General features: G+C 40.6%; 4 protein-coding genes and 1 pseudogene across 4 annotated transcripts; 1 reads left to right on the top strand and 4 right to left on the bottom strand.

The window, feature by feature from the left end:
* Positions 1-29,781: 29,781 nt before the first annotated feature.
* Positions 29,782-33,474, bottom strand: LOC122027532 (WD-40 repeat-containing protein MSI4-like). Its single transcript, XM_042586521.1, has 3 exons — positions 33,217-33,474; positions 33,060-33,132; positions 29,782-29,840 (listed from the first exon to the last, which is right to left on the bottom strand). The coding sequence occupies exons 1-3, from the start codon at positions 33,346-33,348 to the stop codon at positions 29,812-29,814; spliced, it is 234 nt and encodes a 77-aa protein (XP_042442455.1). The 5' UTR covers positions 33,349-33,474; the 3' UTR covers positions 29,782-29,811.
* Positions 33,475-44,618: 11,144 nt separating this feature from the next.
* On the top strand, positions 44,619-45,128 carry LOC122026674 (annotated as a pseudogene).
* Positions 45,129-49,218: 4,090 nt separating this feature from the next.
* Positions 49,219-50,616, bottom strand: LOC122026673 (protein FAR-RED IMPAIRED RESPONSE 1-like). Its single transcript, XM_042585402.1, has 4 exons — positions 50,167-50,616; positions 49,999-50,067; positions 49,516-49,609; positions 49,219-49,307 (listed from the first exon to the last, which is right to left on the bottom strand). Exons 1-4 carry the CDS (start codon positions 50,614-50,616, stop codon positions 49,219-49,221), a joined length of 702 nt encoding a protein of 233 aa, XP_042441336.1.
* Positions 50,617-51,287: 671 nt separating this feature from the next.
* On the bottom strand, positions 51,288-52,214 carry LOC122026672 (protein FAR1-RELATED SEQUENCE 5-like). Its single transcript, XM_042585401.1, has one exon. The coding sequence runs from the start codon at positions 52,212-52,214 to the stop codon at positions 51,288-51,290; it is 927 nt and encodes a 308-aa protein (XP_042441335.1).
* Positions 52,215-58,839: 6,625 nt separating this feature from the next.
* On the bottom strand, positions 58,840-64,898 carry LOC122027173 (U-box domain-containing protein 10-like). The gene is made up of 4 exons (XM_042586072.1): positions 64,334-64,898; positions 60,558-60,674; positions 60,013-60,435; positions 58,840-59,916 (listed from the first exon to the last, which is right to left on the bottom strand). The coding sequence occupies exons 1-4, from the start codon at positions 64,688-64,690 to the stop codon at positions 58,840-58,842; spliced, it is 1,974 nt and encodes a 657-aa protein (XP_042442006.1). The 5' UTR covers positions 64,691-64,898.
* Positions 64,899-72,089: the final 7,191 nt, after the last annotated feature.

Below are 72,089 nucleotides of genomic sequence, written 5' to 3'. Positions count from 1 at the left end.
GCGTATTAGCCAAAGCTAATTCAAGGGTTAGTATGATGTGGATCTTGTCCCACATGAATTATAGAATTCAGTGGGAGCATCATTTAGTTAAAGACCTAATTAAATGATTAAGAATATGATACTTATTTCTGCATTTATTTCTGTTGTAGATTACCATGACGTCGAATACGAACACCTTCTCCCTGTGATCTGTCCTTAAAAAGGACAAGCTCAACGGAGCAAATTTCCTGGACTGGTACAGGAACCTGAGAATAGTTCTCACCCAAGAATGTAAACTGTACGTTCTGGAGCAGCCAATTCCGGAGGCTCCTCCTGCCACTGCCACGCGAGCAGACCGAGATGCTTACAAGAAGCATCAAGATGACGCATTAGATGTGTCTTGTCTTATGCTCGCGACCATGAACTCTGAGCTCCAGAAGCAACATGAGTTGATGGGCGCTTACGATATGGTTGAACATCTTTGTCACCTATATCAAGGACAAGCAAGGCACTGGAAGAGGAACTCCAAAGAATACCTGGAAGATCTTAAGAAGAAGAATAAGATTTCTACTTCAGGTATACATGTTATAGAAGTCAACCTCTCTATTTCTTCATCATGGGTATTAGATACCGGATGTGCTTCGCACATTTGTACTAATGTACAAGCGCTGAGAAATAGCAGGGCATTGACGAAGGGTGAGATAGACCTACGAGTAGGCAATGGAGCACGGGTTGCTGCTATTGCTGTAGGAACTTACCATCTATCTCTACCCTCTGGGCTTGTACTAGAATTAGATGATTGTTGTTATGTGCCTGCCTTGACTAAGAACATAATTTTAGTTTCTTGTTTGGACAAGAAAGGATTTTCGTTTACAATAAAGAACAAATGTTGTTCCGTCTATTTAAACGATATGTTCTATTGTAGTGCACCTCTGATAAACGGACTCTACATTCTAGACCTTGAAAGCCCCATCTATAACGTAAATACCAAGAGGTTCAAGTCAAATGACATGAACCAAACCTATCTCTGGCACTGTCGCTTAGGTCATATAAATGACAAGCGCTTATCCCAGCTCCATAAGGATGGTTTGCTGGACTCATTTGATTTTGAATCATATGAGATATGCGAGTCATGCCTACGAGGCAAGATGACCAAGACTCCCTTTAGTGGGCACAGCGAGAGAGCGACTGATTTGTTAGGACTCATACATAGTGATGTATGTGACCCTTTCAATGTCGCTGCTAGAGGCGGTTATAGGTACTTCATCACATTTACTGATGACTTCAGTAGATATGGTTATGTACTTGATGACACATAAGTCTGAATCCTTTGAAAAGTTTAAAGAATTCAAGAATGAAGTACAGAACCTGCTTGACAAGAGTATTAAGATACTTCGATCAGATCGAGGTGGAGAATACCTTAGCCATGAGTTTCATGACTACCTAGCTGAGTGTGGGATTCTATCCCAACTCACTCCTCCTGGAACACCACAGTGGAATGGTGTATCCGAAAGGAGGAATCGTACCCTATTAGATATGGTACGATCTATGATGAGTCACACAGATCTTCCGACATACCTTTGGGGCTATCCTCTAGACACGGCAGCTTTTATACTCAACCGAGTTCCATCCAAGGCCGTGATAAAGACACCATATAGGATATGGACTGGGAGAGATGCCCAGGTGTCTTTCATGAGGATTTGGGGTTGTGAGGCTTACGTTAGACGTCAAGTCTCAGACAAATTAGGACTCAAATCTGACAAGTGCTACTTTATTGGATATCCCCAGGAAACTAAGGGATATTACTTCTACATTCCCAGTCAGTACAAGGTAGTTGTGGCAAAGACTGAGGTCTTTCTAGAAAGGGATTTTGTTTCTAGAAAGACTAGTGGGAGCGCGTTCGATCTTGAAAAAGTTCAAGATGCGAACAATAGCACTGAAGTCTCGATGGAAATTGAACTGGAACCACAAAGTGTTGTGGATCATGTTGTTCCACAAGGAGTTGAGGAACAACAACCAGTTCAAGTAGACATACCTCTTCGCAGGTCTGATAGGGTACGTCGTTATTCTGAGAGATACTCATTTCTCTTGTCTGATCATGATGACATTGTGCTCATAGAGGCCACCTATCAAGAAGCTGTGATGAGACCAGATTCCGAGAAATGGCTAGAGGCCATGAGATCCGAAATGGAATCCATGTACACCAACCAAGTATGGACTTTGGTTGATCCACCTGAAGGGGTAAAACCTATAGGGTGTAAGTGGGTCTTTAAGAGAAAGACTGACATGGATGGACTTATCTATAAGGGTCGCTTGGTAGCTAAAGGTTTCAAGCAGATTCATGGTATTGACTATGATGAAACCTTTTCTCCAGTAGCGATGTTTAAGTCCATTCGGATCATGCTTGCTATTGCAGCTTACCACGATTACGAGATCTGGCAGATGGATGTCAAAATCGCGTTTCTGAATGGAAACCTACTTGAGGATGTGTATATGACACAACCTGAGGGTTTTGTAGATCCACAGCATACTAGCAGAGTATGCAAGCTACATAGGTCCATTTATGGACTAAAGCAAGCTTCTCGGAGCTGGAATTTTCGATTCGATGATGCAATCAAACAGTTTGGTTTCATCAAGAACGAAGATGAGCCTTGTGTATACAAGAAGGTTGTAGGGGATATAGTTGTCTTCCTCATATTGTATGTGGATGACATACTACTCATTGGGAAGGACATCCCTATGCTTCAGTCTGTCAAGACCTGGCTAGGGAGTTGCTTCTCAATGAAGGATTTAGGTGAGGCATCCCGCATTCTAGGGATACAGATCTATAGAGATAGATCTAAGAGATTGCTTGGCCTAAGTCAGAGTACATATATTGACAAGATACTCCTTCGGTTTGCCATGCAGAACTCCAAGAAGGGATTTCTGCAGATGTCACATGGCGTGAGTCTTTCGAAGACTCAGGGTCCCTCTTCTAGAGAGGAGAGAGACCGCATGGATCAGATCCCTTATGCTTCAGCCATAGGATCGATCATGTACGCCATGCTATGTACTCGACCTGATGTCTCGTATGCTTTGAGCATGACGAGAATCAGATCCAGGTGAAAGTCACTGATAGCGGTCAAGAATATTCTTAAGTATTTAAGAAGGACTAAAGAATATTTCTTGATATATGGAGGCGATGATGAGCTAGCTGTAAAGGGTTACAGTGATGCTAGCTTCCAGACCGACCAGGATGATTATCGATCGCAGTCAGGGTTCGTGTTTAGCATAAATGGTGGTGCTGTGAGCTGGAAGAGTTCGAAGCAGACCACAATAGCTGATTCTACGACAGAGGCCGAGTATATTGCTGCATCAGAGGCAGCAAAGGAGGCAGTTTGGATTCGCAAGTTCATCACTGAACTTGGGGTGGTTCCTAGCATTGCTGACCCTATTGAGCTCTATTGTGACAACAATGGAGCTATAGCACAGGCGAAGGAACCTCGCTCACACCAACGGACCAAACATATACTATGGCGCTTCCATCTCATTCGAGAGATCATCGAGAGAGGAGATGTGAAGATTTGCAGAGTACCTACAGAGGCTAACATCGCAGATCCCTTGATTAAAGCTTTGGCACAGATGAAGCATGATGGTCACACAAGGTCATTGGGGCTTAGAGCCTACACTGATTGACACTAGTGCTAGTGGGAGATAAGCTAGAGCCCTAGAGCCAATCATTTGATGATTGTATTTTGGACTTGTTGTATTATATTCTATATAAATAAAAGGCATTTGTTTTGGTTATTATACTTACTTGTATTGGTGCCAGATAAACTAAGTATAATAGCGTCCTTGAGTAGAAGGTTCTCACCTATATCAATCGGTTAGTTGAACCGATAGTGAGATGATATAGGGAACACTACTCTTAATCATTCCTAGTCGAGTATTAACATTCAGGGACAATGTTAATGTAATAAGATTAGCATGTAGGTCAACTCGATGACTTGATCTCACAAGTCATGGATATAGAGATATCAAGTTGACACATGGGTATGCATTAGAGAATGTACACTGAATGACCTTCCATGAGAAAGTATCATGGATCGTTATATGAGTGTCATATACTTTCTCATGTGGCTATTAGTATGACTACTAGTTCTTAGACCTGAAATCACCATGGATCCCTACATAAGGAGTTATGTACTTTGGTTTCGTCAAACGTCACCCGTAACTGGGTGGACTATAAAGACGATTACTGGGTATGTAACGAATTATGCAGAGGGATGTGAGTGATGTAGATGGGATCTATCCCTCCTATATGACGGGAGTGACATCGATATTCTTGATAGAGTGAGACCACGAAGTGTATGACCATACCCAAATGAGTCAATATGAGATATTGAGCTCATTTGATTGAGTGAGTCTACTTGGAGTTCAAGATTTAGATTGGTCAGAGGATGACACGGTCTATGCCTCACATTGATCAATCTAGATGTCTAGGATAGAAGGACACTTGTCATATTTTGTGAGGAGTCACAATTAGTAGTCACAAGGTGATGTTGGATCTCAACATTCTTGTAACTTGGGTAGCAATGATGTATTGCTAGATGCCGCTCATTGCTTATGTTTTTAAAGGAGTTTAGAAACATTGTCAACGTTACAAGAACCTATTGGGTCACACACAAAGAACAAGTGGATGGAGATTAGGTTCATATGATGAACCAATTGGATTAGGTTCATATGATGCACCAAAGATTGGATTCAGATTAGACTTATTAAGTTAGACTTAATTAGATTCAATTGTTGAATGAGTTTAATTTAAATTTAATTCATTATGTCAATTTATATTAATGAATTGAGATTCATTAAATTGAAATTGACTTGAATCAAAGCTTGGATTTGACTCAACAAGGAAGAGAATTGGTTAATTTGACTTGACCAAATGGAAGTTGAAACATCAAGTTTGACTTGATGCATTGCCACATCATGAAGGTTGACTCATCTTACATGGCATGACTAACCTTGCCACATCATCTCCACCTCATGAGGTGTGCCACCTCATGGAGGTTACAACACCTCTCATTCCATTTAATGTGGTCGGCCACATTAAATGAGGGAGTTATGAGTGTGTGGCCGGCCACACTAAAGGGTGAGAATGTTTTCATTTAGTTGTATTGATGTGTGGTAATTGTCTCATCTTCTTCCTTGCTTCTTCCTTCTTTTCTCTTGTGGTTGCCGATAACTTTTGATGAAAAGAGAAGGTGGTTGAGTGGGTTCCAACACAAAGGAAGGGTGAAGGTCACAAAGGAGGATACTACTTCTTGAGTGTAAGAGATTCTTTTGCATCCTCTCTTTTTCTTCCTTTCAAATCCTACCCGAGAGCCCTAGAAAGTGCTAGCACACTTGGGGTGCTCTCCTCTCCATCCTTGAGTGATAGAGAACACATCTTGTTCGTGTGGATATCACTAGAGAGTTGTCTACGTTGACAACTTCGAGATCCGGCGTACCTTGGACTTGCGGGATTGCGAAGGCACGCATCGAAGGTATATAACTCTTATCTACTGTAGATTTGGAGTGTGAAACTCGTATTCGTAGTTTTAGAAATTTTTATTTGCACAGATCCGTTGGCTTTGGGGCTTTCGGGGTTTCCGCGACGCGAAAACGCGATTTTCGCGGCCCGAAAAACCCAACAAACCGTGGGTCTCTATCTGATATAATGTTCAAAGGAACATCATGTAATCTGATGATCTCTCGACAATACAGCTCTGTCAATCGATCCAGACAATCGGTCTTCCGAATCGCTAAGAAGTGTGCGGATTTGGTTAATCAGTCAACGATTATCCAAATTGTGTCATGGTCTCATCATGTCCTAGGTAATCCCACCACAAAATCTATGGTGATGTGCTCCCATTTCCACTCCGGAATAGGAATCCTCTGAAGTAAACCAGCAGGTCTCTGGTGCTCAGCCTTCACCTACTAACAGACTAGACATCTAGCTATATACTCCACGATGTCTTTCTTCATGTCGTTCCACCAATAGAAACGCCTCAAATCTCGATACATGCGAGTCCCACCTAGGTGGATAGGAAATCGGGAGCGATGAGCCTCCTGAAGTAGCTCCTCCAAGATCGAGTGAGATTGAGGTACGCATAACCTGCCACGGAAATAAATAACATCCTCGTCATCTCGGGTGAACTCCGTCTGTTGCTCGGAAGCTATCTGGCTGCCAATGAACTATAAGCACTGATCACCGGCCTGGGCCTCTCGGATCCTCATCCTGATCGACGACTGAGCAACCATGGTAACCAGAATACCCTGCTCTGTCTATCCCTACTCCTCATGGCCCAACTCGGAGAAACCCTGAATCAAGTCCGTGACCAAAACTCGGTGGCAAGCTAAAGTTCCTCTGGACTTCTGGCTAAGTGCATTGGCAACGACATTAGCTTTCCCCAGGTGGTAGCGAATAATACAGTCATAATCCTTCAGGAACTCCATTCATCTCTGTCGGAGATTGAGTTCCTTCTTAGTGAAAAGATATTTGAAACTCTTATGATCAGTGAGAATCTCAAATATAATACCATATAGATGAGAACAGATAATAGCGATCAGCTCCAGATCATGTACTGTGTAGTTCTTCTCATGCTCCTTTAACTGACGAGAAGCATAAGAGACTACCCTGCCATGCTGCATCAAAAAAAGGCCAAAACCCTATAAAGAAGCGTCGGTGTAGAGCACAAATCTGTCCTCTCCAGAGGGCAAAATCAGAATTGGTGCCGATACTAATCTCCGCTTCAGCTCCTGGAAGCTGGTCTCGTAGGCTTTTGACCACGTGAACTTCACGCCTTTCCTGGTCAGGCGTGTCAGCGGCATAGCAATGAGAGAGAAACCCTCAATGAACCGTCTGTAATACCCGGCCAATCCCAGGAAATTGTGGATCTCCTGAACTAATTTTAGCTACTCCTAGCTGGTGATAGCCTCGATCTTCTGAGGGTCTATGGAAATACCTCAGCTAGAAATCACGTGTCCCAAAAAATCGACTGAGGATAGCCAAAAACCACACTTGCTGAACTTCACATATAGTCGATGTCGTCGAAGGGTCTCCAAGACTATGCGAAGATGTTGTGCATGTTCCTCATCGGAATACGAGTAGATCAAATTATCGTCAATGAAGATGATAACGAACTGGTCTAGATACTCTAGGAAGACGCGGTTCATCAAATCCATAAATACCGCTGGAGTATTGGTAAGCCCAAGTGGCATTACCAAAAACTCATAATGTCCGTATATAAGGCATACTTAACCATAAGGTTATGAGCCACGAATCTGTAATCCGATCACCAACTACATATCACCAAATCCATAAATATCACACATCACACTCACTATGTCACCATCAATGACAAACCCAAATAATAGATCATCAAAACAAATATCCACTAATAGATAATCAAACAACCACATAACTCAACATTTAATCTAATAAATCACTAGAAATCGACATATCACAATATCTGATCTCACAATATCCTCAACCTCAAGCCATCCTCAACAATAATTAACCATGATAACTCCTCAGTGACCAATTTTCATTATATCGATTACCCTAATATCCAAAATATATGAGTATACAAACTCTACTAATCTTATCCAAACAATGTCTAAGGAGTATGCCAAATCTCATCCTTTAGATACTCAAATATCCACAATTAAAGAATCACAATTCAAATTTCAAAGGGTCACTCAACCTCCTGACTAAGAGTCTACCCATCAAAGAATATCACCACAAATCTCAAAATCATACCCGTAAATATCTTCCGACAAATGTCGATAAAATATCGAACATACTGATCTAACATATAGACTTCAAGACCTTTAGTAAATGATCGAGTGATCAAGGTCTTGAGCTACTTATGGAGACAATGATAATTGAGTCAACTAACCATTATCTTGAAACACATCATACTACGATTGCTCCACCTGAGGTTCAGTAACCTCTGGTGACAAGAAATGCCCACAAGGATAGAGGAGTACTATCAACAAATAGCGAACCAGCATAACTGTCAATCGACGCTCTGCTCCTCATAAATCATCATATGATATTTTCACTCAGTGAAGGTGAAACTTCCTTGGTGTTAATCAACTAACACTACCTTTGTATCACTGCGGGTCATAAATCTCTATATACCATCAAGGATATCCGTGATCGGTCCATGAGTCAAGATCTCCCATGGAACAACGTTAGGCGAGTCGACTGATCATCACCTTATAATCCATCATACTACCCAAAGAGGTAGTGAAGTACTCGCTCTCAAAACACCTCAACGTAATCACCAAAGATGCCTTGATCTCAATATCATCATCTACTTCTTCCTTCACGTGATGCCTTATCACGTAAAGATAAGTAGCTAACTTCAACTTTTCTTACGCCAGTACAAATTATATATCCGAATGTACTCACCAATTCATACGTCCATGAAATGGTTGTATCTCCTAAGTGTTAAGAAAGTAGCTTTACACCTTTCCACATCAGTGAAGGTATCCTATCTGAATGTACCTTCTAAGTCATCCTACCAGGTACAGACGGTCCAGGGTCAAAGTCCACATGGAATAGGATACGTCGATCCTCTATAGGTTAACCAAGCCGATAAAGGTATACAACTGATTCAGTCCTCTCTACATTGGTATAAGTCATGTACCCAAATGTGCCTAAAAATCTCTAACTAAGCACGAGTAACCCAAAAATTCAAAATCTCTATAAAAATAGAGTAAGTCAGCCCCTACTGATCGAACCAACAAAAATAGATCGGTCATCTACTAACTGATCCAATAAGAGAACATCAATCCTCGACAAAAGCAACTAAGGCAGAACCAAAGAGAATATAAATTAATCCTCTTCAGATTGAGTTAACATGATTATTACTGGTAGTATGATATGACGAATCGCCTAAGACTGTTATCCTTAATTTCCAATAACGTCGACCATGATCAGTGGTTGACCCATCACATGCAATATATGCTACAACCAATTAGACAGGTACTAAAAGAGTACTAACACATGTCATAACTAACTATCATAGACAACTATATATGTACTAAAAGAAGTACATGATAACAACAACAAACATACCTCATATAGCTTGGAGATGTCCTGTTGCTGCCTGGTCCCAAAATCCAAAAAGTCACATTGAAAAAACCAAAACATAAAATCAAAAATACAAGAAAATAGGCATCGTAAACCTGTAGCTTTGATACCAATAAATTGTCACGTCCCAGAGGAGTCCCTGCCAGAGGAAAATCTGACAGCATCTCCCATGTATTGATGACAATTTAAAACATGAATACAACCACAAGAATACATACATCATCCCACACAGCTAGAATATACACAACCACGCAGTTATATACTCAATCCACTCGGCTGAAACAAAATAATCACAACCACGTAATTATATATATTAAATAACCCACACGACTGTACTAAAACATAGCGGAAAACAAAAGGAAAGACCCATAAACCAAAAACATAGACTGTTAGCCGGCTAGGCTTACACAACCGTAAAAAAACAAATACAATTAAATAGCCACATGGCTAAACACCAATACCATGCCAAAACCATAAAGAATATATGAAAGAAAAAACAAGAGTAAGGTAAAATCATCCTCTTATGTGACTTGGGACCGGCAGACAGGATACTCCAAGCGACACGATATATCTATGTGTTAACCTGAAAACAACAGGAAAAATAAGGGGTAGTGAGTATAACATACTCAACGGGTATCGTGCAGACATGAATAGTAAGATATATCTACCAGTAATAATCATGGAGTACAGTCTCTTAAACAATAATAGGTAATGCAAAACTGAAAAAAAAAGGGAGAAACTATACTCACTAGGGCCTCCTATCCTGACATAAAGGTGTGAACCACTCCAAAAGATGCAGGGTCATCAGACCAAATACATAATATATCTTGTATGCATGTCAATCATATGCAACCACAAAAATGCAGCATCCAAAATGCAGTAATCACAAGCAATAAATGCAATCCATGCACATGATGCAAATGACATGGTCACCCCTGATGCCAGTCAACAATCTCACACGTGATGGTGAGACCGAGTGGGTAGGGCTATGACAACTGTGCACTCTGCCATCACTACTCCTAAGTGACCGAATGAACAAGATGTTATCGGAGTACACCTATCCTCCTACCCCAAACATAGTGGGGGAGCCAAGGCTCTTATCTCCCTGTGTCATAGTCAAGAGGAGGGATCCATGTCCGCTACCACGCTGTAATCACACTACCCATGAGTGGACCAGCGGAGCCTTGACAGAGCAAAATGCACACACCCTGCCTGATATACCACTAACCCATGAGTGGTTGTGTGTGCAAATCATGTAACTAGCGATGTGCTCAACAACAATGGAGCCGACAATCGCTCAGTATGCAATCATGTAAAATGATGCATGACACTAAAGCATGTAACTCCTGAAAATACCAACCTCCTCATAATGTGTCGAGTCCATAACAATGATCTAGGTACACTTGCCAAGTAATAAACCTAAGTACACATGCCAAATAATCAACTAGGTACACATGCCAAGTAATAAACCTAAGTACACATGCCAAGTAATAAACTAGGTACGCATGTCAAGTATAACTAGTAGCTAGACCTGTAACCGATAATGCATTGTATGTCACTACATAAGTACACATAGCAAGAATCAAGAGGATATAAACATCAATGTATAACAGATCACAATATGGGCATACTACGGGTATCAAGTAGTGACATACCAAGGCATATAAAAAAACATAACTATTACTACTAGTTATAACCTACTAAGCATATCAAAATGACAGTATCAAAAAGATAAGTCAAAGGTACCCGACTTTATTTGTCGATCGTGATAAACCAACCCCATGTCGAGACGCTTGTCTCGAATCAACGTCCTGCAAATCATATATTATACGATTTATCTAATCAGATAAGCAACAAGTAGCTAGACCTAAAGATACAAACCCTCAGGAAAAATCCTAATCGATATAATCATCTAACCACTCTAATAATCCTCAATCCACATAAACTTTTTCACACATGAACAACCAACTACAATATCCAACTCAATCCATAATCTACAACAAAGGTCCAATTCTCTATGCCTTACCTCAATCTCACAGCCACTCTTGTTGATCCACAACCAGGGATGGTTACTACTGGAAGAGTAGTTACTAGAAAGCACCTCACTGTTCGGATCAAGAAGGAGATCAAGAAATCAACACACCAATTCCACAACCTATTTCTAGAATAATTTGTGCACCTTACCTCCTCCTCCCTAACTGTCTGTGATGACCAAGGTTTCGGCAATGCAGACTTCTGGCTAACATGGATGTAGTGGTTGGAAATCAATTGCTGCTGGAACCTTGTGGCTTTTGTGGCAGCAACGTAAATGATTACCAACGTTAGATCAGCAAGCACCGGGATGGGATCAAGTGCTCCCAGTGATTGGTATATGGGGGAGGAAATTAGGTGGTCGACATCAATCGAAGTGGAAAAGAGAGATCTCGGTCAGCAGTGGATCGAGATCTAGGGCACGACATCAGTGTTTACCTGTCATGAGATCAGGAGATTAAGGTAGGGATAGAGGAGATAAAATCTTGACTGATGACACCCCTGTGTGGGATGTCTCGGACAGAGGAGGAGGAGATGTGAGGGAAGAAGAAAAGTTGTGACTCCCGGTCGACGGTGGATCAAGCTTCGGTAAGCGGAGGAGAAGGGAAGCGGCTCGGGGCTTTCCTTGGTTTTGTATGTGAGGAAGGAGGAAACGAGGCGTCTGGAGGGCGGCGTCGGGTTGGGGAAGCAGAAGAGCTTGGGGAAGAGGAAGGGGTCGGCGACGAATTGGGGCGGCGGTGGCTCGGTGTCGCGGGAGAGGGGAGAAGGGAGAGGCGTCGGGAGGCTTAGCCTCTGTTTGGATGGGGTGAGGTAAGGTTCATTAATGGAAGGGGATGGAAGGGGAAGGGAGGGAAAGGAATGGAAAATAATATATTTATCTTACCCTTGTTTGGAAGGGATGGAAAGTTTATGTGAGAGAAAAGGGATGGAATGAAGGTTAAATATATAAATTTACAAAAATATCTTCTTATTTTTTTAATAAATCTGTATGTTAAAAAATAAATAAGGATATAATTGTAATAATTTCTCCTTACCCTTCCTTACACCCCAATTTGGGGTGTAAGGAATTTCGCTTATTCCTGAGCATGCAAGGGGAAGTTTTACCCTTCTCTCCACTTCCCCTTCATAGCTCACTCTCTCTCAAACAAGGGTAAAAATTCATTTTACCCATGTTTACCTTTCCCTCCCCTTTACTCACCTCCTCCCAAACAGAGGGTTAGGGCACGGGTGATTCGGGTGAAAATAATTTGGTTTTATAAATATATAACTTAGGTTTATTTAATTAAAACATAAGTTAATTCCTCAATTAACTCTCACTTGAGTGGTATTCCGAACAGGCTTTCCCCAAGGCTATAAATTTATCCCCTTAAACTCGTCATATGAGGTCCGAAAAATTTCCAGAAAATTCTTAAAATTTTTTAAAAATTTTGTTAAAGTTATTCATCCATTAAACTCTAATATTTTATTATTATTTTGTTATGATATTTTACATTTGGAGCAAACACTATCCAATATCCACCTAATTTTCTACAACAGGTAGGAGTTAAGATTAGTTTTATTTTAATTTAAGTTTTAGATTAAGTTAAGTTAATTTTTAATTTAAATTAAGTTAAGTTTTAGTTAAGTTAATTTTAAATTTAAGTTTTAAGTTTAATTTTATTTTTAATTTTAAATTTAATTTAATTTTATGTTTAACTTTAATTTAATTTTTAAGTTTAAGTTTAATTTAATTTTAAATTTTAAAATTAATTTAATTTTTAAGTTTAACTTAATTTTTTTAAATTTTAATTTTAATTTAATTTTTAATTTTAAGTTTACATTTAATTTAATTTAAATTTTAAGTTTATGTTTAATTTAATTTTTAACTTTAAGTTTAATTTAATTTTAAAAATTTAAGTTTATTTAATTTTTAATTTTAAGATTAATTAATTTTTAATTTTATGTTTAATTTAATTTTAAATTTAATTTAATTTTTAACTTTACATTTAATTTAATTTTTAACTTACATTTAATTTAATTTTAAGTTTAAGTTTAAGTTTATGTTTAATTTAATTTTTTAACTTTAACTTTAATTTATTTATTTTTTAATTTTAAGTTTAATTTAATTTTTAATTTTAAGTTTAATTTAATTTCAAGTTTACGTTTAATTTAATTTTTAGCTTTAAGTTTAATTTAATTTTAAATTTATGTTTAACTTAATTTTAATTTAATTTTAAGTTTAAGTTAATTTTCAGTTTTATTTAATTTTAAGTCTAATTTAATTTTAAGTTCTTAATCATCTCACCCGATCTATATTTTCAATTAGAGAATCCTATAATTTGTGAGATGAGTTAAGTTCAATTTCAAGGTTTGGGTTAACCTTGTGTTAGATTCAGGTTTAGTTTTGAGTTCAATAAACAGACATTCTTTAGATAAACTTCTGAGCTATGGTGAATTACGTGGATATCATTAGAGGAACCATGCCTTCGAGGTTTTCCAAATAGTCTCATCCACTAAACTTTGTACAAAACCTTGGTTTAACTAGTTAAGATTTGTAAGGGGTAGCTTCAATTAGTTCCACTAAGCCAAATGCACCAGGTCGAAGTCATATCTTCCTTGTCATGCATAGACAGAGCTTCCCTAACCTACTATCATCCAAAACTTCACTAGTTCGATAGGTCAAGTTAAAATTTTATCTCTTTTTACTCTAATCCTAATTACCCTGTCGGGTAGGTTATTTTTGGAGGTGCCAACAATTTTGGAGCCTCCCCTAAATTATTGATATAGATTTCTTAATTTTTAGTTTTGGGTTTATGTCAGTGTTTGGGGTTGAGTTGGTTCTGTAGTTCTTTTTATGATTTTTTTTTGTTTAGTTGATTTAGTTTTTTGTTTTGGACTTTGATTTGTGTTATTTGATTTTACATAATATATTTTATTTTTAGGTATATAATATTGGTTTATTCCTACTTGCGTGGTTAGACACGCTTTTGGAGCCCAAGCTTCAGTTTGTGTTTTATTTTGAGTTACGAGTGATATGAATGATTTATTTGTTGAACTGGACTTGTATCCAAGATTAGATTTTTTGTATACAACTTTTTGATTTTTAAGGATTAGATCGAAGTTTTTAGATCTAGTTGTAAAATTTTCTAGCATCCCTTTAAGTTTGTTAATTTCAATTTTTAATATTGAGTTTTCCTTCTCAAGTTTTACAACTTAATTTGGATTAGAATTTTCGATCTGTTCCTTGAGGTGTTGATTTTCCTCAAGAAGCATTTTATTTTAATTTTCATTTTCAGTTAATATTTTATTTAAGCATTCAATGATTTTGAAAAATATTTTTCTTAAATTAAGGTATACCTCATCGGAACCTTCGAAAATGAGTACGGACTTGTGGCTCGATTCAGGTTCGGACCCGTCTTTCGATCTGCCTTCCAATTCTGATTCACAGGCCATCAGCGTGAGGTAACTTCGGTGCTTCTGTTCTTCAGCGTTCAATTCATCTGAAGATGATTCGTCCCATGTCGCCTTGAGTTCTTTCTTCTTAGTTATGTCATTCTTCAATTTTAGGCACTCGTTCTTGTAGTGCCCCTTCTTGTTGCATCCGAAGTAGGTCACATTTTTGTTGTTAGGATCAGTGGTGGAGTTGATCTTCTGTAGGTCAATTCTGTTGAAGTTCTTTTTTCTCCTGGTGAACATTTTTCTTACCAAGTTCACCAGGTATTCTTCGTCTTCTGGGTCTTGGTCAGACTCACCTTCAGGTTCAGGTTTAGTTCTTGACTTGTCTTTGGAGGAACCTGCAAAAAGGGCAATTCCTTTCTCGACCTGTTTTGAGTTAGTCTGTTCATGGAATTCGAGTTCATAAAATAGTTCATCTAGCTTTAATTTAGAAAGATTCTTCGAAATCTTGTAAGCATCCATGATGGATGCCCACAGTGCATTTCAAGGAAACACATTAAGGGCATACCTTATAAGGTCACCGTTCTCCATCCGGTGGCCGATGTTGTGAAGCCCGTTGAGGATGTCCTTTATCTTCGCATGGAGTTGACTCACAGTTTCTCCTTCGTATATTTTTTATTAAATAGTTTCTTCAAATAGAGGTCTCTTTTGGTTACCTTCACGTCACTAGTCCTCTCATGCAATTCGATGAGCTTGTCCCACAGTTCCTTCATATTTTCATGTGGGCCGACGTGGTTCAGTTCATCTTTTGTTAGCCTGCAGTGAAGGGTGTTGAGAGCCTTGAAATCTATTTGTACATTCTTCTTCATCTCAGGATTCCACAGTTCCGGGTCCATCAAAATTCGGTGTTATCGCCGGAGCCTTATAGCCTCTGGTGATGCTGAACCACTAGTCGAAGTCAGCTTTCAGATAGATCTCCATTCGCTTCTTCTAGTGCGAGAAGTCGCCGCCTTTGAAGAGGGGAGGACAGACAGTGCTGTATCCCTCGTTTTGGGGCATTGCTCATGCACACAATAAAGAAAAACATAGATGGTCCCAAGAATTTTGGTCTTGGATTAGTAGTGTGAGATACAAATAAAAGTATTAAGACTAAATTGGTGTTGCACCAATTTAGATTGATTTGCTCTGAGAAAATGTTTCCAAAGAGGTAATTGTACTAATTTGGATTATGTCGAAAAACTTAAAACTGAAAATAAGAAAACAAAACTTTTCACCCCCTTTGCTTGATTGGTGGTTGCACCAAATCAGAGTGGTACCTACTCTGATACTACTTGTTGGATCAAAAAGAAGGCTAGAGTTGGGGGGGGGGGGGGGGGGGAATAGCGATCGTTGAAAAATCGTTATCGAGTCAAAGTATGCAACATAAAATAATAACGAAAACAACGCTAATACACTAGGTTTTACTTGGTTTAGAGCCTTCGTCGACTCCTACTCCAAGGCTCGCACGTGAGAATGCTTTCCATTGGACAATCCACTAATAGTTCGCAAAAGAGTTATACAATAAGTACAAGAACTATAAAATAAAGTTACTGACAATAAGGAAAATAAAACTGAGTCGCAAGTTGTGAGAGAAGCTTCACAGCGTCGTAGGAGCGTCTTTGGAGCAGCGTGCAAGAAAGTAGTTGCAGAGAAGAGTTGTGTTTTATGCTCCTGGTGGGAGGCTGCTTATATAGGCAGTTCGGGGCACCTGGATCCCTTCCGGGCTCCTGGACCATGTTGTCAGTCATCCAATCAACGCGCTCCAAGTTAGCGACAAGATTGATTTTGGGCATTCCGGGCGCCCGGAAGACTGTTGGAATGTATACTAAAAGCCTAACTTTTGTATAAACATTTACCTAGAAATAAGAATCATATTGGTCAAATATCTATATTTATAAATTAAGTGTAGTTGTTCGATTAATTTATATTGTAGATAACATGGTGTGTGGTGTCACACGCAGAAGATCATGTTATCAATTCCTTATAAATTATAAACAGTAACTCACGACTAAGATGGAAAGGAACAAACCATTGGAATAGTCATAGTGTAATTAGGTATTAGTTTATCTTGACTGATAAATTACACTAGTACACTCTGAGTGTATTGAGCAGGACCATTTAAGGTAAATTCTTTTTATACTAACTTAATAAAAGAACAAGACCTTAGTTATTATGGAAGTGTGTGATCTTAATCCTAATATAATAACAAGCACATATATTTAGTATTTATTTCTTTGACTTATCAAAGGGTGAAATTTAGTGTCACGCCTCAGAGAAGTCCCTCCCAGACAAAAATCCGGCAACATCTCCCCTGTACAGGTGACAATCTGAAGCAATAAATACACATCACACATCTATATAACCATTAGCCTACATGACTGGGATGAAAATAGAAATAACACAACCACGCAGTTTAATATACGCAGCCTACTCAGCTGGACATAAAGGAATAAAACAACCACACAGTTAATGTTTAGCCCACACGGCTATATCAAGAACACAGCGGAAACACGAAGAGAAAACCCACAATCCACAATTAAAGCTTACTAGCCAATTAGGCTTACACAACCACAAGAGCACGGAAGCAAAACACCACGAATCAAACTCCAAACCCAGACCAATTCATACAATACTAAAATCGTTGTATATTAAAAGCACAAGTAAAGCGAAAATAAAACCGATATAACGCAGGACTCAGGACTGGCAGCCGACATCCCTCCAAGCATCCATGAATCATCTACTGCTACCTGGCGAAAGAAAAATCATTTTGCGAGGTGGTGAGTATTAGAACTCAGCGGGTAAAGAAAGATAGTGCATAAACATAACATACCACTAGAAAGTGAGCCAAGAGTATACAGTCTCATAAAAGAAATAGCAGATACTAAAACAGAACCATATTAGATGCTCATACCTGAAACCATATCCTAGGCTAGATATAGAAGGTCAGAAATGGTACTATTCTGCTACAGTACTGCCCATAACTACAGAGGTAATGTGTAAGGTATATAAACATTTTCAATAAATAAACCAAGGTCTAACCACCTACAACGAAAGCATATCTCAATATAAGGCAACCTATCAGCATAAGTGAACAACAGCAAGAAACAACGGTCGCATAAATATACCACAGCAACATAAGTAAGCAATAACAGCATATGTAAACAGCAACAGCCACAGCAAGTATAATAACAGCGTATGCACGGATGGTCACCCCGCCCCCCCTCTCTGCACCATGACCCCTGTATGGTCGAGAGGCCGGATCGATGACAACTGTACCACCCAAAAGCCGCCACTACTCTCGAGTGACCGGATGGACAGGTGCTGAGTAGCTAACTAGCTACACAGCGAAGGGGGTCCCTGCTGCTCACAACTTCAGCTACCATTGCCCACGCGTGGCCGAGTGCGGCACGATAGGACAAGTGGCATCAACTCCAGCTACCACTCTCTCGAGTGGCCGAGGATGCGACCCTAGTCAACGACTCTCTCGACCGCAAGGGAGAATTGGTCGTTGACATACATGCCATGATATGATACGCCAAATGTAGCAGTCATCATATAAATATAAGCAGAAAATTAGGTATGCTACATGAAACCAGCATGTTCAATATAATACATAAATGAACAACAAACAAAGCATACAACCATGGTATCTAGTATCTGCTACCTATTATGAACAACAACGAGAGACTGCATAGATATGGAAACGAATTTCTCAAAGATCACGTGGAAGTATCAAGTGCAGGAAAATAAGAGTGGAGTCAAGGTAAAAACAGTTTCTATCACAAAAATAGCTCATGCACTAAGTTCAAAGAACTAAAGAGACAAAGTAAGAAGTACCCGCCTAAAAAAAATGGAGAGCGTTTCCGAAAGATCCCACGTTGAGACACTTGTCTCGAGTCCAAGTCCTGCAAATCACGTGATGTACAATTTAACTAATTTCATAAATAACAACTAGCTAAACCCAAACCCAACTTAATTAGGGAAAAACCCTAATCCAACTATGAACCTCGATTCACCCAAATCCATCCAGAGATCAAGGCTATCTTCCAAAACCAAAACAATATTGAGGTTGATTCAAAATATACAAATCTGCCCAGAAATTCAAAGTCGTCTTGCTAAACAAAACTACATCAAAATTGGTTCACCTTCTCCAAATCTATCAAAATTCTCAACTACCATGAAGAAACAAGAACCACATCCAAAATGAGTTACAATCTACTAGGTCCGTCCCAGAACTCTAGTTAAAAGCAATGAACACCCCATAAAAGATCAATTCACCATCCCTTAAATCCGTCTAGAAATCCAACATCATCGCAAGGACCAAGATCACAACAAGGAGACAATCACCACCTTCCAAACTATTCTAATCAGAACTATCAAGGAGCAGTGCCAGGAATACAAATTAGATTTCAAAACTCTTGAATCTGCTCCATGGAATCAAAATTATTAAACGACAAAGCCCCATCGAAAATCAATAGCATTACATCAAATTCGAAGAAGAAAAGCTGGACATCGAAACTCAATGAAGACATAGGAGACATTCTTTCAGTCTGTACACGACTCCCATTCTACCACCCGAAACCTACACCTACAGAATGGGTTATACTTGCACACAAAGCAAAATCAAAACATCCTCGAACTAAAGCCTCACTCCCGTAATCAAATCCAACATTCAAAGAAGCATTCGGTCAAGCACTACAAAAGCACCACAGCATATCGGTACTCCCAAAATCGGTTCGAGAAACGAAAGAACACCACAACAATTAGAAATAAAATCCACCACCATTTCCATAATCCAAACAGAGAAAAAGAAAATCGAGGAAAGCTCCATGAAGGTCACGAACCCATTTGGAATTGGTTGGATTGCCTACATCTAATCCCTCCTTCGAAAACCTATACCTATTAATGAGATCTACGGAGAAGTGTACCTGGCGGAGCTCCAGCGAGTGGCGGCCTAAGCAACGCCGTGTGATCGGGTACCGTTGCGCGCGTCTTTGGTGCTCGCGTGAGGAGAAGCCGGCGGCCGTGGCTCGGCGGCTGTGGCTCGAGAGAACAGAATCGGCGATAGCTTGGGGAGAAGAGGCTCAGCGAAGGAGGAGAGGCGGCGGGTTTGGGGAGAAAAAGGAGGCTTCGGCGCTGCTCGGCGTCGCGAGAGGGAGAGGAGAGAGGAGAGGAAGGTTTTTTGGCGATTAAGGCTAGGGCACGGGAGGGTTTTTAAAGAAAAGGAAAAAGAAAATATTTAAGGAAATTAAACATTTCTTCGTTTAAATCGAGTAGCTTAAACAGGCTTTATCCTGGCCTAATAATTTATCCCCTTAACCTACGTCATACAAGCTCCGAAAAATTCCTAGAAAATTTCTAAAAATTTCATTAACGCTATTTGCCTATTAAACCTTATTATTTAATTATTATTTATTGTCGTATTTTACATTTAGCTCAATAAATCAATAGGCCCGATAAGTTGGGAAATGATATTACTTATAGTGTGTGTTGTTGATTATAGAAGGAAACTGTGCCCTAGTAATCTAGGTTGATAATGACCCCAAGAGGAGCTCATAAGGATTGTCATGTTAAACCCTGCAGGTGGACTTAGTTCGACATGACGATAAGGTTGAGTGGTACTACTCTTGGATTGAGATATTAATTAAAGAGAGTTGTCAGTAACTCAATTAATTAGTGGGCATCCGACATCTTAAACACAAGGAGACTAACACACTCATAATAAGAAGGAGCCCAAAATATAATTTGGGATTGGTGTGGTAGTTCAATAATAATTCTTTAGTGGTATGAATTATTATTGATGAAATTAAGTTGAGTGTTCGGGGCGAACACGGGAAGCTTAATTTCATCGGAAGACCAAAATCAATTCCTCCTCTCGGTCCCTATCGTAGCCTCTTATTTATAAAGTATTATACCCACCTTTATATCCATCCTAAGGTGGCCTGCCAAGCAAGCTTGGAACCCAAGCTTGGGCTGGCCAAGCAAATAGAATGAGCCAGGTTGTGTGGCCGGCCCTAGCTTGCACCCAAGCTTGGTGTGGCCGACTACATCAAATTAAAAGGATTTTAATTTTTTAAAATTTTTCTTATGTGGATTCCATGGTTTTAAAAGAGAGTTTTAAAATTATAAATCTTTCCTTTTATAGCTTTCTACAAAAGATTAAGAAAAGATTTGATATCTTTCCTTATTTGTAGATTGAAAGGAAGATTTTAATTTTGAGAAAACTTTTCTTTTTTGTAACCATGTTCATGATTTAAAAGAGAGTTTTAAAATTATAAAATTTTCCTTTTATAGTTTTTTACAAAAGATTAAGAAAAGATTTGATATCTTTCCTTATTTGTAGATTGAAAGGAAGATTTTAATTTTGAGAAAATTTTTCTTTTTTGTAACCATATTCATGTTTTAAAAGAGAGTTTTAAAATTATAAATTTTTCCTTTTATAAGTTTCTACAAAAGATTAAGAAAAGATTTGATATCTTTCCTTATTTGTAGATTGAGAGAAAGATTTTAATTTTAAAAGATAACTTTCCTTTTTGGAAATCATCCACATATTTTAATAGAGAGATTTTAATTTATAAAATTCATTTTATAACGTTTAATTTTATTTTTAGCTATAAGTTTAATTTAATTTTAAGTTTATGTTTAACTTAATTTTAATTTTAAGTTTACGTTTAACTTAATTTTAATTTTAAGTTTAAGTTAATTTTCAGTTTTATTTAATTTTCAGTTTAATTTAATTTTAAGTTCATAGTCATCTCACCAGATCTATATTTTCAATCAGAGAATCCTATAATTTGTGAGATGAGTTAAGTTTAATTTGAAGATTTGGGTTAACCTTGTGTTAGATTCAGGTTTAGCTTTGGGTTCAACAAACATGCATTCTTTAGATAAACTTCTGAGCTATGGTGAGTTACGTGGACATCATTGGAGGAACCATGCCTTCGAGGTTTTCCAAATAGTCTCATCCACTAAACTTTGTACAAAACTTTGGTTTAACTAGTTAAGATTTGTTCGGGGTAGCTTCAATTTGTTCCACTAAGCAAAATGCACCAGGTCGAAGTCATATCTTCCTAGTCATGCATAGACAGAGCTTCCTTAACCTGCTATCATCCAAAACTTCACCAGTACGATAGGTCAAGTTAAATTTTTGTCTCTTTTTACTCTAATCCTAATTACCCTGCCGGGTAGGTTATTTTTGGAGGTGCCAACAATTTTGGAGTCTCCCCTAAATTATTGATATGGATTTCTTAATTTTTAGTTTTGGGTTTATGTCAGTGTTTGGGGTTGAGTTGGTTCTGTAGTTCTTTTGATGATTTTTTTTTGTTTAGTTGATTTAGTTTTATGTTTTGGAGTTTGATTTGGGTTATTTGATTTTACATAATATATTTTATTTTTAGGTATATAATATTGGTTTATTCCTACTTGCGTGGTTAGGCACGTTTTTGGAGCCCAAGCTTCAGTTTGTGTTTTATTTTGAGTTACGAGTGATATGAATGATTTATTTGTTGAACTAGACTTGTATCCAAGATTAGATTTTTTGTATACAACTTTTTGATTTTTAAGGATTAGATCGAAGTTTTTAGATCTAGTTGTAAAATTTTCTAACAGCCCTTTAAGTTTGTTAATTTCAATTTGATCCGGCGGTTAGAACAGGGGACCCCCATTCTGAGGGGTCAATGCCACGTGGGAGTCAAAGGGCCAGGTGGCCAACCGGAGAAGGATGGGCCGACCTCCCGGCCGGCCGACCGGTGAATAACCGATGGCAAAAGGCGCCCCGACAAAAGTCGGGGTTCCGGCGCTCAATTGAACAGTAGCGAAGGGCCGAGCGGAAGGCCGAAGACAAGGTGACCTACCGCTAGCAGTCCCCACAGCACCTTACCGAGGACCTACCCAGCATATCGATGCAAACGGATCGCCGGACGTGATGTGAGTACCGTCCGGCCGGAGCGTAAGATGAAGGCCGGACGGACGGACTCCTTGTCCAGCCGGACGGACGGGCGCCCCGGCCTGTGGTGGGTAGAGAAGGACAAGAACATCTTATGACAACTGTCAGGTCCTATGGCTAGGCCATACTCCAAGTCTGACAACGAGGTGTCCTGTTGTCCCATCAAAGGCGTGCTTGGACTGTAGCGGTAAGGCGTCAGGTAAGCTTTCTGACAGACGCATATCGCGGTATGGGCTGCGGACACGTATGCGCCTCGGTGGACGTGCGTGAGCTCTTTCACCGCTCTATATAAAGAACCTTATACTTCGCCGGAGGCACGCGTTCAACACCTTTGGAGCCACTCTTTTTTGCTGCTTGCTTGCCTGACTTGAGCGTCGGAGGGTCGCCGTCGGGAACCCCTTCCCGGCCCGACTTCTGTGCAGGTTCGTCGGAGGTTCGTGCAACCAGTCGAAGATCCACGTCAGTAGCCGGGGAGCGCCACGTGCCCAGCGCCCGTTGATTCAGCATTCGTACAGGATCAATTTGGTGCCGTCTGTGGGAACGCTCCTGCATCCGAATGGAAACAATGGACGAGGCTGGACGACAACACACGGTGACGCTCTGATCAAGTTGAGGGCTGCCATTCTTGTGGAGCAAAAATAGAAAGCAGCAGCCGAGCGGCCGGAGCAGCAAGCAACGTCCGCGTCTGGTGGCCGAGCAGAAGCACCGCAGGCCACCGTTGCATTTCATCGGGCCCTATTCCGCACCCCCGAAGTTGCAGCAACCAATAGAGATCGGGGATCTTCTTCGGATGAAATGCCTAGAAAAGACAGAAAAGGAAAAGCCCCTCGAGCGAACTCATCGCCCGAGTGGATTAATCGCCAATTTTCAGAGACTATTCTACGAGACCCTCTGCCCAAGCACTACGTGCCTCCGACAATCGGCGAATACAATGGAACCACCGATCCGGATGATCATTTGGGCAAGTTTGATAACACGACAACCCTGCATCAATATACATATGGGGTCAAGTGTCGGGTTTTCCTCACCACCCTCTCTGGGTCGGCTCAACGGTGGTTTCGGAGATTGCCGGACGGATCTATCTCAAGCTTTAAAGACTTCCGAACGGCCTTCCTCTACCACTTCTCCAGCAGTCGGCGCTACCAGAAGACTAGCGTGAGCCTATTCGCCATCAAGCAAGAGGCTCGCGAGCCGCTCAGAACTTATATCCAGCGGTTCAATCAAGTGGCCATGGACATTCCAACGGCCACCTCAGAGACAATGATGAACGCATTTACACAAGACCTAGTGGACGGAGACTTCTTCCGCTCACTCGTTCGGAAGCCGCCTCGAGACTACGACCAAATGCTACACCGGGCCAACGAATATATCAACGTGGAGGAAGCCCAAGCGGCTCGAAGAAAGGAAACTCCAACTGATCGGGCTCCCCCTGCCAAGCGGAAGCCTCACACCGCTCATCAACCGCCGAGAGGACCGAGGGCCGAAGCAATCCGCTCCCCCCCCATGGGAGGTCCCACGTGCAAGAAGTAGCGGCCGAGCGGCCCAAGCCAAAGAAGAAATGGACTCCCATGTTCTGCTCATTCCACCGCACGGACACCCACAATACCAGGGACTGTCGGAGTCTGCCCCTGATTTCCCATCCCGTTCCCCGAAGTGGTGGTCGTCGATCACCACCGTCTGACAGGCGACAGAGGCCTCGGGTATCCGAGCGGAAAATACCCGTCAGGCGGCAAAGGCAAACTCCCGAGCGACATCATACACCGAGACGAGAAGACAATCCCCGGCAGTCTAGGGAGCGGCCCAGACCGTCCGCCCGGGAGGAAGAGAATAGAAACAACACTTCCCGGGGCGAGATCAACATCATAGCTGGTGGGCCGACCGGAGGTGACTCTAACCAAGCAAGAAAGGCTAGCGTCCGGCAGCTCCAAATCCATGCAGTCAGCTGCAGCCAAGAGCGAGCGAGCGGACCTGAAATCAGTTTTGGGCCCGAGGACTTGGAAGGAGTTGAAGTACCCCACGACGACGCACTCCTCATCAAAGCGGTAATAGCCAACTACACTATTCACCGCGTATTTGTTGACACTGGAAGTTCAGTCAACATCATATTTAAAAAGGCGTTCGACCAACTGCAAATTGATCGGGCCGAGCTGCTACCTATGACAACCCCCCTATACGGGTTTACGGGTAACGAAGTTCAGCCGGTCGGACAGATCCGGCTGGCTATCTCGCTGGGAGAAGAGCCGCTCAGGAGGACGCGGACAACAAACTTCGTGGTGGTCGACTCTCCCTCGTCATATAACGTCATTTTGGGACGACCGGCGCTCAGCGAGTTCCGAGCGGCCGTCTCCACCTTCCATCAGAAGATCAAGTTCCCCGTGGAGGATAAAGTAGGAGAAGCACGGGGAGACAAACTTGCAGCTCAGCGCTGCTACGTCGAGATGGTCCGAGCTGAAGCCAATTCCGCTCGGAAATCGCCACGGATAGAGGTGAACGCTATAACTGAAAAGCCTCCCTCTTTAGTTTATGAAGAAAAAGAGGAAGTGCAGATACACCCGACCCGATCGGAGGCCACGACATTCATCGCGTCCGATCTGGAGGCGAATAAGAAAGAGGAGGTGATCCAATGCCTCCGAAGAAACCATGATGTCTTCGTCTGGTCGACACATGAGCTGCCCGGAATTTCACCAAGTATAGCACAGCATGAGCTCCACGTCCGATCGGACGCTCGGCCAGTAAAGCAAAGAAAAAGGGACTTCAGCGCCGAGCAGAATGCCATCATCCGAGCGGAGGTGGAGAAACTCTTGGAGGCCGGCCATATACGCGAAGTCCAGTTCCCGAGCTGGTTGGCGAATGTGGTGCTAGTTTCCAAGCCCGGCAACAAGTGGAGAGTGTGCATCGATTTCCGGGACCTTAACAAGGCGTGCCCAAAGGACTTTTACCCCTTGCCCCGAATCGATCAACTGGTGGATTCTACGGCCGGCTGCGAGTTGATATGCATGCTCGACGCCTATCAGGGATATCATCAAGTACCGCTCGCCCGGCAAGATCAAGAAAAAGTTAGCTTCGTGACGGCCGACGGCACCTACTGTTATAATGTGATGCCGTTCGGATTGAAGAACGCGGGAGCCACCTATCAACGCTTGATGAACAAAGTGTTCAAGGAGCAGATCGGGCGGAATCTAGAAGTTTATGTGGACGACATTCTTATCAAGTCCGTCCGAGCGGCAGATCTCTTCAAAGACATGGAGGAAACCTTCCGAATGTTACGGAAATATGGAGTCAAGCTAAATCCTCAGAAATGCCTGTTCGGAGCAAAAGGAGGGCGTTTCTTAGGGTATATAGTGACCGAGCGGGGTATCGAAGCAAATCCCAGCAAGGTGAAAGCTCTACAAGACATGCCGCCTCCGCGAAATACGAGGGAAGTGCAGCGTTTGACCGGTCGGATAACGGCTTTGTCCAGATTCATATCCAAAACCGCCGACCGGAGCCTTCCTTTTTTCAAAATCTTGCGCAAGGCCACTAAGTTTCACTGGAACGAAGAATGTGATAAGGCGTTCGAAGATTTGAAGGCATATCTGAACTCTCTCCCGGTATTAGCCAAGCCGGCTATGGGCGAGCCACTTTGTATCTACTTGTCTTCAACAGAGCAAGCAATCGGTTCGGCACTAGTGATGGCGAGCGGGGAAGAGCCTGTGTATTTTCTTAGTCATATTTTAAAAGATGCTGAATCTCGCTACACTGGACTCGAGAAGCTGGCTTTCGCTCTGGTCCTCGCCGCTCGGCGCCTTCGTCCCTACTTCCTGGCGCATACCATCATTGTCAAAACCAATAGCCCGCTCGGGCGAGTATTACTGAATCCAGAAGCGTCCGGGCGACTCATCAAATGGACGACGGAGTTGAGTGAATTTGACATCCAATACCAGCCCCGCTCGGCAATCAAAGCGCAGTCCTTGGCAGATTTCGTGACTGAGGTACAGAATTCATAGCCCGAAGCTATGTGGAAATTATTTGTGGACGGGTCATCCACTCGGCTCGGAAGCGGGATTGGAATACTGTTGCTCTCTCCTCAAGAAGAAAAGATGCACTTATCCGTCCGGCTGGATTATAAAGCTACAAACAATGAAGCAGAGTATGAGGCCCTCATAGCCGGCTTGTAGGCAGCACGGCATGTGGGCGCCGGTCGGGTAACGCTTCATTCGGATTCGCAGTTGGCCGCTCAGCAGCTCTCTGGCACCTTTGAAATCAATAGCGCTCGGCTCAAACTCTACGCTGCAGCCTTTGAGAAGCTCAAAGCCAATTTTAGAGAAGTCATTGTTCGGAAGATACCCAGAACGGAAAATCAAGCGGCCGATGAGTTAGCCAAACTCGCGAGCTCAATAACGCCGGTCGCCATTCTACAACCGATTGAACAAGTATTGTTGGTGGCGCACATCGATCGTATGGAGGGTCTCACGTTTCCGAGTGACTGGAGGACACCCATCATGGAGTTTCTCCGCTCGGGTTCTACGCCGTCCGATCGGGATGAGGCCCAGCTACTAAGGAGGAGAGCCGGTCGGTTCACGCTCATCGGAGATCAGCTATACAAGAAGGATTTCTCCCGTCCGCTTCTGAAATGCGTGAGTTCAGAAGATGCGGCATACATCCTTCAAGAAGTGCACCAAGGATCGTGCGGGGGTCATCCGGGTGGACGATCACTAGCTAAAAAGATACTGCTGGCCAGATACTTCTGGCCAACTTTATAAGCAGACGCCGCTCGGACCGTCGCGACGTGCCTTTCTTGTCAAAGGTATCATAATTTCTCTCACCGACCGGCGGAGGAAATGAAGGTCGCTACTGTCTCTTGCCCGTTCGACCAATGGGGAATGGATATTGTGGGTCCGTTTCCTATGGCAACCGGACAGCGGAAATTTTTATTGGTGGCGGTTGATTATTTTTCCAAGTGGGTGGAGGCCGAGCCGCTAGCCAAGATCACCGAGCAGATGGTCAAAAAGTTCATCTGACAACACATCATCTGTCGGTTCGGCATCCCTCGCCGACTTGTTTCCGACAACGGGCGGCAATTCACAGGGAAGTTGCTCGAAGATTGGTGCAAAAGCTACGGCATCGAGCAACACTTCACGTCTGTAGCCTATCCCCAAAGCAACGGTCAAGCCGAAGTAGCCAATCGGGAAATTCTTCGTATCTTGCGCGCTCGGCTCGACCATTTGGGAGGAAGCTGGGTAGATGAAGTGTCAGGCGTCCTATGGGCCATCCGAACGACTCCAAAGGAAGGAACGGGCATCACACCTTTCCATCTGGTATATGGCGGCGAAGCGGTGATTCCTATCGAAGTCGGCGTCGAGTCAGTCCGGATTCAGAATTATGATGAGGGCAACGCCGAGCGGAGGAACATGGAGTTGGATTTGGTCGACGAGGAGCGAGCCAAGGCGTCCGTTCGACTGATGGCGTATCGGCAACGAATGAAGCAAAACTACAACCGGCGCGTAATCCCCAGAGCATTCCAGGTTGGCGATCTTGTCTGGAAGAAAGTAAAGCCGGTCGGCGACGTAGGCAAGCTAGAAGCTCCTTGGGCAGGCCCCTTCAAAATCATTGAAAAGCTCCGCTCGGGCGCTTATTATTTGGAGGATGAAGACGGGCGGCAGCTGGACCGACCTTGGAGCGCGAATCACCTCCAGCCTTACCGGGCGGGGTGAAAGGTGCGCCAATTTAAATCATCCTGTATACTTTTTTCAGCTGTATACTTGAAATGCAGAAATGAAAAATCGCGAGACTAAAGCAAGTATAAGGCATCGTCAGCAAAAACGAAGGCCCCGCGCCGTTCGGCCGGAGGTAAATTATCCGAGCCAAGCGCTCAAAAACGAAGGCCCCGCGCCGTTCGGCCGGAGGTAAATTATCCGAGCCAAGCGCTCAAAAACGAAGGCCCCGCGCCGCTCGGACCGGAGGTATATTATACAAGCCAAAGGCTCGATGCCGAAACCCCTGCGCCGTTCGGCCAGGTAGACATCGTCTAATTTAGGCTTAGAAGACCGTCGAGCTTCGACGTTAAATATCGAGAGATGAGCCGGCGTCTATAAACCATCCGAGCGGAAGGCCGTCGAGCTCCAACGTTAAATATCGAGACACGAGCCGGCGTCTATAAACGCTCCGAGCGGAAGACCATCGAGCTCCGACGTTAAATATCGAGAGACGAGCCGGCGTCTATAAACCATCCGAGCGGAAGACCGTCGAGCTCCGACGTTAAATATCGAGAGACGAGCCGGCGTCTATAAACCTTCCGTGCGGAAGACCGTCGAGCTCCGACGTTAAATATCGAGAGACAAGCCGGCGTCTATAAATGCTCTGAGCGGAAGACCGTCGAGCTCCAACGTTAAATATCGAGAGACGAGCCGGCGTCTATAAACGCTCCGAGCGGAAGACCGTCGAGCTCCGACGTTAAATATCGAGAGACGAGCCGGCGTCTATAAACGCTCCGAGCGGAAAACCGTCGAGCTTCGACGTTAAATATCGAGAGACGAGCCGACGTCTATAAACCCTCCGAGCGGATTGCCATCTACGTGATACATTCCGGCGGTAAGAGCCGATCGATGATAGAGCCTGTTCTTTAAGGCCAACATACTGCCGAGCGGCTCGCTTAGCAAAAATAGATGAAAACCTCCGTTGAGGTAAGGTGCTAGGCAAAAGATGGTTAATAAGAATTAAAGATGGGAGCGCGTGAACGAATGACGTCACTACAACAAAATCGCTCATAGACACGGATGTCTATGAAGCCGATGTTAAAAGTCTGCCATTTTAGACATCGGGTTAAAACCGGTGTAGTATCACTTAACGACACCGGTTTTCGAATCGGTTATTAACCGGTGTAGTATCACTTAACGACATCGTTTCATACACGGTGTAAAACCGATGTAATATTGTATGTTAATAACACCAGTTTTGGCAGCGGTAAATGACCGATGTAATATTACTTTATAACACCGATTTTACATCGGTGGAAAACCGATGTAATATGTATTTTTTCTAACAGCACAGATTTGATTTTATAACCGACAATAACAAAAAAAAAATACACAAATATTCACAAATTGTACAAATATTCTTCATTCAATAATATCCATAAAATACACAAATATTCACAAATTATATAAATAATCTTCTTACAACAATATCCATAAAATACCCAAACATTCTTTTTACATTAAAAGCTAGCTAATAAATATCAAAATCAAGGTAGAACATTCTTTTAACACATCAAGGTAGAACCGCACTTCAAATGTAATCTAGCATGCATTCAGCCCACTCGAACCGCACTTCATCAATTTCAACTCTGGAGTACTTGAGATTTGTAAACTGTAAAAACACATAAATCCACCATATGTCAAATAACTAAAACAAATGTGTACATGTATCAAATAAAATAGAATACTGAGTTTTTAAAGGCTGCTGTGCAAGATAACGAATATAACATAGAATCTAAAACTTTCATATATGACACTTAGTATATGTTGCTTAGAATATAACATAGATAATTTGCTCCTTCTAATTCAAGTGTACAGATTGATAAGAACCTACAACATCATACAACAACTTACTAGGCATGATAATGGTTGAACAAAGAAATATGACTACACAACAAATCTAGTGAAGCATAGAAGAACAAAGCTACCTCTGATGAAGAGATATACTATTTATTGTACTACCTCTGATGCCATCTTGGTATCCTGAATATCCTGCACTAAGCCCCCTATTTTCTGTGATTTCTGCTACCAACCACAGCAGCAAGGAATGCGGCAAGAAGGCAGCTGCCTCCTTAGTTCAACACCCAAAACAGCAAGTTAGAGCTTCCTTTTGGGTCCATTCAATCCTCTAGTAAGTAGAAACTATTTTCCCTTTGGTTTATGATGGATTTGGAGTGTCTTGACCTAAGATATAATCCTCTTGTAGCCCTCTATATTAAAGGCCAGCATACATGGAAAATTCAGCATATTCTTCTGAAGTCATAACAGGGTAGGTAAACTTTACTTGTAGTTTTTATTCATTTGCTTCATGTAGGAGTAGATTCTAGTAAATTCCCACACATTTAATGTTTAATGATCGGCTAGGGATAAGATTAGGGATCAACATGATCATTTCCTCCCTATAGCCATGTGGTAGAGGTCGAGCTTGTAGCCTAAATAATGTAGTTAGGGGTCTCTATCTGATTAATGAAAAACATGAATATAGGTAAAAACAAAAGAGGTGAGTAAAATAATGAAGAGGGGTTAAATCATAAAAACAAAGAGTTCCCTATTCTTGAGGTACCCACAGGCATATTGACACTCACTCTTACTTCTAGTTGAACTTGAAATTCATTGGTATAGCTAAATATGGTAATGGGTACCCTTTAAGTTTGATTACCCATTTATCTTAATAGGTTAGGTTAAATTCGAGTATCAATGTGTTAGATATTTAGAGGAAGTTGAGCAGGTTAAAAATGTAATCAATACTTTAATCCTAAGGTTACCATTTAAGATAGCTTATCCAGCCACTCTACTCATTGCAGCTCCTAATCTCTAATTCCTTTCTTCTTAGGCAATCATTTAGTCTCCAACTAGTATCTGGTTTGTAACAAAAGCATATCATCTGGTTTGTAACTTATTTTAGGCAAATAAAGCAACCATATAAGCTTATGAAATGAGAGAATGCTACACTCATTAATGGTTGCATAAGGATTGCTTAAGTCAACATATAAATTTTCTTTAATGGGATGTAGGTCAATTAATATGGGTTGTTTAATTCATGTGTTTTATGTTGTGTGAATTGCTTAAGGTCATCCCTAAGCTACTGTACATGCTATGTCAGAGCTAAATTCGTCCCAATTTGTGTGGGTTCTTTTCTCCTTTTCACCTAAGCCATATGCATAAACCATGTACATATTAAGTAGAAGCAACTAGTTTTCACTCTTGTGAAACAAAACATCTAATGCTTTTTGTAAACGTTTACATGCTATCAAATTAAGAGTGTCAAGTTTTGATTGGAAGTGTGGATGTTTCCAGCGGTATACAGCTTTCTGAAGAATCAAACATAATCAGATACACCGCTACAATGTGATAGTGTACATAAGCATATCACGCATAACAAGCCACAAGTCCTATCAATCTACCATTAATTATGTACTTACATTCATAGTATTGGTTCAAGTCATATCTAAGTTCATGTCGATCTCTTCACATTTATAAATTTTTCAAATAATTAATATTAGCTTCTGCAAATGATGTTGCCCCTACAGATAAAAACATTCATTGGACAATAAAGGTTGAGAAAAATAACCACCTCAAAGTTTCCTTTCAGTTCTGATTCGAGCTTTTTGGTGAGACTCTCGTTGTACAATTCCTCGTAAGCCAACTGAATCTGCTTTCTTTGGGTGGCATTTCTATGCGCTAAAATGTTGATCAGTGTCTTCTCATTAGTTCCCCATCCTGACACATGTAGATGTCGCGGTAAGGCTATTTAGCTTATACAAATTTTGCTTCACTATTTCTTCATAAATTTATATATGCTATTCAAAACTAGTGTATCTGAGCAAGGTATCGAAATACACTGTAGAAGAACTTGCATCTCTCTTATGCACAATGACATTATATGAGGCCTTGATGAACCCATTGCTAGACATTAGGCTTCAAAGGGACAAGGCTTCAGGGATGGACAAACAGAACACTTTTGCAAACTCTTACAAGGAGATTTCCAAAGAACATAACAATACTAGGAAACATAAATAACACATGGAAATGAAGACTATAATCTCTGTGCTCCTCTTTTATGAGTTTCATTATGGAATATCACATTATCAAAGGTTTGAAAAATCAATCTTCTATCAATTATTAAAAGAAGAAAAAATCTATGTAAATCAATTGGACAAGAAGAAAACAATTTCAGATATCAAAACAATTATTTGCCTGATCCATTAAATAAAAAAAAACTCATTTCTTGAAGATTTCTTCCTTGGTCTATGTTATGATCACAAAAACTATCAGAGATAACAAGTTCATATCACTTAGAAAGATGAAACCTCTCTATTTTCTGGGAAATATGTAGATTTATTTCTGATCGGTGTTAAAAAAAAGTAATCTTGAACTCATAGAGGAATGATCTAAGCATTAGATCTGCATACAACTATGTGCTATTGCTACAGATTGCTGATCGGCATAAAAAAAAAGTCATCTTGAACTCACAGACAAATGATCAAGCATTAGATCTGCAGATACCTCATTAGATCTAATGATCAAGCATTAGATCTACACTCATTAAGATAAGATCCATATAGTTAAGCCCAAATAATTAAGACAAACACATCACGATTAACATGATAAAGGTTAATTATATTAAAATTAACAACCCCGACAATAGAGGCGATGGAAGATTGCAGTGATGCTTATTTCACCAAAAAAAAATGCCTTTAGTGTTGGGCATGAATGGCATCATCACATGGACAGAAGACGAGTGTGGTCCTCTATTGTCTTTAAAGACTCGCTTCAAAAAAATATATGGGAAAATGACTTTCCATAACCTTCATTATAGATAAACAAATACCTTCATAATCCCATATATTGAGGAAGCCATCCTCAGCAGCTCTTCTAAAAATTGATGCTTTGTCAAGAAACCACTGGAATAAAGTTAAAAGGACAGTAAGTTATAGCAGCACTTAACAGAAGTATTCCAATGCTAATAATATAGTAATATAGCATGCCTGAACATAGAGAACAGCAACCTTGTGACCATCAAGTTTGTGTACTGGTGCACCAACACCACCAGAAGTTAGGTTACGTTGATCAAACATATGCACAGACTTATCAACAAACCTGAGAAAAAATATGATCATAGATAAAGAAATGCTAAGGCTGCATATAATCACTGACTCACAAACTCAAGACATCATGTTTATAGGAGAAAGTAACAAAATACTGCCTAAGAACCAGCAGAGGTTATAGAATGGGAACAAATAAACATCAAGAATATACGTAGTCACCAGCTCTCCTCATTGCAGCGATAACTCGTTGATAAAGATCAATTTTTAGCACAGAAAGGTCTTCCACCCACCAGTCCTGACAATGCATCATTAATTTTCCTGATCTGCTATCACATTCTAAGTGAGCTAAACCAGAAACCAAATCAAAAGAAATCCGTAAACGATGCTGCAGGGGAAAATTCATTGAGTGGAAATTACCCAAAGATTTCAAATCAACTTCTCACGAAGACACAAATTCGACTCTAAATCATTCCGAAACCCTCCAATTAGGAACCAAAACTTCAAGGAAAGCTCGAATCACTTCTGACCTCTCTGTGACCCATTCTAACAAACAGGTAACGTGCAACTCTCTACAACTTGTTCATCATGGAAAACACAACACAACTCAACCTCAAATCATCGAACACCAGCCAAAATCTCTAGGAAAACCTACTGTGAACACATCAGAAATCACTGTCAAACAATTTTGGGTAACATACGCAAACCAAGCAGTAACCTTCAACCGAAACCTCCAACAAGAACACATCCCACCGAGAAGAATCCAACCCGAATCGTATACAAAGAAAAACCAATCAAACACATCCACAGAAGAGGAAAACATATCGAAAGCGTCTACAAAAGAAGTAAATCAAAACATCTCCAGGAAGAACAATCAAAGCCTTTACCAGAAGAAAACCAGTCGAAATCCATACCAAATCCTCACTTTCTATAGGTTTTCCACCCCACTATACCTCATGGATTTCGAGTTATCACAGGTAGATACACTTGCCTCTTTCTTCTTCGTCTCGCCTCCACTCGTCCTCGCGTTGTGCCCCGTCAGCTGTGGCGCCGCCTGCGAAGCTCAGCTAGGCAGCGAAATGGCGCGACGAGTGGCTCTGTCGACTCGGGAAAAATGGAAAGAAGAGAAGGGTCGGCGGAATCGGGCAGGGAGATGTGACGAGGAAATGAACCCACTGTTCAAAGGGGACGGCGACGGCGAGAAATCGAGGGAGCGGAAGTTGAGGCGGCGCCAGCAGCTAGGGTCGAGGGAGGCGCGGTACCAGGACTTGCAGACGAAGGGGACGGCGACGGCGAGATCTCCGAGGGCGAGACGGCGGAAGGGGAAGAGGGAGATGAGGCTGAGGTTTAGGTTTAGGTTTAGGTTTATGTTGAGAGAAGGGGGATATTGGTTTAGGTTTGGAGGGAATTTTGTGAAGTCTTGTAAATTTTGGCCGGTGAAAAAATTAAATTATTTAAGAAGGGGTTTATTAACATCGGATTTTAAAAACCGATGTTAAAATCGGTGTCTATTAACCTAAAAAAGGGCGCTCATAGACATCGCCTAAAAAACCGATGTCTATGAGCTAAAATCTGCGCTCATAGACACCGGTTTTTAGAAAAACCGGTGTAAAATACTCAAAGACTTCGGTTTTAGCCTAAAACCGATGTTGTTCCACTGATGTCTATGAGCGATTTTGTTGTAGTGCGTTCGCGCGCCGAGCGGCTATGCAGTCGCATGGCGAAAGGCGTTTTTTGAAAACAATCGGCTTGAGCTCATGTTAGAGTATGAAGCCGAGCGGAGGAGTTCTAAAGAACACTTTAAACATGACGAAAGAAAAATTTCTTGCCAAAACAAAAGTTGCAAGAACAGAAAGATGATGATCTATTTACGCCAAACACTGGGCAAACAAAAGAAGTTACAGCAAAATAAGTTGTGCCGAACAGCAAGAGTACAAAAACATGATCACTCCTCACGCGTCAAAATCAAAAAGAGCATCAGGAATGGCGCCCATCACGGTAGCCAAATCCTCTGGGGGGATGGTCAGCTCGGCGGGAAGGTGGCCTTTAGTCTTCAAGTAATCCACCGCCGCCTTGATCGTCTCTTCGAAAGTGAGGGAAATCTTGTCGGTGAATTTCTCTCCGAAATCGTCTGAGCGGACGAAGGCCTTCCTCACTTCATCTGAACGGGCACATTCTCCGTCCTGATATCCTTTAAGCGCATCTCGGGAAACATCAAGGGCGGTTTGGAGATCCTTTAAATCCCCTTCAGATTTAAGCCGATCGACCGAGCGGCTCTCCTTCTCGGTGGCCAGAAGGGCATCCAGATCCTTGATGCGTTGCTCTAGCCCTCTGATCTCCACCTTCATTAGGTCCATGTCGTCGATGGCCTTGCGCTTCCGAGTGGTCGCCGTCTTGATCTCTTTATCCCATTGTTTGACCACAGCTTCAAGCCGAGCGACCTCGCTAGCCAGATCGGAAGCTCGTTTCCGTTCGGCTTCCAAAAGCTTTTTGCTTTTCTCCAAAGCAGCCGTGGATTGCCCTTGGTTCGCCTCCGAAAGTTTGAGTTTTTTCATTTCTTCCTCCAGCTCAGCCAGTCGATTGCTGACCGCAATCTGCTCTACCCAACTCTGCGAACGAAGGCAGTTAAGTTAAAAGCTAAAACAAAAAGTATCGATAAAGCAGAAAGGCATACCCCAGTCGCCTGCTGCAGGTTACTATCCCCTAGCTGACTGGGGGACATGAGCGCGACGCGTATGCGCGCGTCCTCCCAAACTTTGGTGAGCAGACCGGTGAGGGTGATCTGCTACTCGGGAACAGATGGCCGATCGGCGGCCAGTAGGTATTCCTCCGAGGGAAATCTTAGGACAGTTTTAATCACCCTCGGGTCGCTCGAGTCATCTTGAGAAGCAGCAGCATGGCCAGAGGACTCGCCGATCGGGACCGGATGGTCGCCCAGTCGCGTAAGACGACGTAAAGTCCTAGAGGTGGAAGGTTGCGCCTCAGGGATGGTCGGCGGCAAGTCAAGCTGAGTCGGAGTGTGCTCCGAGGAGACCGCCTCAAAAACCGCATGAGCATCATCGCTCCGCTCAGAAAGCTTCTCTCCTGCTGGAGGCTGTTGAGCGGCTTGCTCTAGCCGACAGCGCTTTCGAGTCACCAATGGTGCCTCGTCAGCCGATCGGCCTTCCTCCTCGGCCTGGGCAGATGTTGTGACATCAACCGCGGCCTTGTCGGTGAAGACGCGGGCGGCCGATGCCTCGGGAGCAACTTGAGCTCCCTCGCTCCCTTCAGTTGCAGGGGCGGTCAGAACCAAACCCCGTTCGGCTACCTCTTTGTCCTTCACCGCCTCAATATTGGCGGCTTTCAGCTTGAGCTTTTCGGTTGCCTTAGCACGCCACATAACTTCAGCTACAGAAACAAAGAATAAATCAGTTAGCACAAAAGAAAAAGGGGGATAAGAATCGCTTACTCATGCTGCAAGGCAGATCGGCTTGGATGTGAGATAAGCCGAATATATACATTACTCCAGGAAGGAGCAACTTGTCGATATCGTAACATTGGCCGACCAGCTGGTTGGCCGCATGAAGATACGCCGGATGACTCTTGAATTTGCCAAGACCCAGTTGATTCGGCACCACCGTCTGCCACTTCGTTCGGAAGGTCGGCCGCTCGGGGAGACGCATAAAAAAGAAATGCTCCTTCCAATGCTTATTGGAGCTCGGCATGTTGGTAAATAGGATGAAACCCGACCTAGATTGAAATATAAAGGTCCCCCACTCGGATTGTTTTGGGTAGAAGAAATAGTGGAAGATTTGGGGGTCCAAGGGGATATCGTTCAACTTGAAAAGGACTATCACCCCGCTCAGCAACCTAATTGAGTTTGGGACTAGTTGGCCGAGCAGGAGGCGAAAGTGGTTGCATATTTTGATGATGAACGGATGTGGAGGAAAGCGCAGCCCGACCAAAAATTGATCACGGAAGAAGCAAATGGTGCGGGGCGGCGGATCATTAGGCCGATCGGAAGGAGTAGCCACAACTATCTCATGGTCAGCCGGAATTTCATACGTCCGAATGAGACGCAATGCGTCTTCTTCATCGAATCGGCTCTCCATAGCCGTATACCAGAGACTAGGAGCGACGACTGTAGGCGTAGAAGTACTCGCCATGGTCGAAACAGAAGAAATATTGACAGAAAAACTAAAAGAAAATGCCGACAGAATGAAAAAGAAAGCAATACAAGAGGCGGGAAGCTGAAAAGGAAGGCTTACGGGTACGAGAAAGATCGAGGAAAGGAAGAAGATGGCGAGCGCACCAAACAGACAGGGAATAAGGATCGCCGGAGCAGAAAGAGCAGCGTGGAGAAGAAGGTCGATGAAACAAGAAGGCGGCGGAGAGAAGTGGCCGCGAGACTTATAACGTTAGCGTCGAACGGCCATATCCGTCTGATTCAGGTTGCGAAGAACGAGGTCATCATCCGGCCGTTCATTTCAAACGGTGGATGTCCCATCGGAGGTGATGCCACCGCCATACGCTGACAAGAGCAGGATCGCCACGTGTCAGCAGGACACAGGTCGCATTTAATGAACACACCTTACCGTGCGTAGTGCACGTGATTGGCAGTAAGGGAAAGGATGTGATAGGGATTTCAAGGGAATACAAGGCATGAGCAAGACATCGCCGACCGGATGAGCACCTCTATGCCTGGCCGAGCGGACTAGTGTAGCGGCCGTTATCCAGTCAGATCGGCAGTCCAGTCAGTCGGACTTCGCCTCCTTCGACTAGACTTGAGAGGGAGGCAAGTGATCCGACGGTTAGAACAGGGGACCCCCATTCTGAGGGGTCAATGCCACGTGGGAGTCAAAGGGCCAGGTGGCCGATCGGAGAAGGATGGGCTGACCTCCCGGCCGGCCGACCGGTGAATAACCGATGGCAAAAGGCGACCCAACAGAAGTCGGGGTTCCGGCACTCAATTGAACAGTAGCGAAGGGCCGAGCGGAAGGCCGAAGACAAGGTGACCTACCGCTAGCAGTCCCCACAGCACCTTACCGAGGATCTACCCAGCATATCGATGCAAATGGATCGCCGGACGTGATGTGAGTACCGTCCGACCGGAGCGTAAGATGAAGGCCGGAAGGACGGACTCCTTGTCCAGCCGGACGGACGGGCGCCCCGGCCTGTGGTGGGTAGAGAAGGACAAGAACATCTTATGACAGCTGTCAGGTCCTATGGCTAGGCCATACTCCAAGTCTGACAATGAGGTGTCCTGTTGTCCCATCAAAGGCGTGCTTGGACTGTAGCGGTAAGGCGTCAGGTAAGCTTTCTGACAGGCGCATACTGCGGTATGGGCTGCGGACACGTATGCGCCTCGGTGGACATGCGTGAGCTCTTTCACCGCTCTATATAAAGAACCTTATACTTCACCGGAGGTACGCGTTCAACACCTTTAGAGCCACTCTTTTTTGCTGCTTGCTTGCCTGACTTGAGCATCGAAGGGTCGCCGCCGGGAACCCCTTCCCGGCCCTACTTTTGTGCAGGTTCGTCGGAGGTTCGTGCAACCAGTCGAAGATCCACGTCAGCAGCCGGGGAGCACCACGTGCCCAGCGTCCGTTGATTCAGCATTCAGACAAGATCACAATTTTTAATATTAAGTTTTCCTTCTCAAGTTTTACAACTTGATTTGGATTAGAATTTTCGATCTGTTCCTTGAGGTGTTGATTTTCCTCAAGAAGCATTTTATTTTGATTTTCATTTTCGGTTAATTTTTTATTTAAGCATTCAATGATTTTGAAAAATATTTTTCTTAAATTAAGGTATTCCTCATCGGAACCTTCGAAAATGAGTACGGACTTGTGGCTCGATTCGGGTTCGGACCCGTCTTTCGATCCGCCTTCTGATTCTGATTCACAGGCCATCAGCGTGAGGTAACTTCGGTGCTTATGTTCTTCGGCGTTCAATTCATTTGAAGATGATTCATCCCATGTCGCCTTGAGTTCTTTCTTCTTAGTTTTGTCATTCTTCAACTTTGGGTACTCGTTTTTGTAGTGCCCCTTCTTGTTGCATCCGAAGTAGGTCACATTTTTGTTGTTAGGATCAGTGGTGGAGTTGATCTTCTGTAGGTCAATTCTGTTGAAGTTCTTTTTTCTCCTGGTGAACATTTTTCTTACCAAGTTCACCAGGTATTCTTCGTCTTCTGGGTCTTGGTCAGACTCACCTTCAGGTTCAGGTTTAGTTCTTGACTTGTCTTTGGAGGAACCTGCAAAAAGGGTAATTCCTTTCTCGACCTGTTTTGAGTTAGTCTGTTCATGGAGTTCGAGTTCATAAAATAGTTCATCTAGCTTTAATTTAGAAAGATTCTTCAAAATCTTGTAAGCATCCATGATGGATGCCCACAGTACATTTCAAGAAAACGCATTAAGGGCATACCTTATCAGGTCACCGTTCTTTATCTGGTGGTCGATGTTGTGAGCCCGTTGAGGATGTCCTTTATCCTCGCATGGAGTTGACTCACAGTTTCTCCTTCCTATTTTTTTTATATTAAATAGTTTCTTCAGATAGAGGTCTCTTTTGGTTACCTTCACATCGCTGGTCCCCTCGTGCAATTCGATGAGCTTATCCCACAGTTCCTTCGTATTTTCATGTGGGCCGACGTGGTTCAGTTCTTCTTTTGTTAGCCCGTAATGGAGGGTGTTGAGAGCCTTGAAATCTATTTGGGTTTTCTTCTTCATCTCAGGATTCCACTGTTTCGGGTCCATCGAAATTCGGTGTTATCGACCGGAGCCTTATAGCCTCTGGTGATGCTGAACCACTAGTCGAAGTCAGTTTTCAGATAGATCTCCATTCACTTCTTCTAGTATGGGAAGTCGCCGCCTTTGAAGAGGGGAGGACAGACAATGCTGTATCCCTCGTTTTAGGGCATTACTCATGCACACAATAAAGAAAAACATAGATGGTCCCAAGACTTTTGGTCTTGGATTAGTAGTGTGAGATACAAATAAAAATATTTAGACTGAATTGGTGTTGCACCAATTCAGATTAGTTTGCTATGAGAAAATGTTTCCAAAGAGGTAATTGTACCAATTTGGATTATGTCGAAAAACTTAAAACTGAAAATAAGAAAACAAAACTTTTCACCCCCTTTGCTTGATTGGTGGTTGCACCAAATCAGAGTGGTACCTACTCTGATACTACTTGTTGGATCAAAAAGAAGGCTAGAGTGGGGGGGGGGAGGTAAATAGCGATCGTTGAAAAATCATTATCGAGTCAAAGTATGCAACATAAAATAATAACGAAAACAACGCTAACACACTAGGTTTTACTTGGTTTAGAGTCTTCCTCAACTCCTACTCCAAGGCTCGCACGTGAGAATGCTTTCATTGGGCAATTCACTAATAGTTCGTAAAAGAGTTATACAATAAGTACAAGAACTATAAAATAAAGTTACTGACAATAAGGAAAATAAAAACTGAGTTGCAAGTTGTCGGAGAAGATTCACAGCCTCGTAGGAGCGTCTTTGGAGCAGCGTGCAAGAAAGTAGTTGTAGAGAAGAGTTGTGTTTTATGCTCCTGGTGGGAGGCTACTTATATAGGCAGTTCCGAGCACCTGGATCCCTTCCGGGCACCTGGACCATGATGTCAGTCATCCAATCAATGTGCTCCAAGCTGGCGACAAGATTGATTTTGGCCATTTCGGGCGCTCGGACCCCTTCCGGGCACCCCGACCAACTTTTCCAACAGTTTTTATTTCTTGCAAAATGAAGTTAGTTCGAGACAATAAAACTTATATTGCCCTGCAAAATAAGTGTTAGTACAATTATAGTCGATAGTAGTAATTAAATTCTGTCTCCTCGAGACTAGAATCTAGTCAAGATCTCAACTTAGATTTTTCAAATGGATCTAAGTTAGATCGCCGACTATTGTTCCCTCATACGGGGAACGCGTCCTCACCAAGTCACTCTCCTCCAGTTACTTATCTTAACTTATCGCTTTGCCCGACATCCGGTTAGCCCGTCGACCTATTTAGAATTCATGCTAGCTATCCAGTCAGCTAGTTGACCAAGCTGAACTTTGTGCTAGATATCCGGTCAGCCCGTCAACCTATTTAGACTTCGTACCAGCTATCCAGTCAGCCCGTCGACTTAGCTGAATTTCTTGTCAGATATCCGGTCAGCCCATCGACTTATATGGACTTCTCTTGCACATTTAGTTAAATCGTTAGATCATATTAAACATAACTTAACTTACTTTGTCATTCATCAAAATCTGAATTAGACCGTTAGTGTAACCTGCACCAACAATTTCTGTTCCGGATAGTCTTGATGTTGTAGGTATTGTTGATGATGATAGAGGTGTAGGGACTTATACTGTAGAGATAAAGCCCAAGAATCACTTCCTGTGACTATTCTACCTTTTGAGCCAGTTGAGCCTATTATTCTACTTGTTGATGATGGAAGTGTAGGGGAGTCCCTAGAATCACTTTCGTTGATTGTACTTAATCCAAAGACAGAACCTTTAATTGACCAAGATGATGAGACATTCAATGTTCTAAAGCCTCCAGATACCTTCCAGGATGGTAAGGTCAATGTTTCTTTAGAATCTTTAGAAAATTCCATAGTGGTAATTAAGTTTTATTTTCTTGGATGTGATATTTCTTTTGATTCATGCTTTATTGATATTGATATTGTTTATAGTCCATCTCACATTACATGCGTGCGGGAATTACATCTTTCTCTTTTTATTGCACAGGATTTCTACAGATATTTCATTTGCTATCAATCACACAAGGATGCATTCTACTAACTGAAGAAGACCCTAACACTTTATGCAATAATGGAGCTTCTGGAGTGGACACTCCAATTGAACCGTCTTCAGTCATTGGAGAAAACTTTTAAGGAGTTGATGGTGGAGGGAGCAGTCTTTGCTTCACCTACAATCATTCCACTTCCAAATTAGCTTTTGGAACTGAATCTGCACCGACCATCAAATTTTAGGGGAGTATGTTTCATCTCACCTTCTCTTTTTCTTTCTACTTATATATATTTCTTTGCTTTGTTGTCTTTATTTGCTTGTGCTTGGAAGTTCATTTTTAGTTTGTCTTGTTGGTTTTCATAATAAATTTCCTATGCATTCTTTTTATCATCTTAGAAATTGTGAAAGTTAGTTAAATTTGATTGTCAAATTTAATGATTTATTATCATGATTGAATTCTTGGATTACATGTGATTACAACTTGATGATAGATTCTATGTAGATAGATTGAGATGATAATTTTTTATATACCCAGTGAGGATATTTTTAAGCATATTGTTCTCATTTATATGTGATGCACTTGTGGTTAATGTTACTCTAGAACTTGCTTAATTCTTTCGAGACCACAGTATCATAGGATTGCATAATTTTTATGAAGGCTATTTCACTTATTTTTATTCATTCCTTTTGTTATCTCATGTTGCTTGAATAATTCCCCTGTCCTTGGACATTTCATTCTTTTCTCTCTTCCATTTATTTCCCTTGTTTCGTCTTTTGGATGTGGATATTGTGGATGTTGCATGATGAGTGTTTTGTCGAGGACGGACAAAAGTCTAAGTGTGGGGGAGAGGAATAGCTTAGTAGAATTTAAAATAAGTATAGGTAAACCATACTTGATCACCATAGGTAAATTATACTATTTATCTTTTTATTTGAGCTATTGATGATGGTGTATAGGGAAAATGCATAATATGTTGAAAAAAAAACAAATCAGGAAATGAGACAGAAAAAGACAAGAAAAAAAAAAACATAAACATAAAGGAAAAAACAACAAAAAAGAAAAGAAAAGAAAAGAAAAGAGCTTTAACATATTGTGCCATTTTATATTTATGTGTGGTAGAAATTTTTGAGAGTATCAATCTTTATTGTAGCAACATTTAGATTTTATTGTCTATCATATGTAGATTTTTATTGAAAATTTATAGTAGAGGTTGTTCATATTTTTTGAATTGTGAAAAGCTAGCTTGAGAGTTTGGATGTATTACTTTTGGGGCATTATTTTCTTATACTCATCTATGTAGCATGCCATTATATCCATGTCTTCCACCATTACCTTGCTTTATCTTCCTTATTTCTTTTCTTACATTACCAATTGTTTTGATTCATGTTTCTCTTACATAATTAATGTTTTCATTATTTTATTATGCATTCTTATGTATATGATAGTGGTGGAGATTAGAAGAAAAGCAAGCATATGGTAGTGCATAAATCATGAGTAGCTTGAGTGAGCTCCACTATTGTATTTATATGAGAGGAGAGCCACCATCACTTATCTTATGAGGTTATTTTGTTATCATCCTCAGTTTATTTAGTATGGATTGAAATTATCATGTTTGCTAATCGATGTAGGAATTGAATTCATGAATGCTTAGGTTATTTGAATTTGATAATTTTTTTTTTTTACTATTTTCTAAGTAAGATTGAGAATTACTAGGGGAATGTATTTTAGTTATTTTCTTATTTTATTTACTTGCTCGAGACGAGCAAGAATAAGTGTGGGAGATTTGATAATCGACATTTGGACACTTTATTTTATTGTTATAACTTGATGTTTCTTTCATTTCGTGTATCCAATTATATATTTTTAATGTGTTTCGTGAGTTTAAATATTTTGTAGTCTTCATTTTAATTCATATACACTTTATGGGTATTTTGAATATTATTTGATTTTATTTAATTTTTTAGGAAGTGAAGAAGACAATAATTGAAAGGAGGAGCGCCGACTTAATCCAATTGTGGTTGGATTCAATTGCCAAAAGTTTAGAGAAGAAGAAGGGGGCCGGATCTCCTGGACCAGAAACTCCTGGTCCCTCCCTGGACCACATACCCCATATAAAATCTTCCCTAATGTGCGAAGCACGTGCACACGCCAACGCATGAAAACAAAGCCCTAGTCTCTTCCAACTCTAGCGTCGCCTCCCTCCCTCCAGCGCCGTCTCCAGCACCGGCCTCCCTCCAGCGCCGTCTCCAGCGCCGCCTCCAGCGTCATCTCCAGCGCCCTTTCCAGTCGCCTCCCTCCCTCCAGCGCCATCTTCAGCAGCGCCGCCTCCCTTTAGCGCTCCCTACAGCGCCGACCTCCAGCGCCATCTCCAGTCGCCTCCCTCCCTCCTCGCAGACATCCAGCACAAGCTCGGCAAGTATGTTGCCGCCGAGCTCGGCCCCGGGGCCACCTTCGCCCCCTGTGATGTCACCCAGGAGCCCCAAGTCGCTGCCGTCGTCGACCTCGCGGTCGTCAAGCACGGCAGATGCTTGCCCCGGGGCCACCTTCGTCCCCTGCGACGTCACCCATGAACACCTAAATTGAGCCAAATTGTAATGACAAATGACCAAACACATTTCAGTATGCTTCTTTCTTAAGCAGAATTGGAAGAGAAAACCGGGCAGATGCTAAACCTTACAGAGGAGGATGCTGATTCGTTTGCTAAACATGCCGAGATGTACTACAAGAAGAGGCCACAGCTCGTGAACATGATCGATTCAGAGGACTCAGAAATTGATGATCCCGAAGAAGAAATTGTAACAGAGACGAAGTTAAGAACGACGCCAGATGAAGGGAGTAACGGTCATTTGGTGAAACTGAAACAAGAACCGGAAATATTCAAAGAGGAGAATGTTAAACTTAAGGTTGAAATAGCAGGGAAAAATGAAGAGAAGAGGGAGGTCATCAGACAGCTTGCTTTGTCTTTGGATATGCTGAAGGAGGAGAACGTTACCTTGAGGAAATGCCTCAAGGACCTAGAGAGAAAGAGTGACTTCTTTGAGCTTAACAAGCTGACCAGGGATATGTTCTCTGGAAAGCTGTTTCGTTGGAAATCAAAGAATCAAACTACAATTGTAAGTTTGGCGAACTAAATCAATCGAATCTTTCATTAAACTAATTTAGAAATATGTTTTTCTTTAAAAAAAAACAAGATAATAATAAACTGTGAGACAAAATGAAATGATCTCTTTTTATTAATGAAAATCAGTTCACAGCCTCAGGATTTATCACTATGGTGAAAGTTTTAAGCATTTAGATGTAGTGAATCCTCCATCCACCACGAGATTATGGTCGCTGATGTACTTAGCTTCATCTGAAGCCAAGGACGTCGCCGCCTTCGCCACCTCTTCCACCTCGCACTTCGTCCCTCTGCCAACTCCGCCGAGGACACTTCGATCATCTCCACCGCCTGCTGCTCTTCCATATACGGGAAGATTTCTCTGATCGCTTTGATCCCGAATGACGTCGGCAACCCGACCGGCGAGATGCAATTCACCCTTATCCCGTGGTTGCTCAGCTCCGCTGCGGATAACCGCACTGCAGTCGCCGCCGCCGCCTTCGACAGTGAATAGGTGAGCGGCGCCAGCCTGCCGACCAACCCGGTGATGCTCGCCGTGCAGAGGATGCTCCCGGCGTGGCCGGTGCTGGAGGGAGGGAGGCGACTGGAGAGGGCGCTGGAGATGGCGTTGGAGGGCAGCGCTGGAGACGGCACTGGAGGGAGGCCGCAGGCGACGGGGGAGGCCGGCGCTGGAGATGGCGCTGGAGGGAGGGAGGCGACGCTAGAGTTGGAAGAGGCTAGGGCTTTGTTTTCATGCGTTGGCGTGTGCACATGCTTCGCACGTGAGGGAAGATTTTATATGGGGTATGCGGTCCAGGGAGGGACCAGGAGTTTCTGGTCCAGGAGATCCGGCCCCTGGGTTCGGATCCTCTGTCCCCAGAATGCGTCTGTCCCCGTGTCCCAGCTAGAAAACGACAAAATTAAAACGTGCAAAACACGTGCTGCTGTGCCAAAACTCACTCACAGCTTCTGTGCCAAAACTCACTCACAGAATACTTTTTCTCCCCGAAAGCTTTTTCTGTGCCCTAACCCAAACTCCAGCCGAACCCCACTGCTTCCGTTGTCGACGGTCGCCGTCGACGCCATCTCCGTCCCCTCCTAAATTCGACGGCAGCCATCTCCTTCCCTGCCCGAACTCGACGACACCCATCAGCTTCATCTCCCGATCTCGACGGCAAGCAAACTTCATCTCCCGATCTCGACGGCAAGCAAACTGCTTCATCTCCCGAACTCGACGGTCGCCGGCAGCTTCATCTTCGTCCAGTTCGGTACCTTTCTTCCTCCCCCTTTACCATTCTTCCTCCCCCTCTCTCCCCTTCTCCAGCCAAGATCTAAATGTCTCTGTTATTTGATTTGGGTGAAAACGAAGCATAAGAAAATGGAACCAAAGGAATTCTGTGTTTTGATTTTGATCTATATATTTGTAGTATGATTTACCGTACTTCTCTTTAGATAGTTTGTTGTGAGGTTTTTGAATCTTGTTGCTGTTGGGTTAGGGCACAGAATTCCTTTGGTTTATCATTCTTCTAGTAGTTTGCTTAATTGTCATTTGGTATTTGATTTTATAAAATAAATATTTGCAGATCAAGTTTTGTGATATTTGCAGATCTAGGTTGCTACCGCATTCCCTATTTTTTTTTAAATTTGCATTTCTTGGTTGTTAGGGCACATAATTCCTTTGTTTACAAAAAAAAAACTATATAAAATAAATATTTGCACATCATTCTTTTAGTTGTTTGCTTGTCATTTGGTATTTAATTTTATAAAATAAATATTTGCAGATCAAGTTTTGTACTATATATTATTTAGCTCTTTTTTTTGTTTAGAAAAGATGGTGTGTCATAAAATTTAGGTATTTTAATGTAAGTTGTAGCTACTTTGAATATTTGCATATCATTTCTTTAGTAGTTTACTTGTCATCTGGTATTTAATTTTATAAAAGAAGCTCATTGTGTGCTTGTTGGTCATTAATATTTCGGATGTGGATGCTACCTTCTTCATCAAATGACATTAGAGTTTTCTCCACTTAAAACATGCAATTTGATTTTTATCTCATTCATAACACTGTTATCTAATTTGGGACTCTGATAGGATTATCCTAATTAGTTTTAATGTAACATATTGTTACACAGTTTATGAATAGATGGTAAATCAAGTTTTTGGCATACAGTACTATACATTATTCATAAAATTATGTGATTTTTTGTTACTTATGCAAACTGCTATTGTTTAGTTTAATTTTATTAAATTTTACTTCTTAGGTGCTATTGAATGGCATCATCAAGTAACAGCAATATCGACCATACCAAATTTGAAGTTGTACGATGCAGGGACTGCGGACTGAGAGCATTGGTGCTAGTCTCTAGATCGATCAAGAATCCAGGACGACTATATTATGGATGTAAGCAGCATGGATGGTTAAAGTGGGTGAGGTCTGATACTGGACCAAATAAAGACACCAGTGATATACATTTTAGGATATTGCCAAGAGTGGAGTCAAGGGTACAAAGTGAATACATTGCTTATCCTGGACATAATATGGGGAATTGGAATGTATCGTCTATGATATCGATATTAGTGATAGTGAACTTAATTCTTTTGGCTGTATACATGTTCTGTTTGTTAGTTGGTTTGTTTAAGTAGTGCTAGTGTTGTAATGTCATAAAAAAATGTAATTATGGATGATGTCGACATTTAATTTTTTTTGTTTATGGATGGACATTAGTCTTGTATCATTAGTATTTTTATCTCATATATACTTTGTCGCTAACTTTTATATTCAATTTTAGATAGATGTATTCATGTCTCATTGGTGCATCATATACAAATTTACAAAACTTTTAAGTTATGAAAAGTTAATCATGTTTCTGGATTATGAACTTTATGCAATGTTTCATGAAACAAAATGTCATGACTTAATATAGCATGTGTTCACATGTTTCTGCCTATAATTCTAATTGTATAGCATGACTTGTATAGCATGTTTCATGACTACAACCACTGACCGTAGTGGGCTCATGTGATGGATTGTAGTGTGCAATGTGGTCTATGTTAGCATCTTGGGATGGCTAGAGAGGGGGTGTGAATAGGATCTTGCAATGTGGTCTAGTTCTCTGAACTCACACCAATACCATCCATGGTCTTCTCTGGTGTCTCTGAGCTCAACTGATCACGGCCAGTGAACGTTGAAGTTCGAATTGCATCACTTGCAGCGAGATACAACATAAAAGGCATTTCAAATTAACCAATGGCACGATACCTGCAACCTGTAACTTAAAGATCTCACAGCAGATAATTCGATCAAGTGAATCAGCAAAATCAGAGAAGCAGCAGAAACAAATGTTGTGGATCGGTCAACAGACCGATCCATAGATCTCTGGACCGATCAGGACTCATTCTGATCGGTCTGGAAGGAGTCTGATCGGTCTGTGGATCGATCAGCCTATGGGTGGATCGGTCCACAGACCGATCCCCCCTCTCGCTTTGAGTCCCAGCGTCCCAGCGTCTTCTGATCACTTCTTGCTGATCTGATCGGTCTGTAGACCGATCAGATAACCCATAGAATGCTTCTGTGTGGTTACTGATCGGTCCCCAGACCGATCAGAAAACCCACAGAGACTTTCTGTGTGGTCACTGATCGGTCACGAGACCGATCAGGTGACTACCGTATCACTGGATCGGTCTGCCGACCGATCCAGATAACCAGAGTATCACTGGATCGGTCAACAGACCGATCCATAGATCTCTAGACCGATCAGGACTCATCCTGATCGGTCTGGAAGGAGTCTGATCGGCCTGTGGACCGATCAGCCTGTGGGTGGATCGGTCCACAGACCGATCCCCCCTCTCGCTTTGAGTCCCAGCGTCTTCTGATCACTTCTTGCTGATCGTAACATAAAATTTTGTAGTTGCTAAGCTTGTGCTGATGAATCATCCTATTTAAATGAGCACATAACAGTTTTCCTTGGCCTTCTATCAATAAAAAAAAGTAATTTTTCTGAGAATTTAGCGACATCATCCAAACTGAATTTAACAAGATTCAAAAATTTGTGTCAATGTATCGTAAGATTGTAAGATCCAATAAATTAGCCACATCATCCATAGTTACAAACAAATAAAATACTCTACACATCTTCTTCACACATTGCACAATGTCCACTCCAACTTCGAACTGCACAACAAGTCTTCATTCTTCCAGTAACCAGTTCCAACTCTGTGCAGCAAAATAAGCCAAATAAGAGAGTAAACTCTTAACAGGAGATCTTGTGTCTATCCCAAAACTACATCCTTCCTGATGCATTAAACTGTTAACAAGAGAGTAAAAGTTAATTAATTTTCGTTATGTCAATAGATAAGGAATATCTGACTACATAAAAACATATGGAGCATATAATTTTGGTAACACCTTACCCATTAAAAACTGTCTTTGTCTTGGAGCGTAGCACCAATTAGACTCTCATCACAGTTTGAAATCTGAGAAGCCAAAACACAAATAGAAGCTTGTGGTAAAGCTACCTGCATCATCAAAGTGTGACACAAATGGTACCAGTTACAACCAATGGAAGAATCCTTGTAAAAAAATGAATTATTTATTAAATCAAGCGCCAAAATGGAATGAGACATGCTTTCCAACATGGATTCCCAATTGTTTCAACACCAGTAGACATGCCGAATTATTACAGAGCACACTACCTCCTCACTATGCCTTTTTATGTCACTCCACGAATGAATCATAAACACCATTAATGTATCCTAATAAAAGCTCTTCTCAAAACTGTAAACCCCTTTCTCTTTGTCATAACACCTTCAATATAGCTATGATTTGTAGGCTAAAACCATAAATTATAGTTTTAGATAGTGATAATATAATTATCTTAATTTATCATACTAAAACAATACTTAACCTGATGGATCATCCGTTGACATTCTACATTGGGCATGTTGGAAATACTTTCATAATGCTCTTCTATAGGCTGTTATACAAAAAAAAAATAGAATGAATTAATTCTATATGCTTTCTCAAAGGTAATGACAAAAAATAAACAGTAATTTAGTAAGAATGAGGATAAAACCTTAAATGTTGAAGTTTGGTTGGTTGTCCTCGCTGCTTTCCTTTTCTTTGAAATCTTATCTAATGCACCTTTTAACCTCTTACCTGAAACTGTTTTCTTCTTTGTTTTAATTCCTTTGACTCCAAGAGAGTTTCCTTCGTCAATTTCGAACTCTCTTTCAATTGAGTGTTGGACAGTTGGTTCATTAACTTGTAACCTCTCATCCACAATTTTAAACATACTCAACAAACCATCTTTAACAACCTTGTAAGTGTCTTCTCTCTCCGCTGCCTTGGTAACCAATTGAACAGACAACCCACTCAATTCTTTATATCGCATATTGCTGCAAGTTTTTGGATCGAAACTACCTTTGTTTGCAATTGAATCAATAACTCCAAAGTATCCACCCTTTGCTTTTCGTGTCCACCTTTTCAATATATACTCACTTGGGATCTTCATGATATTTTTCATCGTAAATATTTTCAAAATGTGAGAACACAAAATCCCAGCAAAATCATATTTTCTACAGCTACACTCAATTTTTTGACCCGATGAATCATGTGTAACTATATGATGGTAACTCTTTTTGTGAGAAGTAATTTTGTATTTGTATGTGATTCAATATCCTCACAAATTTCTACACTAGAATCATGAGATTTGTACCACTCTTGTTCAAAACACTTGTATGCCTCAGGAGTATAAATACAACTTGCATGCTTTAAAATTTCAATTGGATACACTAAACATGGAACACTTGTATTTGATCTAAAATCTGCTTTTAACTCCTCATACCGACGATCATCAAGCAGTCTTTGAAAGTGATTGAAAAAGTCTAAAAACTTGTGTTGATAAGTGAAGTACCTTTTCAAAATATTATTCATGCTCTCACTTCTTTGGGTTGTAGTCATATCCGCACAAAACATTTGTCGTCCATATACTAAAGCTCATTTTTCCTTTATACAAAACAGACGTCTCAACCAATCATTGTCTTCAAGTGCATACTTGGTCAACATCATTTTTCAAGTTGAAATAAAATCTTCCTCTTCATCAAAATCATATATACATGAAGAAAAATCTTTAGTAAACTCTTTGAAATTAGAAAAACCTCCACTCAAATGTATTGCGACATTTTGATAAATGTGTCAAATAAACAAACGATGATGTGTTTTAGGCCATCTGGAAGCGAAAGCCTTTGCCATTGCTACATCTTGATTTGTAAGAATAGTTGTTGGTTTTTTATCATACATAGCTTTGGTAAATGTATCAAACAACCACTCAAACGTCAAAGAGGTTTCATCATATAATAAAGCTGCACCAAAAATTATGGATTGCTTATGATGATTAACACCTACAAACAACGCAATTGGACGACCTTCATTGTTCTTCTTGTATGTTGTGTCAAAGCAAACAACATCTCCAAAATTGACATAATCAGCTCTCATCTTAGCATCACACCAAAAAATATTAGTTATCAAATCATCTTCATCAACTTGAATAGCATAAAAAAAATGAGGATCATCAAATTGCATTTTCTGTAAATATTCCAATACACCTCCTGTATCACCAACTTTCATATATCTTGTTCTTTTGGATCGCAAATAGTTTTTGTAATCTTCAGGAATAAAACCTAAATTCTCCCTCCCACCTGCTTGTCTCGCCATAAGATCATGAGATGCTTTTGGGGGGATTCCCACATCGCTTGCCATCTCAATCTGAATTGCTGCAGAAGAAGATATATTCCTATGACATCTGTAGAGATGAGTTTTGTTTGGACTTGAAAGATAATGATTATGCTCTTTAACAAATTGCTCCACCCTAAAGTTGCCATTTTTTCGACAACTAACCTTCATTTTAGCATCACAACCAAACCTTGTTTCAGGACGACTTGATTTCACATAAACATCTCGTTTGTCCTTTCCCCTTTTACCTTGCGCACTACAACAAAAAATCCTGTCAACTAATTTACCAGATTTATCATTGTGGCTTTTACTCCTTCTAATGCCAAATCCAACTTGTTTAGCATATTTCAGATAAAATTCATAGGCATCCTCTTCTGTCTTAAATTCCATACCTATTTTGGGCATCAATTCTTCTGTGATAGATGGGTCAGAATTCATCAATAACATACTAGAGTTCATACCCTCATCAATAACATCAAACTCATATATTCTACTATCTTCATTTACATCAAAATTCAACCTACGACAACTCGTAGATTCACCCAACGACAATTCCATAATAATTACCTTGATCCTGGAAAAAAAAACAACCAAGAAATGCAAATTTAAAAAAAAATAGGGAATGCGGTAGCAACCTAGATCTGCAAATATCACAAAACTTGATCTGCAAATATTTATTTTATAAAATCAAATACCAAATGACAATTAAGCAAACTACTAGAAGAATGATAAACCAAAGGAATTCTGTGCCCTAACCCAACAGCAACAAGATTCAAAAACCTCACAACAAACTATCTAAAGAGAAGTACGGTAAATCATACTACAAATATATAGATCAAAATCAAAACACAGAATTCCTTTGGTTCCATTTTCTTATGCTTCGTTTTCACCCAAATCAAATAACAGAGACATTTAGATCTTGGCTGGAGAAGGGGAGAGAGGGGGAGGAAGAATGGTAAAGGGGGAGGAAGAAAGGTACCGAACTGGACGAAGATGAAGCTGCCGGCGACCGTCGAGTTCGGGAGATGAAGCAGTTTGCTTGCCGTCGAGATCGGGAGATGAAGTTTGCTTGCCGTCGAGATCGGGAGATGAAGCTGATGGGTGTCGTCGAGTTCGGGCAGGGAAGGAGATGGCTGCCGTCGAATTTAGGAGGGGACGGAGATGGCGTCGACGGCGACCGTCGACAACGGAAGCAGTGGGGTTCGGCTGGAGTTTGGGTTAGGGCACAGAAAAAGCTTTCGGGGAGAAAAAGTATTCTGTGAGTGAGTTTTGGCACAGAAGCTGTGAGTGAGTTTTGGCACAGCAGCACGTGTTTTGCACGTTTTAATTTTGTCGTTTTCTAGCTGGGACACGGGGACAGACGCATTCTGGGGACAGAGGATCCGAAGCAAAGAAGAAGGGGCCTAATTTGAATACTCTTAAACCTTAATTTATGCTTGGGTCCGGTTCATTTGGCTCAGCTTCAGTTCAACAGTGAAACTACGGTTCAATTTGGTTCAGCCCGGTTCAGTCAGTGAAGTGGTCCGGTTCAATTGCAGTGTTAAAAGGTGGGTTCCGGTTTAGTGAAGAGCAGCTCGGGACACTTTCTTTCTTCTTGTTTCTGTGCGTGATTTCCTTCGTCGTCAAATCCCGACGCCCCCATTCTCCTCTCCTCGCGATCTCCTTCAATCCGGCGATGGCAGCATCCCCGACGGCTTTTGTGAAGGAAACGACCTATCTTAGGGTTCTTCAACGGCGGAAGGGTTCTTTTCCGGCGGTGGAGAGCCCTCTCATCTCTCGGGAAGAAGCGGCGACTTCAAGCTAGTGTTCCGGCAGGAGTGGTTAGCTCTGGCAGGGCTCTTCATCGGAGGTGGCAAGGCGTTCCTATCCCATCCCTTCCTCAAAGGAGACTCCTGTGGATGGCGTTCCGAAAGCAGAGGACTCCACAGAGGAAGCCGGCTGTCATTTCTTTCTTCTCCGGCGAGCACTTTCTGAAGTTCCACACTAGTGTTGCTAAGAAGCTTCCCGCAAATGGCGTTGCGAAGGTGGGCATAATTCCAGCAACCTCAGTGGGTGTATCCAATTCTGGCAGAAGCCAGCTGAAGCTCTGTGTTCCACTTCCGGCAGCCTAAAATCAATCCAATTCAGGCAGTGAACTCCAACAGCAAGCTTGATGTTGTCTTTCTTTTCATCTCTCTGCTATTCAACTTCGCGTGGTTCGTGTTGGTGGAAGCAGTAGAGGACAGCACATTCGGTATTTGTCCACCTGCTATGGCGTTCCAGATCCGGGCCTTCGTGTGACGGTGGGGTAGTCGAATTGGTGTTTGATCATGGAAGAGTGGTTTGGATATTGTAGTTTATTTTACTATTGAATTGTTCATGTTTAGTAGTTAGCTTAATTTCGTGTTTAATCTATTTATTTCCTTATGATAATTTCGTGTTTGATCTATTTGTTATTTCCTTATGATGCATACCTGATTGTTTAGTTTGGTACTTTATTTAGTTTCATTTATGTATGATTATTGATCTTGTATCATAGGGTAATAATGTGGTACTAGTTTAGCTTTTATGCATAATTAGGTTGTGTTCTTGGTTGTGTTTAGTTTAATTGTACTTCCTTTATTATTGTAGCTTTCCTTATGCGTGTTGAGATAGTTGCGCTTGTTTTATGTTTGTGTTAATTTCTTTATGCATGTTTCTTCTGTAGAATGGATCCTTATAGCGTAGAGTGACATTGCGCTGTAAGTTCATCTTTGCTGGTAGTTAGGATTTCATTTATTGCATTAAGTTTAGAAAACCCCAAAACAAATTCTCATTGTTCGATTCTGTCTGAAAACAAATGTCTTGTCATTAATTTCACGTGATAGACGATCCAGTCCTCTACTATACTACTTAGTGTAGGATAAGGGGGTTGGTAGATTAGAAAATAATTAATTTGATGTGAGCGAGTGACAGTCGCACATTATTCATGATGTCGCGTCAGCAAAATGGCTAGTTCGACCAATAGGCTATACATAGAACCCTAGTCCTCTTCATTTGATACAACACTTGTTCTTCAATTGTTTACTGCTTTCCAAGTTTCTCTGTATTGAATTGCTGTAAGAGGCTACTCTACCAGAAGGAGACTTTTAGTGAAGCTTTCAAAGTCTGAGACTAGCAATCTGATTGCAAACTAAGTAAATCAATCTTGTCTCTTACTTTTTTTATGTTTATTTTGATTAACTAATATTTATTTATTTTTGCTAAAATTGGAAAGCAAAAGAAAGTGTGTTTTTTTAACAGGGCAATCCCCCCCTCCTTGCCGGCCGCACCGGGACCAATAGTTTGTGCTTCCATTTCAATTTGGGAGTATGGGTGAACTACATATTATCTAGTTCGTTATCCTCTTGAATTAATTTCTTGCATGGCATAAGGTGTCAAAATATCATAATATTTTGAAGCCTCCTCCCTACAGTTAAAGAAGCATTGAGCTACATTTCTTTTAGTATTATCAATTAAACTGCTAATGGGAAGTTCACGTGTATCCTTGAATAAAGTATTTAAACTCTCTAAATAATGAGTTAGGATTGTGTATCTTCTCCTAGTAAAGTGTGCATTAGGTCATCTTTTAAGATCAATATTATGTAGCTAGGCATCTAGGTATCTTTCAAGTAGGAACTGTATTACTCAGTCATATTGGAATGTTGTATTAGCTCTTGTTGCTACCCAAACAAGACTAAAGCAAGTCTCTCCTAGGTATTTGTTATCATGCTACAAGACGAGTGGTGGTAACATAAAGAATGATGGGCAATTAGGTAGACTTTCTTAAATACTGATATAATACCTTGATATCTATCTGATATGATGCTCAATGGCTATGGATAGAAAGCAAGGTTTTTCTTTATATGATCTAAAAACTACTCCTAAATAGACACACATTCAACTTCAGCAATTCCAAAGGAAATTAGGATGATGTTGTCATTACCATTGCCTATTGTTGCCATTAACAACACACCAAGATATTTGTCATAAAGATGTGTAGCATAATTCAAATCAATTTGCATAAGTAGGACCTAAATACTCTTCCACATGCACTGAAAGCCTAAAAATAACGTTGGAACTTATTATCATCATTTTGTGGAGTACGACATAAGTATCAGGGTCCTTCACTCTTAACTCATACAAATACAGTGGAAGATCTCTATAAGTTTGATCATAATCAACATTTTTCTTAACTGTTTTCTCTGGGGCTACATATGCTTTCTTGTATGATATGCAAATGCCAAACCTAGCTTTCATATCTCTTTGAATACACCTAGGTTTGTACTATTTTGAAGAAACAAACTATTCTTCAATTTGAGATTCTACAAATGTGGATGTGCAAGCTTTGTGAGTAGGTGTTTCCCTAAGGGTGTCATATTGTTGTTCTTGTATATATTTTAGAGCAGTGAACTCTAACTTTCTACTGGCAACTACTCTTCATGTACATAGTTAATTGAAGCAAATATCTTTAATTTTATTTAGCTAGGTGTCAACTGGATTGTATGTGAATTTTTTTAACATATCATGTCTTTCAAATGCATCCTTAAACTCTTGTTGGGAGGGGAAACTTATCCAACAAAAACTTCATTTGAATTTATTACCTCTACAACTGGCCTTTGTATTAATCGTGAATTCATAATATATGGATCATCAACAATTAGAAACTCCTTCTCTAAATCACTGTGCAGATCTAAGTTAAAATCAACTCAAATTGGATATCATCAACTAAAAATTCTTCTGAATCTGTATTACATTCTAATTATTGTGCAATCCAAATGTCATGATCTTCTTGCTCACTCCAAGTTGACTCAAAGTATTCTCCAATATAGTACTAGTACTAGGTAACTCATCTTCTAATATACTTCTTCATTTAGATCAAATGTCAAATTACTTGTATTTATGTTTATGTTCACCATATTAGTATACCCAGATGAAGATTGAATATTACATAGGGAGACATTTATGGACTATTGAGTAACTCACTGTCTCTTCACCAAATTTGATTCAATGGATTCAAAAAATGAGAAAACTTCATCAGAAATAGGATCTTCCCTGAAAAAAAAATGCAATCAAAACAATGACTTAGACTATGGTAGAGATGATGTATAATTATAGTTTTGATCCTCATATAAGAAGTTATGGGTCCTAGGATGAATTTTTGAAAACATATTATGTCCGGCTATGAAGAACTTGAATCTGAGACTTCAGGACACGGTTAGAATGAGCACTACATAAACCTAGAGGACTTGGATTTGTTCGCATCTGAGCTGGCAAAGGCTATCATTAGGTTTTGACAGAAATCTATTGATGGATCTAGTGAATTTGGAATTCTAATATATGGCCATGGAATGGAAGAGTTGAGTGTAGAGAAAGTAGATATGATATGCAACCTTAGTTCTGAGCCTCTTCCATGATGTTATGGTGTTGCTTTCTATGGATCAACACCATTGTGGTAATACTTTTGAATGATCAGAACCAATGTTCCAAGAAATCAAAAAATAGTGGTCTTAATTTCCAAGGATTAATATCACACCTTTATGGTGTTGGTTGTAAGGATCAGCAATACTATGATGCTGAATTTTGAAAACCAGCACCATAATTGTTAATTTTTAATAGAATGTTCAACACCACAGTGCTGCTGGAATATAATGTTCAGCACCACTGTGTTATGGTTTAGAACTACTATACATCTTCTAGGTTTAAAAGTTCAATATCAAGTAGTAAGTGTACATTGAAGACACCTCTAAATATATATTTTTTTCATTTGCTCAGCACATAATATCTCATATCAAAAAACAAATCATTAACATTCAGATGATTGTATTCACATCGTCAAATTGTTCTTTTCAAAAACTAGAGCTACACAGCAATGGACAACAAAAAAAAATCCTAAAACAAATACTCGATATTGCAGACTGTATTTTTACATAGTAGAGAAAATCTTGTTACAAATAAACAAATATTGTAGCCTATATAATACATATATGAGAAAATCTTGAAGAGAATAAATGAGAAATTGTCGAATGAGCTGCTATGTTGAAACCTTGATCAATCTTCTTTAGAGAACAACCCATCTTCAAAAAGTTTCTTCACCTTTTTACTCTATTGAAATCCTGCCGAAATATGTTTTGTGAGGAAAACAGGAAGACGTAAGATAAGCACGGGGCTCAACATGACGTTTGGGTGGCTTGGATAATAAGGTTCAGATGCTTTAGAAAAAGTGAAATTTGATCGGCTATTGGCGAGAGGGATAAATTGAAAAATAAGTGTCCTTTAGGAAATTTAAAAGTTACATCCACCCATTGAGAATTCCATAACTTTAAAGGTAACCTTTGATCAATCGACATTACCTTTTTCTAATTGTACTTTTGCAAAAAAGATCAAATAAGTTTAAGAATTACGGCTACACCTTTGAAAGTTATATATAGAGAGAAAGTCTTATTACCCTACTTACTCATCTGTGAGCAACCAATGAGTACCTACTCTTAATTTTATATATATATATATATAAAATTCTCACCTCCTTTTACGTGAGAATTGAAAACCATATTTGGACAATCCTAAATCCTAAAAAAAATACTAAATCAATTTGCCACTCAGCAGGTGCCCATGGATTACCAATAAATGAGTGAGTATATATATATAATCTCATTACCCTACTCCATGTCACTTAAACTATGATCTATCAATGTCTAAAAATCTTTTAATCAACCTTCTATTTAGTTGTCACGTAAAGAGATAAATTAACACTACTAAAATGGAGTAGCTAGTACAATAAAGTGAAAGATTGATAATGAATATACAGAGGCATCCAAAATCAATACAGATAGCAACCACACCAACTTTCTGTTTTACACATTAATTTGGAGATTGGCCACACTACTGAAGAACTCTTGCACACTATGCAAAGAATAAATCAATTGACAAGTGATGCATATAAAATTTGACATCTACAAGTTTTGCACATAACTCAGTATCATCCCAGCATACATTATTTTAAGAAAAGGAATGTCAACTAAAGCACCTGCAGCTTACTAAGATGCTCCAGTAGAGAAGTAGCCTTGCGCTTTGCCCGGTCAGTACCATTCTTTGCTAGTTCAGTCAAAGGTATAAGGGCACCTAACCTCCCTATATATGACAAATTTTCATTATCTTTCTTGCAAAGTGCTAGTAATATAGCTGCTGCATTCTCCTTGTTGCGAGGCAGGCCAGTCCTTATAAGGTCAATGAGAAGAGGAATAATGTTCGCCTTGGCTATAGCCACTTTACATTCTTGATGACTGACAAGAACAGACAATATTGTCAATGCTTCGTCTACCATGCTATTGCTCAATGGATCCTGGAGCATCTTAAGCAAGGGTGACAAGATTCCAGCGCGAACAGCTCGAGCTTTGTTTCCTTGATAAATACACAAGTTAAACAAAGCTGTTGCAGCATCCTTCTTTCCCCTGTTGCTACCACTGTAGAGTAACTCAATCAGTGCATCAAAAGCTCCAGGTATACTTCCAATAGTAATTTTGTTTTCATTAATGAGTGATAAGCTAAAAATGGCTGCTGCGGCATTTTCTCTTGCTTCCATGCTTCCACATTTAAGAACTTGAAAAATTGGAACAATAGCACCAGCCATCACTATTAATTCTTTGTTGTGATCATAAATAGAAAGGTTAAGTAGTGCCGTCACTGAATGCTCTTGGATTTTATGGTCATTAACTGATAAAAGTTTAACAAGCACTGGAATAGCTCCTGCTTCTGCTATTAGAATTCGGTTGTCTGTACTCCTTTTTGCAAGGGATCTTAGTTCAGCAGCAGCTGATTTTTGATCCTCTAATGTCCTACTTGAGAGATTATGCACCAGAAGCCCGATAGCAGCTCTGTCCCCTGTAAATTCATGGAAAGTGCCATCACTCTTCCTTATCCATCCACTCACTGTTTTGCATGGCTGCTCAACCTTGTGTGTTTCACACCACTGCATAATTAGACTTCTCAAAACATAGTTTGGTGTTAATGTAAGGTTTTGAAGCTTTTGCTGAGTCTTTGGACATGTTTTGTGACCACAGTCAATCCATTTTTGGATATAGATCCGTTCATAGGTCTGCAAGTTTGAACAGAAGAAATTAAACATCTAAACAACCCTATATAATCTAGTATAACCTAAAACTTCAAGCTATAATTTTATTTTCTTAATTACCTGTCCTGTGGAAACAATAACAGGATCCTTCATTAATTCCAGGGATATTGGGCATCTGAAATCTTCAGGAATCAGCAAAGACTGAGGTTTCTTAGTTTCCTCTATGTCAAGTGAGGTTAAGCTGATTTGATTATCACCATTAAAAGCATATGATGGAGAGTCAGGTATATTTGGCAGTTCTTTGTCCATCTGATGGTTAGGCATTCCATTAAGTTGTTTGATTAACTCAGCTATATCTTCAAAATTCTGATCACCATTCACCATATTTTCAATATAAAATACTGGCAAGCTGCTAGTCCTCTGCTGTTTGAGTTCCTTGCAATGGGTTTGTGATAACATATCATAAATCTCCAAAAATACTCTTAAATTTGAAGATCCTATTTTCTCAGTTGCTCTCCTTAGCTGGACACAAATTAACTCAACCTACAAAGAAAGATTTCACCATAGAGATAAGGGATTACCTAGTATAACACATTAACACTGAATCTGATTCCCATGTTCCCCAAACAAATATTGACTAGAAAGAAGAATTCATTGCATATTACCTGTTCTTGGACTTCTTCTGAAATTTGAAAGTATTCATACGATAAGTTTCCAATAACTTTCTCAAGCTGCCATGTTACATACTGGAATTGGATAGTGATATTATTTTCTTTCGCATCCTATAGCAATACACCAAAGGTTTCCATTAAATTAATGACTGCAAACAGTTGACAGATTTCACTATGTTAAAAATGGAACAATGTGAAAGAAAAATATAGCACAGAAGTTCATAAGCAGTCAACAAGTCTACCAGAAACTTAAGTTGTTATTCGAACTACAAAGAAAATATTTTAGGTTGAGGAATCTCTATCATTTCTTATTGGTATCAATATTATAAAAAACATTTGGTAGGATCAATCAAAATAAGGTAGAGGTCGGAATTTATTGCCTCAAACCGCCCTTTGTAGATTGGAATTAGTGCTTTTGGAATATGAATCACCCTAAATGTAAAGCCCCATAGTGGAATCTTCATCTTCTATAGTAAGAGCAATTCCAACAGTATCTTGTGTGCGGAATGAAGGACTTCAAAGTCCGAGTCAATAGAAAAATGAATACATACAAGAAAATGACAAGAAATTAACACAATTTTAATGGATTTATAGCTCCTATGACAATAGTCAAAAGATTCTAACACAATATTTTAGTGCCAGTGATTCCATATTTTCATGCACCAATACAAACTGTAATAAAATTTGGTGGTTGACAGATTGGAGTGATAATTTGTTGACTTATAGCAATAAACAATTTTGAAGCATGTAGTAATAAACAATTTGTTGACTTTAAGGCTCAATTCACCCCCAAGAATGGTGTGGAATAGTGGTCTAACAAATTTCCTCTAGGATAAAACGAGAACACTCACTCTTCTATGACTTGCATTGCTAAGAGTCCATGGTCCATCTCACTCAAAGAAAAGGTTGATGGAATCCACCCACTAAATTATGTAAATCTGGTGATTTGAGCTTCTTCTAGAGGGACGAAAAGGGGTGTTTCTTAGAGGGGGAGAGGAGACTTACAGCTTGCTGTGAACTTGCACTTGCATCTAAAGTGATTATCACAAACCCACTCCTAGACCTATGCAAATGAGTTCAACCCTTATTGTGCCTCTTGGGTTACATATATCCAAGCTTGGTTCATGAGGCAGAGTTTGGCTTTCTACGTGGCAATAAAATAAAAACATACCTTCACATGATTTGCAAAGGTCTATATATGTGAAGTGAAAAGTACATTAACAAAGCACCATCATCTCACATGCAACAGGTAAATATTATTTGGCACATATGCTGGTGTGCAACATGTGGGTGCCATGTCATGCTAGACGTGCATGCCCACAAGAATATATGATCACACAGTTGTGCCATACACTTTGGTGCATCACACAACTCATGTGAGTTGTACGTGACCTAGAACTGTCTTATGCTTTGCACTAGATTCTATCAAATGCAAAGCATACGATATCTCCACTAAATCCACCTTTTACTAAACATAAATTTATATAAGAATTCATATTTAAGCGTCGCAATCCCCTCCAAATTCTAAATATAAAGAAAGTTCCCCATGAAAATCTTAAGAGCTCCTGGAGCTCTCTTTCTTTCTTCGTTCTTCTCCATGTTTTGAATACCTTTTCAAAAACATCTTTTATTTCAAATAATTCTAGCAGTGCGCAGGGAGATTAAAAAGTGAAAATTTTGAGCATCTACCTTATACGATCCCAATGGTTGTCTTTTGGTAGGACCAACACTCACTAAGAACACATGATACTAGATAAAGTTTAGAGCAAACGTAATCACATCAAAGATACATATAAAAATAGGTAGATAACATAATTTTTTATCTTTGCTAAAGTTCATCTGTATATTTTAAGTATAGTTCTCTGTGTAACATAAAAGAAATACACAAAGGAAATCTCAAAGTTAATGATCTATGTATGATTCTATAAAATTGTAATAATAGAGGGTGTTAATTACTGACAATATTCAAGAAGGTTGTTTGATGCAAGAATTCCTATTCATGAGAATCCGAAGATCAGTAAATGAAACTTGCTGTCCAATCAGCTGGATGAATAAACCTTGACATTCCATAATAATACTACAGAGAGAATACTGCAATTTGAAATAATTTTCTGAAAAAAATCCAGACAGAAATATTCAAGAAATATAAGAGGAGAATGCCACTCTGAGATGTAAAATATATAGATTCTGTTACAGAATGAAGAGGTGAGTATAATTGCATGGGGACGTGGGGAGAAAGGAACGGAGGCAAGTGCATGGCATGTGATACTTCTTTATAATTGCTTGTTGGAAACACAATGATATGGAAGTGAGAAATGTAGAGAACACGAAGAAGGAAAAAAAAATTAAAGAAAAAAGCAATAAAGATAATAAGAATGAATAAGTGAGGAACACTGATTTTTTTTTTGGTTTGGCAAGCTTTTCTATTGAAATACTTCTTATTATGAACAGAAAATTTACATAACAACATAGCTTTTCTACAATTAATCACAACATGATTTTATCTCTCTTTTTATAGACTAAGGAACCTAGGGTTGACACATATCAGATACTGAAATTAACAAGTCATATGCTATATATGAGATCTGTCTGAAACTTCTATAGAGAACGCCAATTTGATTCCATAGAGAAAATGGGAATTTGAAACAACACCAATTCAGTCAACTGAACATTTGATTTGATGGAAAGTGTCATCATAGCACCATCTCAGTTCAGTTAGCATCAAATAAGGTCAGATAATCATCTCATAGGATGGTAAGCCTGTTAGGTTCAGCACAGCACCAGGACAGTCAGACTAGCATCTTATAGGAATGACTTGGCACCAAATCAGGATGCATGAACACCTGGTAGGTAAACATAGATATGCTTGAGTCAATTAAAGTTGAAGTTGTTTGGGATTCAGGAGCATATCCCACCAATGGTATGATTCCCTTGCACCCCAACAAGCCCATTAAGGAGTTTCATCCCTAAAATACTGTGTTGTGCATCAAACTGCATAGTGCATCAAGCAAGTCTCTCAGCTCCAATATGAATGAGTGTGGGCAATAGACGGACAAAGTATTCAACTAGAAACTTATGGCGCTTTCCAACCAAAAAACATGGGATTTTGGCATATTATTTGAAGTTGTGGTTGTTACATCAATCACCCTAACCTAGAGAAATGTGTGCTTGTGTTTCTAGCATGGTAGGTGGTTGTGTCATCAAATGCTTGAGCGATTAAGAAAAATAAATATGTGGATTTGTCAATTATTTCATATACAACACAATTTGGGTCAACTTTGATATATCTCTTGATATTTGAGAACAATTCATGAAGTAATTTGATCTTTGGAGGACAAAATGCTTCCCTCTAATTCTTTATCAATTGATGCACAGTTTGCCTCATAAGACAAAACTGCATTTTGTTGATGAAAGTGGTCAGAATATTGTAAGATTGGTGGCATCAAGAAGGAAAAATATGAAAGTTTGTGTCATTATGTTGCAATTGATGATAGATAGATATTAGAAGACTGATGCTTACAATAATGTACGTACCCTGTGATGATCAACTTTATAAAAAAAACGTTCTCGTTAAGCAAAGCTATGCATCCTCTAATTCAGTGGGAGTCTATGTAAATTTCCTACTAAATCACAATAACATAGAAAAAAGAGTATGGTTGTAGTGATGATATATCAAGCGGGACACATTAAGTTTATCCATTACTTCACAGAGTACCCTACATGTTAATATTGGCTTACTAAAAGAATCAATAGAGGTAGGAAGGACTAACAAAGGAGGCACTGTCATGCTTCGCTCGCTGGCAGATCAGAAGACACCTTTTAGCCGCCTCGAGGGCCATTAAGAGATCAGCCAAGCACGAAAATGAGTCCAGCTGCCGCAGCGCTGAGGAAGAGGCCTCATAGGAAGCGGGCGGCAGCTGGGCTGCGTCGCCGGATCGGACGGCAAAGTCCCGGATCTCCTCGAAGAAGTGGCAGAGAAGCGAGATCTTCCGGGAGAGTCGGAGGCAATCGGCGCCAAGGGAGGCAGGAGAAGCGGCGGAGGCGAGGTCGGCACCCATGGTGGCTATTTCCCTGACGAGGACCAGCATTGCCTCCGCCGTGGCGCCCAGGCCCAGTGGTGAGGCCATTGAGTCGGCGGCGGCCGGATCCCTCTGCGGCTGTGGGGCGCAAAACGGGGGAAGTGAGGCGCAGATTCCAACGGCATATCGATAAAATAGAGGGGAAGAGGCGGAGAGATTCGCGGGAGAGAGCGGACACAGCGCGAAGACGATTAAACAAAGCGACAAAACTGACGCAAACGTGGAAAAAAACAAATAATCGAAGGTTGTAATTCTTAACCAAACATTTAAAAAGTGGAATGATCAATTTTTAACAGGTTTAAAATTTTATCGAAAATTAAAAGCAAAGCAGCGGTAGTCGTCCAAAACATGGTTGGAGCACAGTTGGAAGGCGAATAAAAATAGGGCAACATGTACGACGGGGACGCCACCTACGACCAGAAGAAACAGAGTCGCGTCTAATCCTGAAATCCCGTAGACAAATTACCCTCCAACATACCCCATTCCCATCGGTTAAAGATGGGGGTGACGGATCATTTATATTTTTCCCGATAGCAAGTTGCTCGAACACTTTGTTTAATTGAGCACCCGCATCGCTTATGTGGGTATATTTGAGGGGGACCAACGTGAGGGAGCGGTTTACTTTTGGAGTATTTATTTATTTTTTATTTTTGTGTTTTCTTGGCTGTTAGGAGAAAGAATCAGTTGGATACAGCTTGCCCACCCACTGGACCGCTTCACCTGGTTGGTTGTGGCTGGCAATACCACAAGTGAATAGAAAAACCAACTAATTAATAATCAATCAGGAAGGCCAAGGGTGAGGAATTAGGGGAATGTTTAGCTTATTTCATTTCGATTTCATTAAAAACAAACTATGATGGTAGAAATTTAAAAGGATTGCTGTTTAATTATCTACATCATTAAAGAATGTTTTTTTTAAAAAAAATATATTAAAATAAGTACTTCATCTAAATTTTTTTTATTAAAATACCTTTATATAAATTATCAATCAATGTTATAGGATTTATCCTATTTACATCAAAGGATAGATTCAGAAATTAAAAATTTCCTCTGTTTCATTCATGTAAGTAGATTAATTTTATTTCCTTTCTGTTATTTATTTTATCTAAAATAATAGACGGATAGATTTATAAATTCATTCATTGATCTATTTGAATAAAATTTTATCCATTCAAAAATGGATAGAACTCCTCTATCCATCCTTGTCATACACTGCCCTTAACCATGCGCATGGGGTCGAAAGTCAGCAACCTTATATAGTAAGAGGGAAGCCGGCCAGGCAGAGGAGGGAGATGAGGCAGGCGAAGAGCTCTGGGTCATGGTCAATGAAAGGGATGGAAGAAGCAATGCTACCTTAGGCCAAGGAGGCAAATGAGGAGAGAGTAACTAAGAGCCATGAGAGGGAGACCGGTTCTATGAAAGCGAAGGAACAATGAAGAATTGCGATAGCTGGGCCCAGCGAGTGGAATGAACGAATCCAACAAGAATCTGATTAGAAGGCAAATTGCCATTGCTTTAGGGCTTGAAGATGAGGAAGGAGAGAGGAGGGATTTGATGACAGCGACGCATGGTGCTGCAAGTGGATTTAACGAAGGGTGTGGTCAATGTCACGCTCCGGAGGAGTCCCTGTCCGAAGAAATTTCGACAGCATCTCCCCTGTACGGCGGACAATCTGAAACTTTAATACATCACCATATACCTCAGCCACAAGCGGCTGGAATAATAACAATAATAAACAAACAATCACCCACGCAGTTAATAATTTACCAAACTGAAATAGTGATAATATGACTCAAAATCAACCCTACTCAACTACACCCATAAAGCTCAAATCCGACGATAAAATCAACTTACCTCTTCTGCCATCTAGGCAGGCATGTAGTAAAAGAAAATCCAAATCAAATCCATCGACATCATAAAATCCATACAATGTCCATACCATCAAACAGAATAAGTTTAGTATAATCTAAGTAAGAAGACCAAAAGACCAACAATATCCTCGTGGTCAGCAGGGGACTAGCGACTGGAACTCCTCCAAACAGCCTCAATTTGAAAATAGTAAATATCCACGGGGTGAGTCAACTCCTCAGCGGGTAACAACTGATATACATAGTAGAGAAATAACATCTAGCACTAATCATGCGTACAGTCTCCTGATACAAGAAGGATAAAATGCAACTGTAGTAAACAGGAGAAAACTGTACTAACCAGGACCTGGTAAAAGGATAAACAGTTCGAGAGGTATAGAAATCCTGTATGCATGTCAAGCATGGCATCCAACCAATATGCAGCAAATAAATGCAGCAAACACAATCACAAGAAATAAATGCATCAATGCGTATGATGCCAATGATGCGTCCTGGTCACCCCTGACACCAGTCAACCATCTCACACACAATAGTGAGACAGAGTGGGTAGGGCTGTGACAATCGTGCACTCTGTCGTCACTGCTCCTGATGAGTGACCGAGTGGACGGGATGCTGTCGGAGTACACCTATCCTCCTACCCCAAATCATAAATGGGGGAGCGCAATGCTCTCATCTCCCGGTACACGATGACGGGGAGGAATCTCTGCCGGCTACCACGCTGCGTCACACTACCCATGAGCAGACCAACGGAGCCAAACAAAGTCCCTACTGCAACACACTCTGCCTGAATCGACCACTAACCCATGAGTGGTGGTGTGTGCAGATCCATGTAACTGACGATGTGTTCAACAATAATGGAGCGGACTATCGCACAGCATGCAATCATGCGAATGGTGCATGGCACTAACCATGTAAATATCCTGAGCTAAACTATATATATATAGAAGGTGCACCTTAGGTCAATGAATCAAATCAAAGGTACACAGATAAGATAAGGTATAAAACCTAGATCCTAAACATGGTGAAGCATGGTATATCACTACCCCCTATAAGCATGTATAAGCAGGTAAGGAATAACATGAGATGCAAAACATGTAACAACCAAGCATGTAACAAGTATCGGGTAGTGACTAACCGAAACAGATAAGAAACATAATTATTGCAATTTGTTAAATTCACTACTATGCATATCAAACGACATAAAGTCAGAAGTGCCTGCCTCCAATAGGAATGTCCAAATCCGACATCGAGATACTCGTCTCGCGTCAAAGTCCTGTATCAAATAGATATACGATTATTTAGCTAAATTCTTATAAATAGATAAATAAACTCTTTAACCCTAAATTAGGGCAAAACCCTAATTCAAAAACACATAAACATAATCAACATACACATGATCGTCTAACCAAATCCTCCAATTCGGAGCATGATCTACAACAAGTATTCAAATACACCTAATCCTTACCCTAATTCACAATCCAAGTGATTGCGGTGAAAGGTTGCTTGCTGCTGAAATTTGAACAAGCAATTGTTTGTTGATCCACAGCACCCAAAAACCCGTTGTAATTCTTCCTTCAATTCACAACCCTCACTTCTGTGGACTAAGGTCTTCTGTTGCTGATCAAATAACGCCACAACCCCACTTCCTCACCAATCCGTGACCTAGATTAGTAGCAAGGAGAAGATCCGATCAAGATTGGAGATTCCTGCCAAGAATTAACCTAATTCCAACTAACTTACCTCCCAAGATCGACTAGGGCACGCGACTGGTGGCTAGAACAGAGGTTATCGGAGGAGAACTAGTGTAGAGAAACGACTACCCTCGGTTGGCTCTCGTCGGCCGGTGAAGATAGCATCGACAGAAGAGAGGAGAAGAGAGTCTTCGGCGTGAACGGCTGTGAACCCAAAACTAGGGCACAGAAATCGGCCGGATAGGTGGCGGTGGTGGAGACGGCTAAGGCAGAGGAGAAATTGACCGGCGCTAGAGCTGAGGAGGAGCGGCAACCGGCACTGCTCTGCGGTGAGATCAGACCTAGGGCACGAGCGGAGGTGAGAAAAGAGGCGTCGGCTGAAGAGGCGTCGGCGATGGTTTGTGGCAGCACAGATGGGAGAATGGATCGGCTGTGGCAGCGGATCGGGAAGCAAGGAGGAGAGGCGAGGGAAATCGGGTTCGGCAATGTCCCGTGAGGCAACGGCGGTGCTGGGAACTCCACGGCAAGGGGCGACAGGAGAGGAGGGCTTCGGGCAGTGGCGAGAAGTGTGGCTGTCGAGGGAGGAAAAAGAAGGGAAGAAGGAGGAGAGTAAACCGCCTCGGCGGTTAGGGCAGGCGTCGGGCGCGCGATATGAGGCTCGTGGAAGAGCTTCGGCAGGGGAAGAAACGAAACGAAGAAAAATAAAGAAAAAGGAAATATAAATATAAACATTCCCTCGCTTAAATAGGGTAGCCTAAACAGGCTTTCCCGGGTCCCGTTTTCATCCCCGTTATCTCGTCCGTACGAGCTCCGAAAAATTCCCGAAAAATTTCCAAAAAGCCCAAAAAATTCCTTTATTAATATTCGCCTATTTTCGGTATTTTACATTCTCCCCCACTAATAAAAATTTGGTTCCCAAATTTAATTATCTACCATCAGCAAGTACTAACAATAGATTGAAAGTACAAAATGTTGAACGATAAATTAAATCACATAACTCAAGTGAAAAGATGGAGGTATCGAGCTCGGATCAAAAAAATAGATTACAACATTGTCAACAAGGACAATGGAAACCGATCCAAACAACCTAGGAATACCGAAATCATCGAATCCACGAAAACATCTAGGACTTTGTAAGCCTAAAGGGTAAGACCTAGAACTCATAATGCCCGTACAACAGATATACTCAACTATAAGATCCCCGACAACAAGTCAAAAATCTAATCACCAACAATATAAATCACCAAAGAATAAATCCTCCAGTGTGAGAGCAACGCTCCATCACAGGAAATACCACATATGTGGGAGCAACACTCTACCATAAGAAATCCTCAATATGTGGGAGCAACGCTCCACCACAACCATCCATAATATGTATCTACAATATATATATGGGAACAATACTCCGCTACAAACAATCCACAATAGGTGGGAGCAACGCTCCACCACCAACAATCCATCAGTGACCAAGACATCTAACTATCCAACTAGAGACTGTACAAGATCACTTTACCACATGTCATTGTGGCTAGCCAAAGGTATAACAACCTAGTAAGCAAATCAAATCCATTGTCAACTCTCTCAATATCGTAGTGGGGCGGTCACCCACCAATAGGAGAATTAGTTGACAGGGTAATACAACAAATGATGTAATGTAGGCACTCCACATCCTACACTCAACATAGGTAGAATCATCATGATGCTACCAACAATACACCTAGCACATGTGCACACACAACATAAGTATGATCGACATAATCCTCCATTTAGTACACACCCAACACACTCATAACACAGGTATAAATCAGTGTGATACCTCCAACAATACATACCGAACTCGTATGCATAAATCAGCGTAGGTATAATCGACAATACACCTCAAATATTACACCGAACACATCTACACATATCATAACTCAGATTAAATCGATAAGATACCTCCAAATAAACAATCAGACACGTATGTCTAACCACAAGTAGACACCCACAATAATCATAACTGGACAAGTATACACCACATAGATATACATAATCAGCATATTCGTGTCTGATACCAAATAAATTATCAAATAACTAAATCAGTTCATGGATCAATTCAACACTAATTACATCAACTCAAACTAGAAAATGTCAACCCACATAATATCATATGTATAAATGTGTACGACCCAAAAGAAAAAGTCAGAATTCAAGAACATCAAGACACTCTCATTTTTATCCTCAAAAATATCAGCCCACATAATTCCACATAATATCCATATTGTTAGGATGTATACTAAAAGCCTAACTTTTGGTATAAACATTTATCTAGAAATAAGAATCACATTGGTCAAATGTCTACATTTATGATAAATGTAATTGTTCAATTAATTTATATTGTAGATAACATGGTGTGTGGTGTCACACACAGAAGATCATGTTATCGGTCCCTTATAAATTATAAACAGTAGCTCACGACCAAGATGGAAAGGAACAAACCATTGGAAGGTCGTAGTGTAATTAGATATTAGTTTATCTTAACTATATAATTATACTAGTACACTTAGAGTGTATTGAGTAGGACCATTTGAGGTCGTTTCTTTTATACTGACTTTATAAAGGAACAAAGACCTCAGTTATTATGGAAGTGTGTGCTCTTAATCCTAATATAATAACAAGCACATATATTTGATATTTATTTCTTTAATTTATCAATGGGTGAGATTTAGTTCGATAAATCAATAAGCCCGATAAGTTGGGAAATGATATCACTTATAGTGTGTGTTGTTGATTATAGAAGGAAACTGTATCCTAGTAATCTAGGTTGAGAATGCCCCCAAGAGGAGCTCATAAGGATTGTCATGTTAAACCCTGCAGGTGGACTTAGTCCGACATGACGATAAAGTTGAGTGGTACTACTCTTGGACTAAGATATTAATTAAATGAATTGTCAGTAACTCACTTAATTAGTGGACATTCGACATCTTAAACACAGGGAGACTAACACACTCATAATAAGAAGGAGCCCAAAATGTAATTTGGGATTGGTGCGGTAGTTCAATAATAGTTCTCTAGTGGAATGAATTATTATTGATAAAATTAAGTTGTGTGTTCGGGGCGAACACGGGATGCTTAATTTTATTGGGCGACCAAAACCAATTCCTCCTCTCGGTCCCTATCGTAGCCTCTTAATTATAGAGTACTATATCCACCTATACCCACCTTCTTACCCATCCCATAGGGGCCGGCCAAGCTAGCTTGGAGACCAAGCTAGGGCCGACCAAAGTTTGGTTCATGGGTGCTTCAAGGTGGCCGGCCCTAGCTTGGGTTCAAGCTTGGTGTGGCTGGCCCAAATTAAAATAAAAGGATTTTTATTTTTTAAAATTTTCTTATGTGGATAACATGATTTAAAAGAAAGTTTAAAAATTTAAATCTTTCCTTTTATAAGATTCTACAAAAGATTAGGAGAAGAGCTAAATCTCTTTCCTTATTTGTAGATTAAAAAGGTTGATTTTAATTTTGGTAAAAACTTTCCTTTTAACCATGTTCATGATTTAAAAGTTTAAAAAATTAATAATTCTCTTTTATTAGTTTCTACAAAAGATTAAGAAAAGATTTGATATCTTTCCTTATTTGTAGATTGAAAGGAGATTTTAATTTTTTAGAGATAACTTTCCGGAAATTATCCACATGTTTAAAGAAAGATTTAATTTATAAAATTTCCTTTTAACCAATCATGAAGGGATAAAAATTATTGGAGAAATTTTTTTATAAAATTTCTGGAAGCAAATAAGGAAGTTTTAATTTGTGTTTAAAATTTTTATTTGCTTGGAGATTTAGTTTGGCCGACCATTATAATAATGAGAAGAAAATTTATTTTTAATTAAATAAAATTTTCCTTTTAATGGA

Source organism: Zingiber officinale, chromosome 10A (genome assembly GCF_018446385.1).
Source record: "Zingiber officinale cultivar Zhangliang chromosome 10A, Zo_v1.1, whole genome shotgun sequence".
Taxonomy (NCBI): domain Eukaryota; kingdom Viridiplantae; phylum Streptophyta; class Magnoliopsida; order Zingiberales; family Zingiberaceae; genus Zingiber; species Zingiber officinale.
Note: the sequence above shows the minus strand (reverse complement) of the source record. Positions and strands in the feature narration are given on the sequence as shown.

What these genes read in the sequence shown, in the direction of transcription:
- LOC122027532 (XM_042586521.1), bottom strand. Translation starts at nt 33,348, where the DNA reads ATGATCATATTTTTTCTCAGGTTTGTTGATAAGTCTGTGCATATGTTT. An exon ending in TTGCTGTTCTCTATGTTCAG is followed by an intron (nt 33,133 to 33,216) that starts GCATGCTATATT and finishes ACTTTATTCCAG; the next exon opens with TGGTTTCTTGACAAAGCATC. An exon ending in CAATATATGGGATTATGAAG is followed by an intron (nt 29,841 to 33,059) that starts GTATTTGTTTAT and finishes GTGTTTTTACAG; the next exon opens with TTTACAAATCTCAAGTACTC.
- LOC122026673 (XM_042585402.1), bottom strand. Translation starts at nt 50,616, where the DNA reads ATGAAAAATATCATGAAGATCCCAAGTGAGTATATATTGAAAAGGTGG. An exon ending in ACCAAACTTCAACATTTAAG is followed by an intron (nt 50,068 to 50,166) that starts GTTTTATCCTCA and finishes TTTGTATAACAG; the next exon opens with CCTATAGAAGAGCATTATGA. An exon ending in TACGCTCCAAGACAAAGACA is followed by an intron (nt 49,308 to 49,515) that starts GTTTTTAATGGG and finishes TTTGCTGCACAG; the next exon opens with AGTTGGAACTGGTTACTGGA.
- LOC122026672 (XM_042585401.1), bottom strand. Translation starts at nt 52,214, where the DNA reads ATGGAATTTAAGACAGAAGAGGATGCCTATGAATTTTATCTGAAATAT.
- LOC122027173 (XM_042586072.1), bottom strand. Translation starts at nt 64,690, where the DNA reads ATGGCCTCACCACTGGGCCTGGGCGCCACGGCGGAGGCAATGCTGGTC. An exon ending in CAGAAGAAGTCCAAGAACAG is followed by an intron (nt 60,436 to 60,557) that starts GTAATATGCAAT and finishes CTTTCTTTGTAG; the next exon opens with GTTGAGTTAATTTGTGTCCA. An exon ending in TTATTGTTTCCACAGGACAG is followed by an intron (nt 59,917 to 60,012) that starts GTAATTAAGAAA and finishes TCAAACTTGCAG; the next exon opens with ACCTATGAACGGATCTATAT.